The 72,089-nt window shown below is 38.1% G+C and overlaps 4 protein-coding genes and 1 pseudogene across 4 annotated transcripts; 3 read left to right on the plus strand and 2 right to left on the minus strand.

The window, feature by feature from the left end:
• Nucleotides 1-9,936: 9,936 nt before the first annotated feature.
• On the minus strand, nucleotides 9,937-10,872 carry LOC110699837. Its single transcript, XM_021877349.1, has one exon. It carries the CDS (start codon nucleotides 10,870-10,872, stop codon nucleotides 9,937-9,939), a length of 936 nt encoding a protein of 311 aa, XP_021733041.1.
• A 16,959-nt stretch (nucleotides 10,873-27,831) lies between these two features.
• On the minus strand, nucleotides 27,832-30,272 carry LOC110699881 (annotated as a pseudogene).
• Nucleotides 30,273-35,735: 5,463 nt separating this feature from the next.
• On the plus strand, nucleotides 35,736-51,010 carry LOC110699838. The gene is made up of 9 exons (XM_021877350.1): nucleotides 35,736-36,038; nucleotides 47,637-47,721; nucleotides 47,771-48,286; nucleotides 48,384-48,729; nucleotides 48,999-49,248; nucleotides 49,342-49,472; nucleotides 49,563-49,900; nucleotides 49,961-50,461; nucleotides 50,529-51,010. The coding sequence occupies exons 1-9, from the start codon at nucleotides 35,736-35,738 to the stop codon at nucleotides 51,008-51,010; spliced, it is 2,952 nt and encodes a 983-aa protein (XP_021733042.1).
• A 7,256-nt stretch (nucleotides 51,011-58,266) lies between these two features.
• Nucleotides 58,267-63,777, plus strand: LOC110699839. The gene is made up of 8 exons (XM_021877351.1): nucleotides 58,267-58,449; nucleotides 60,957-61,053; nucleotides 61,151-61,496; nucleotides 61,766-62,015; nucleotides 62,109-62,239; nucleotides 62,330-62,667; nucleotides 62,728-63,228; nucleotides 63,296-63,777. The coding sequence occupies exons 1-8, from the start codon at nucleotides 58,267-58,269 to the stop codon at nucleotides 63,775-63,777; spliced, it is 2,328 nt and encodes a 775-aa protein (XP_021733043.1).
• Nucleotides 63,778-70,223: 6,446 nt separating this feature from the next.
• On the plus strand, nucleotides 70,224-70,942 carry LOC110699840 (calponin homology domain-containing protein DDB_G0272472-like). Its single transcript, XM_021877353.1, has 3 exons — nucleotides 70,224-70,229; nucleotides 70,356-70,499; nucleotides 70,550-70,942. The coding sequence occupies exons 1-3, from the start codon at nucleotides 70,224-70,226 to the stop codon at nucleotides 70,940-70,942; spliced, it is 543 nt and encodes a 180-aa protein (XP_021733045.1).
• Nucleotides 70,943-72,089: the final 1,147 nt, after the last annotated feature.

The following is a 72,089-nucleotide window of genomic DNA, read 5'->3' on the forward strand; positions in this document are numbered from 1 at the left end:
AATGAGTTAGGTAATGATAATCAACAATAGGAATTGAAGCTAAACTTACTTTTGCAATATGGACTTGACGAGGCGTTTTCTTGGAAGAGGTAACCAAGCAGAGTCAAAAAGGAAGATTGTGTTACTAGAAACACAAATCACCAGTAGGGTCCAATGCATACTACGTACATAAATTCACAAGAGACAAACAAATCAATAATTAGCCATGTACAACATATAAACTGCGGAAACAAATGAATTTGACATAATCAGACGTACTCCTCATAATATAGGGCGAATATAAACTTGTCTCCAGCACGCATTGATTCCTTGATACTCCGTTCAACATAGTACAACACGTCAGCATGGTTGCCTAAGATTCTAGTAGTGGAGATCTGCTCAGGGCATATCCACCCAATTTGACACGGAGAATCAATCTCAGATAAGTGCTCCTAGAGTGCTCTGCATGCATGAGAATATAGAATATTAATGGAAAACTAAACGACAATCACCACTAATCTGAATAACATAATTTGAGTACTAGTTGAATTACCTGATGCATGTTTGAATGAGGGAAATGTTAAGCATTTCACCATTTAGAAATTCCGTCACATCTTCTTTGTTGAGCCATGCAATTGCATCCTCATCATAGTGGAACATGTGTTTGGGTAGCAGAATTTGAATGGGTTCGTCACTAGGCAACATACAAACACGGTTGTGCAGATAAGTTAACTCCTTAGAGAGCGATTGAAGCACTGTGTCCGCAACTAGTGGAGTAGCTTGCATCGCTGAACCTCGCGAAGAACTCTTCCTCGACGCTTTTCCACTCTCCAACTGCTGTTCAATCCTCTTCTTTGGCCCCTCCACCCTCTTCTTTGGAGTTTGGCTTTTCCCTGACATCTAATAAAAAAAATTCACACAAATGCTTAGAAAACAATTGCATCCTACAATTGGGAAGATAATGAGTATTGAATAAAGCGTGAACCCAAAAACCGAGATTACCTACTTTGAAAACCGTATCCAAGCACATGGCCATTGCACAAAACTACCTTTTGTTGCCCAAAGGGTAGTGAACTCATCCTTCTCTACGGGCACAGGTATTAGAATGTCCTCGAACCCAGCAACTACAGAATTGATCCCGACCGAATAATGATCGGGCTTAAGTGGTCGCAAATGGACCGTACCATGTTCGGCCGGCTGTGCACTACCATATGCAACCACATTCAAAGCTCCGCTGTCTGATTCGCCTGGGTGTAGAAGTGCACAACGGGTCTCTTCCTACACCAATTTGGAAGATAACATGTAAGAACAAAAAAGATCACAAGTTGTTAAAATCTAAAACTAGTTTCATCACGCTTGAGGCTCATTTGTCCTACATTTTTTGTTTTCGTTTTTTTGTTTTTAAAGAAGTTAAACAAAAACCAAAGTACAACAAAAAATAAAAGTTTAAAAAAAATAGTAAATTAAGCTAAAAAAATTAGTGGATAACAACAATACAAGGGAGGCAACACAACAGCCAAAAAACAGCAACACCGAGAAAAAACCTGCATCAAATAAAATCATCGCAACATCAAGAAAATTCGTCGCAACAGCAACACAGCGCCTGCTAGTGAGCTGATTGATGTTCTGATCTACTTTGTTGCTGACTGCCTGATCTGCTAACTGCCTGCTGTGATATGCTGACTGCCTGCTGTGCTGACTGACCTGCTGCTATGCCTGCTGACTGATCTACTGAGCTGCTGCTGTGTTGCTGACTGCCTGCTGTTCTGGTCTGCTGAGCTGCTGCTGTGTTGTTGACTGCCTGCTGCTGTGTTGCTGACTGCCTGGAGCTGCTGTGTTGCTGACTGCCTGCTGATGAGCATGCTGACTGCCTGGTGCATGCATGCTCAGCCATGTGCCTACTGACTGCCTGGTGCATGCATGCTCAGGCTGCTGTTGCTGTACGTAGCTGAGTGCTCTGCCTCTCCGAACAGCAACATGAACAGGTTCAGCCCCTCCTAATAGCAATAGGAACAACAACAACATTGAAAATTGCAATTGCAACAGGAAAAGCAGCAGGAGCAGCTACACAACAACCCAGCAACACAAATAGCAACACGGCAATAGAACAGCAACACGGCACCATAAACAGCAACATAAACAACTACACAGCAACACAACAACATAGCACCTCAACACAACAGCAACACAGAAAAAACAGCAGCACAACAACACTATATATCGACACAGCAACAACAATAACAATAGCACAACAACAACTATACATCATAACAACAAAGCACTAATAGTACCATCCAGACGAAGAAGTAATAAAATCACCTGTAGAACTGGAAACTCATGAGGTGTTGGATTATCAAGCTTCCTCGAGTCCGCCTCGTGTAACTCATCTTCTCCTTGCCTTTGTGGGTGACTACATGAGTCGACTCGAGGAGAAAGGCAAGCCCGACAAGTTCATTTGCTTCGCCCAAGAATTGAACACTTCTCGCATCTCATTGCGCACTTGTTCTTTAATTGATGCCACCTTGGCATCCAAGTTAACCGGTGAATTCATACTTGCTCGGGATCTTCCTAATTTGGTATATTCCGGACCCATCACCTTCTCCCATCCTAGTAAACTCCCCCTCGCACCCAATACGCGTCCTGGATAGTAGGGCTTTCCCAAAGCCAAGGTGAAAGGGTCCTTCTCCACTGTTGGGACGATCTTACCTTCAACAAGCTCTTCAGTGTACTCAAGCTGTAGCAAAAACAAAAAGGCAACATGAAGTTAGTGTTTATGTAAAGTGATATATATGCAAAAGATTCATGTAGTTATCTAGTTCATAGTTGCTTACAAGTTTATCTGCCATTTCTTTGGTTTTCGGAGCCTTATTGGACCATTTTCCGGTTTTCTTGTCACGCGAATGCAGAGAACAAAAGAAATCACCAGCACGACTCATCAAAGTACTGGTCGTGGAGTCAGAGGGCACTTTGGAGGACCCTAGAAGCGTTGTGGGGTATACTCCCTCACTCACCCACGTCTCCCTCCATTGATCAAACGTCATACACCCCATACGATGGTAGTATTGCTTCTACAATGCATTCTTGGAATACTGCTCCCTCATTTCCTACATAAATAGACATGTTAGTTTCATTAATACCAAAAGAGTAAATATATTCTACAATTGTCATCAGAGTTACTTAAACTTACAATTGCTTCGTTTTGTCTATTTTGAAGAACGAAAGCTTCCCAATCATCCTTCGATACGCTAGGCCATATTTGCCATGGGATTTTCTCTTCATCGATGACTACATCATCATTGCCACCTCCTTTCTTGTTCTTTGGTTTTCTCACAAGTTTCTTTGTGATAAACCGACGAACTAAGGTGGTCTTGAAGCCTCTGAATCTTGCCGCAAGTAAGGATTCAAACACCCTTCGCTTGGCGTACTCGTTTGGAATGTTAAATAGACTCCGCAAGCACAAATAACAATCATTATTAGTTTGCCCATTTAATAACAATAAATTGAAGGAATTTGTAAATGTGCAAACAAAACACTTGCCCTAGTATCATTCCAAAACGTGTCAATCAAGCCTGTAGGTACTTCGCTCAAATGAAGAGTAATGGGAATTTTGCGCGCACAAATCCCAACTTGAACAACATACTGACGACGCCATTTGCCTGTAGGTTGGCCTACCCTGTCATACTCTAGGACCATTGGACCGACAGGTTTCTTGAAACTTGTCGTCGGACCCCTCAGCTTTTTGTTCGCTGGTTCCTTTACCCCCCCTCACTAGGATTATCATCAAACGACTTAGACATTGCATTTTCGATAGGAGGCGCTTGTTCAACTGCAATTTCAAACTCATCAAGCATACAATCCAAATCAGGCTCCTTGTTCACATCATACAACTCGTCCCCATCCCCAGATGAATCATCATCATCATCCTCTACATCCTCCACTCCAATACGGTAGTGATCATCCGCCATGAGATGTAAAACCTGTCATTACAAACATAACACATTATTAGTTGTAATATAAATAAATTTGTAAGGTAAACTTATAATCAGATATAAATTGCTGAATTATAATACAAATTAACATAGAAAATGGGGAACTAAGTTACTTCATTCATTTAAAAGAAAATAAGAAAAATGGGCAAGTAAGTTAACAATTTCATTCATTTTCACCTAAAAATGTGATTTAATAATACTTTCGACGCCTACAATTTCAAACTAACAAAAAATAGTACCTCAGTCTAATATTCCTTCGTCGTGGTCTGATCGCATGTAATTGGCTTGGTCGTCTATCTCATTTGGTACAACAGGTCTAGGAATAGTGAAAGGTGTCGAGTCATCAAACGCATCATATTCTTCCTCATCCTCGACATCTCCAACGCCAAAGATTCTTCTTTTGCCGGCTAGCACAATAGACCATTTTGAGTCGGCTGGGTCACTTACGTAAAACACTTGCTTGGCTTGAGATGCAAGGATGAATGGTTCAGCACTATCATTCAGGTGGCCAAGATCTACAAGAGTAAAGTCATCATGTTTGACGTTACGCCTGATATTATCAACCCACTTACACCGGAAAAGAGCAATCGTGAAGCCACAATAATCAAGCTCCCATATTTCTTGAATTCGACCGTAGTATGACAACTCTGCATCAACGGGTGATTTATCCTTAGCACTTGCAAACTCCCTTGATGATTCCACAAGCGTTACACCACTGTTTTGGGTCGAGGATGATTTCAAATCCTGACGCTCAGTCCAAAATGTGTACCCATTTATGTCATATCCCTCAAATGAGCGAACATCATCTCTAGGACCACAAGCAAGCCACCTTACTGTATCTGTGACACTCTCATACTTTCCACCCATCACTCGATCACGAAACCAACTCACAAACTTCTTATTATGCAACTACATCAGTGCCCGTTCACCTTTTGATGGAAATTCATCACGCAAACTAGCCATGTGCTCGTCTAAATATAGGTGAACATCTGCAACATGGTGCAACACATATAGGTGTACTTGTAAGAACTTATCTCGATCAGGTGACATTCGTTTCAAACCGATTGTGCCATAACCATCAAGTCTCCCTTCGTGTCGAGAAGTAGGAATACCAATAGGTTTAGCAACGACTATATAGTCGGCCACAAAATTACCGACCTCCTCAGCCACGGTCCCTTGAATCATACTTCCTTCCGGGTGAGCCCGATTCCTGACTTTATCTTGCAATGTACCCATATGTCTTTCAAAAGGATAGTACCACCGCATGAACACTGGACCGCACAACTTAATCTCACGCACCAAATGAAGAATCAAATGCACCATTATGTCGAAAAATGAGGGTGGGAAGTACATCTCAAATTTGCATAAAGTCACAACCACATCTGCCTGTAAAGAATCAAGTGTACAAGGATCAAGCACTTTGCTGCATATTGTATTGAAAAACGAACAGAGGCTTGTAATAGCTTCCCTCACGTGCTTTGGTAAAATACCACGTATTGCAATTGGTAGGAAAACTTGCATTAGAACATGATAATCATGGGATTTCATACTTGTCAGCTTCAATTCTCCATTTAAGGATACAAATCTTTTCATGTTAGATGCGTACCCTGATGGAACCTTAATGCCATACAGACATGCACAAAACATTCGTTTTTCTACCCTTGGCAATGTGTAGCAAGCCGGAGGTAAATAGGCCTTGCCCTCCTTGGCTTTTCCCTCATTTTTCTTTTTCGACGCATCCGTGGTCTTTCCCTTTCCCTTGCTCTTCCCCTTTCCTTTTTTCGAACTCAGTTCATTTTCCTCTTCCTGTTCCTTTCCCTTGCTAACCCTTTGCTGAACCCACAATTCTGGACGCAACCCCATCTTTTTCAAATTGTCCCGTTCACCCTTTCCGTCCTTTGTCTTGCTTTGAATATTCATTAGCGTTCCCACTAGAGCATCACACACATTCTTCTCTATATGCATTACATCAAGACATTGCCTAACGTTATATTCTTTCCAGTGCGAGAGCAACTAAAAGATTGATTCTTTTTTAAAGAGAGCAGTTGATTCCGCCGCTTTTTCTGATTTCCCAAAGACTGTTCGTACACCCTTTACTCGAGCGTAAACCTCCTCACCAGTCAACGGCCTAGGAGCAGTCCCCTCTTCCGCTGTCCCATGGAAAGCCTTTTTCTGCCTACGGTACGGGTGATCGCGCCTGAGCAACCTTCGGGTCCGCAAGACACCTCTTTGTGAGAATGATCAAGGCGCCTGCTTGGCGTATCATCAATACAAATGGGGCATGTTTTTTTCCCTTTATTCTTATACCTAGACAAGTTGCCATACGCAGGAAAATCATTAACGGTCCACATAAGAGCTGCACGCAATGTGAACATCTCATTCTTATGAGCATCGAAAACAGAAACCCCTTCGTCCCACATCTTTCTCAAATCATCAACAAGGGGCGCAAGATAAACATCTATGTCGTTTCCAGGTTGCCTTGGCCCCGATATCAAAAGTGAAAGCATTACGTATTTTCGTTTCATGCACAACCAAGGAGGCAAATTGTAGATCACTAATAGTACCGGCCATGTGCTGTGCTGAGTACTAAGAGTGCTAAATGGATTCATCCCGTCCGTGCACAAACCAAGCCTTAAATTTCTGACTTCATCACCAAATTCTCCAAACTTCATATCAAGGTTCTTCCATTGCGGGGAGTCGGCTGGATGCTTCAGCATTATGTTTGTCTTTCTTCCCTCTACATGCCACCTCAAGTTTTTAGCGTCTGTTGGTGTTGAGAATAGACGCTTAAACCTTGGAATAATGGGAAGATACCACAACACCTTAGCAGAAGGTCCCTTTGTACCAACATTGCAACTCATGCGCTTGTAGCGCGACTTCTTACATCTTGGACACTCCTCCAATTGTTCATATTCATTTCGTTAAAGAATATAATCATTAGGACATGCATGTATCTTCTTATACTCCAAACCAAATGGACACATTAGCTTCTTTGCATAATAGTAAGACTTAGGAATTTCATTCCCGTCAGGCAACATCTCACTTAACGCGGTCAACAAAGAAGTAAAACTACTGTCCGTCCACCCATGCTTTGACTTAATGTTAAACAGTGTTAGCACGGCTGATAGTTTGGAGTATTTTTTGCACCCAGGATACAAAGGCTTTTTAGAAGCCTCCAATAATGACTCAAACACGTCACCTTCAAAACCATGCATCATCTCATCCACCCCTTCATCCTCGAACTCATCCACATGATCATCCTCAAATCCATCCTCAGCACCATTATCAACAATATGTTCATCATTCTTGTATTCCTCGTCCACATGAATGTCATTGCTTCTATCATCATGGACATCATTCCCAATAACATCCCCACTGTACTCTCCTTCTTCACCGTGCCAAATCCACACATGGTATTTAAGCCTAAACCCACGACAAACTACATGATCTCTAATGATATCAACACTATTGACCACCTTCACATTATTACAATCAACACAAGGACAATAGAGGCACTCGAAACCCATTCTGCGCTGATAAGATGAAGCCCTCTCGCAAAACTCTTGAACCCCATCAAAGAATTCCAATGTATCACGTCTACCATACATCCAGCCACGATCCTTCTCCATTAAGTAAATTGTCTCTAAACATGGCAACATATTACGAATAATATATAATTGCTACATCTATTATATATATAAATCAAATTCAAACACACACCATGCATAAAACATTCATATAGATACAAAAATGCATATATGCTTCTGAAGGGTCCTTATCACTCCAACCTAACCCATCCTTAAACGTTTACTCTCACTAGTGAATGTATGTCGACTTTCCAAATTTAAGGAAAATCCGGCAGCATTTCCCCCCACTTCTCCAAGTACACGACGTAGGTAATTACTTACCCACATATGTACCCAGAGAACATGGTGATCAAGGAAATGGTAAGCCAAGATGTTCCTTAAAATCGAAAAAAGGACATACATTCACCACCTAAGTGAGAGTAAACGTTCAAGAACAGTCCCAACCGGGGACTATTCAAGACTTTCTCCTAATGAGAAAGCCTTGAACGGGTATCTAGGCATATGATGATACATGCAATCAATTAAAAAATAATGGATTAATCACACATCATGATAGAAGTTGCACTAAAGTTATATCATACACCATCTCCACAAAAGTGTGCAAACAAGAACTTATATATAGCACATAAAGTTATATCTATACCTGAGTACCTATAAAGTCTCAACACTCTCCACTAGAAGGTCAATGCCAAGGTCAATGCTTCGCCCAAAAATTCCTCTGATTCTTTTTCATTATAGCCTATATAGAACACAAACAGAAAACCAGATTAAGGAAAAAGATAAGAATGATACTAGTGAACAAGAACAAAGACAGTCAAAGTAAGATACTAGGATGCTTTCCGCCCACTCTCCAAACTGATGATCTTACCCTAGAAGCCCTTGACACCCATTTCTTACCCTGAAATCCATATATAGTGAGAAGCAACTCATAATTAAAAAGCACCAAACAGCAAATTAAATAGATTGAAAGTTGAAAGGAGCATTGCTAGTAATTTTAAATAGATAAAATGTTTTTAAACGAACATGTTGCAGCCTAGTGAAGTCTCAAGGGCAAGGAGGGGGGTAGCAAAGACCTAGGATTGAATCCTCTTTTAATCAGTGTCATTTGTGACTCCCTATATATACTCTTATAGAATTGTAGAGCAAATATACAACATTGAACTCAGTGAGCACCACTTTAGGATTCTTTCTCTTTATTCATATTCTTATAAGTAGGACTGTACAAAGTGCAAACTTATCAACCATTGCAATATATGCGCTTTCTTTTAGTATACAAATTGATTCAAAATACTTACCGCTTACATAATACCAAAGTTCGGAAATGATAACTAGTTAACTACACATAGAAAGCATTCCAAGAACCACAACACCCCTAGGTACGCTACTAAGCTAAATTAAAAAACCAACCAAACAGCAACAACAACTAATAAGGACTTACATTTGTGGAGGGGCAGCCTTGTGCGTTTAATAGAGGGGGAGCCTTGCGTGTTTAATGGAGTAATTAAGTAGCAATTGACAAACCCTAGCAATTACAAGAAACTTACAATTATCAAACTAAAGACCAATTCCTCAAAAAACCCAACAATGGTTTTAATGCAATACATGGAGAAGCTAAGTGAATGGAGGAGAGGCGTTATTACTTACCTTAGGTCGAAGCTGCTTTAATGGAGGGAGGTGGATATGGCGAACTGAAGAGAAGAACGAAGCCTAGAAAGGAATGTTGCGTGCGTGCGGAGGCAAAAGCTTCAATGGAAGCTTCAATGGAGTAAGCGTATGGGAAGAGGGAATGCGCGCGTCGTGGGAATTTCAGAATATGAAAGCAGAATTGAATTGAATGAAATGAAAGTATTGAAGAAGAATAACATTGAAAACCAGTTTTTTTTTTTTATTTGGCACCGGTTCAAACCGGTGCTAAGAACAAAGGTTGGCACCGGTTCAAGTGGAACCGGTGCTAACTCCTCTGATTTCATAATTTTTTTTTTTGAGTTGGCACCGGTTTGAACCGGTGCTAATTAAAGAAGTTGGCACCGGTTTTTTTTTTCTTCATAAATTCATAGTTGGCACCGGTTTTCAAGAACCGGTGCTAAAGGGGGGTGCCTATTTCGTATTTTCTACTAGTGCTTACTAGTCTTATTAAGAAAAGCATCTAACAATAACTTATGTTTAGGAACCATTTTCAAAGCACTTAGTAAAGGAATTCTATTTCCTTGCACCACTTTAAGACTCAAACTACTTCTATTCTCACTTTCTAAGGACTCATCAATAGTGATTCTACTCTAATTAAACACAGCGTTTGCTTTTGGGTTTGGAAAAGGTTGGGCTGGGAGTTTTCTTGTCAAATTATTCTCTAAGTTACTTAAGGAAGTGCATACGTGGCCTAATTACGTGTCAAGTTGTTGAAGATCAGAATCTTTTGTACTTTGATACTTAGTGTTTTGATTATGCACTTGTCCTATTTGAGTCGCCAACTGTTCTACCATACTCTCTAATGACGGACCTTGAGATTGGGGAGAGGGGTTTTGCTGACCAAACTGTCTAGATTGATTATTTTGCAATAATTGCGGTCTATTTCCATACCTAAGATTAGGGTGATCACGCCAACCTTCATTATAAGTATTAGGAAAAGGGTCACATTTCGTCTGAGATTGACTAGGAAAATTATTTAAAGCATTGATATCTTCACTCTGTAAAGTAGGACATTCATCAGTAGCATGAGAAAAACCAGAACAAACACCACATACTCTAGCTGTAGACTCATTACCAGGGACAATTTTAGACACTAAGGTGGTTAGAGTAGCAATTTGTTGAGCATTTTCTTGTAATTGATTTTGGACACCACTTAAATCCACATCATTAACTCTGTTAACATCATTTCTAGTGCCAAATTGTTGAGTATTTTGAGCCATATTAGAAATTAACTTCCTAGCTTCAGCTGGTGTTTTATCTACTAACGCTCCCCCGCTAGATGCATCTATCATACCTCTCTCATTAGGTAACAAACCCTCATAAAGATATTGAATTAGCATTTGCTCACTTATTTGGTGTTGTGGACAAGATGAACAAAGTCTGTTAAAACGTTGCCAGTACTCATATAAAGACTCGTTATTATTTTGTCTAATTCCACAAATTTCCTTTCTAATAGAACCAATACGACTCGCAGGAAAGAATCTTTCAAGAAAACGTTTTTCAATTTCTGCCCAAGAATTAATAGAACTAGGTGAAAGTTGCTCATATAGCCACTCTTTAGCAGGATCTTGCAAAGAAAAAGGAAAAGCATGCAATCTAATATGTTCTTGTTCTACGCCTTCAGGATGCATGGAAGAGCATACAACCTTAAATTCTTTTAAGTGTCTATATAGAATTTAGGGAGAAGATTAAGGAAACCTGAATTCAGCTTTAGAGGATTCTCTAGCTCTGGAAAGACAATGCAAAGAGGATCTTCTCCTGTTCTCGGGGCTCCTAGTTCCTTCAATGTTCGTTCTGCCATGCTCTTGTATTCAATCGGTAATAAATCTTCTATTTCAAGTGTTGGTTCAACACTAAAAATGTGAAGCAGCTTCTCTGGTTCAGCCTCGTTTAGGAAGCCCACGTACGCTTTTATGCGCTGCTTGCTTCTGGATCATACACGTTCATACACCTATAAAGAAAAACATAACTTATGAGAAAGACTTGAAATATTACAGCAGAAGTTTTTTTAAAAAAAAAAACATTACTGGAAGAAATATTAGTTGCTAAGACAAATACAAAATCAGCCAGGTAGTTATCTGTATTATGCTGTCAGAATGTTCACTTAATGCTAGCTAATGCAATTCATGTCTTCAGATTATCATTACACACAGTGGCACAATAGATTAAATTGCTTATGCCAAAAACTTTTAATTTAAAACGGGTTATAGCTAACATACATATCAGACTTAAAAGTTCTGTTATCAGTTTCCTAAAACAAGAGTAATACTTGCAAAAACATAAGCCTAAAAGCAAGCAAAGATTAACTATGACTCACTGGAAGAACATTTTTATTCCAATGATTTAAGCTAGAATTGAGAATAACATATCAGCTAGATTATTCATAAACAAACCGGTTATATATATTCCAATCTTCCTAAATCTCAGTTTTTACCAGTAAAATAAAACTTATTAGTCGATCAAAAATAGATATTCCTTGATAAATTTAATTCATTCAAAATTATAATCTATTTGTGCAAATTACTAGCAACTCTTGAGTGAATTAAATTAGATAAGCAAACCTGAAGCGTAATATACTCTTACTAAAATATAGGCATCACAGCTTATACAAACAAAAATATAGATTGGGTTAAATAAATAAATAAAGCTGTAAAGAAAGGAAGAATCAATCAGAAATATTGAGATTCTTGAAATATTGTTAGAGCCACAAAGTCTAGTTTTAATAGCGTAGACTAGTTTATTGCCTGCAAAAATCTGGTTGTGTAACAAGCAATAAAATTCAACTAAAGCACAAGCTAAACATATGTGGTAATTATTTAATATATTCTAGAAAAGTGTCAAAGTATTAGTTTTACCAATTTACCACATCATATTAAATAGAGTTTAACAGTAGCAAGTCCTACCGAAGACTCAGTGCTCTTGTCACTTGTGATTTCATCATTAGACTCAAACTACCACAATTAAACAAAACCAAACAATAAAACTTAAAATTTCAGACCACAAGCAGGTAATACCATTAAAACCAAACGAATTAAGCAGCAGCTCAGATCAGAAACTTCAGAAAGAACAGATAAAATAGTAAACCATGCTAATTACTGCTTGAAATCAGCAAAAGGGTAAACCATCATAAAATAAAAGAACAGAATTAGGTAATCAAGCAAAACATAATCATCACAAATTAACTAGAAACTTATTCACACAGAACTAAACTTTATAGGCATATATAAATTCCTGACATTTTTTGTGAGAAATGGTATTATACAAGTAACCGTACTAAATAAGATAGCACTCTAAGTCAGCTGATTCTAGCCTATTCACCTATGTTCTAGTATTAAGATAACTCTACGGGTAGTATTAGTTAATAATAGACAATTAACAAAACTTGCATCATCTATATATGAGACTTCAAAATAATTATACAACTATATTCACAGATTAACTAGTATACTTAATCAAGTCCAACCATGAATTTTAAAGATAAAAAACTCCCCGGTAACGGCGCCAAAATTTGATACGTGTTGTTTATCGTATAAAATTAAATATTTATTTTCCTAACTTAACCTTCAAAAATATTAATAACTAGTAAAAGGGTAAGCAAGGGTCGATCCCACGAGGAGATTAATCAACTCTTAAAACTTAAAGTCTAACTAAAAAAAGATAAACGATATACATAATAGAGTATTATTCACACTATGTACATGAGATTGGGGGGTTAAATCGAACGAGTAACTAAGATAGAAAAAAAATACTAATATATTATTTACAATAGACGACAAGTAAACCACCAATCTGATACCAATTCGATCATAGATTAAAACGACATAACTTATTTCCCAACTTCCTTTCATATAGTTTCCTTCAATATTCAACTTAATACTTAGGTAGTCAAATTACCGCCGTGGTCAATTTGACATATATAGCTCACTAGAAATTAGAATCTTGCTAATACACTTTCTACCCCAATAAACTTGATTTATTAGACCAACCCACAAACTCAATAAAACTACGATTAAGCCGCTCAAACTAGTAATATGGAGTCATTCACTCTAGATTATCAATTAACGCCGCATCAAGTAATAATTTAGCATAGTCTAATTACTTTATACTAGCAATCATGTACTATTACAAGTATAAATGAATTAAACGTTCATATAAAAACAAGGAAAGAATCATGTGGATCAATTAAATATCAAACTTGAACACTACCAGAAAACAGCCAATCAACGACGGAAAAAAATCCGTCGGAAAACCCTGAAATTCCGTCGGAAATGCCCCTTTCCGATGGAATTCCGTCGGAAAGCAGCGTCGCATTCCACTTTGTAGGAATTTCGCGATAATTCGTTGGAAATTCCGTCGGAATGGACCTTTCCGACAGATTATGTTCTGTAGGAGTCAAGTTTGACTTGATTGGGAAGTCCGTCGCAAGGTTCCGACAGAAAATTCCGTCGCAACAACCCAAGCTTCCGATTGAATTTTCCGTCGGAATATACCTTTTCCGACGGAAAATTCGGTCGGAATCTACTACCTTCCGACGGAAATTTCCGTCGGAAGCTTTAATAGAAAAAAAAAATAAAACCCCACCCACCACCCCCACCAACACCACCACACCACCACTGACACCACCACAAATGAACCCAAAAAACCGAAATTAACACAAAAAAACCCCAAAAAAAGGAATCAACCCCAGAAAAACGAAAAGCCCTAAAAAAAACCCGAAAATTAACCCCAAAAATAGGAAAATTAACACAACATAACCAAAACATACCACACAAGAAATCAAAACCAGTAGATCTACTAATTAATCAGAATTTCATTAAAAAAATTAGAAAAAACGATAATTAACCCACGAAATTAAATTATATACAATTGTCTAATAAATTATATAAACTAACATTACAATTACATACAATATTAACTAGATCTACACTTGAGAAAGGAGGCTCGCGACGGTGGTTGAAGGCTTGGCTCACGACGGTGGATGTTGGTTGTGGTTGTTGTTGTCGTTGATGGTATGTAGCCGTTGTTGGTGTTAATTGCCTTGAAAAATAGAGGACGGAGAGATAGAAGAGGTGACAAAGAGAAGAAAACAAAAGAGGATAAGAGGAAAAAATAGAAGAAAACAGAGAGGAAGAGAGGAGAAAGAAAGAGAAGAGGAAAGAAGAGAGGAGAGAGAAAGAGAAGAAGAGAGTACAGAGAAATGAGGAAAGAGAGGGGAAAGAGAGGCGGAGTGTAAAGGGGGTAGTTAGGGTTAGGATATTTTTTTATTTTTTTTTAAATCGAAATGCTGTAGGAAATGGTAAAAATTCGTCGGAAATTTCCGACGGAATTAATTCTCTCGGAAATGTATATGTTCCGACGGATTTTTTCCCCTCGGAATTTGCACCTTTCGACGGAATATTCCGTCGAAAAATAATCTCCGAGGGAATATTCCGTCGGAAGCAGTAAATTCCGAGGGAAAAAAATTCCGTCAGAATATTTCCGAGGGATTTTCCGTCGTAACTTACCTTTTCCGACGGAATTTTCTGACAGACCCAAATTCCATCGGAAAACAAATTTTTTTAACGGAATTTATGTCCGCCGAAAAGCGGCCTATTTCTATTAGTGGAATATTGAAATACGAGTATTTTCAGCGCTTAAACGACAAAACATAAATCAGGAAATTAAAGATCAAATTAAATCCAATTCACCAAGTAGAAGAAAACAAATTAATCACAAAATTAAAAGATTAAAAGTAAATTAAGGAGAACTTATGAACTGAGCAAAGAATCAAACATCCGCTGCTCGAACTCGTCGTCAAATTCGTTCCTTCTCCTTCCAATTCTACCCAATCGATCAACCCTGGACCGATTCGTGCTCTACTAAGCCTCGTGAACTTCCTGTATAATTTTTGTGGTAAAACTTGTGTGTTTTTGGGAAGGGTAATTGGGATTTTTATAATTGAAAACAATATAGGTTTTCCGGATTTGAAGGGATAAAATTGTAGAATAGGATAGAACTTCATCTTCTTGTATCTTGCTTGAAATTCGGAGAGGTTGTTGAAGATAAAATGTTGGATTATGGCTGTTTTCGGGGCTTTGGTTTTCACGACATACATGATGTTGAAAATGAAATAGGGTAACAATTCTTTTACTGATGTTTCTTATCTTCAGCCCCCTTTTTTTTTTCTTTCTTTTATTTCTCCTTACTTCATCATCTCATGTGTAGCAACTAGCAAGATTATGCAAGCCAAAATTAGGTCTCCAATTCCTAATTAACAAAATAAACGTATTAAGTCATATTTATAAATAAAATTAATTAAATATAAATATACGACTAAAATAATAAAAGTTAGTTAAATTTCTAAAATAATAAATAAAAGACAATTATTAAACTAATATTAGGAACTAAAAACATGCTATATTATACACTTATCAATTGTGTTTTCTTTATTCTCCTAATCTTTTAGAGCTATTATTCTCCAAGTATTGATTTCTTCTCTCAATTCTCTTATTTTATTATTTTTAATCATGTTTTCTTTATTGAATATCATTCTTGATTTCATGACAATGTGTCCAAGATCTAGCGGAACCTGGATATGGTTAATGCATGATTTAATTCTTTAAATTCTCTAATGATAATTGCAATTGATATGATTAATTTATTTTGCTTTACTAGATTATAAATAATTAGTATTGTTATTATCCATTGTTTTAATTACAACGGGAGTTGGGTTTTAATGAGTTTGAATAAATCAATTAAGGGTTTGAAGTTCATCACGGGAGTAGTTGAATGGATGATTAGGAAGTTAGAGTAATGTACTCAAAGTCTTTAATTTACATGATTCCACGGAAGTAGGCTTGATTGTGATTAAAGAAGTCATTGATAACTCGGGAGAGACCTTTGGTATTTTCTAGGGATTACTTTTCCTCTTGTTGATTGTACTATATGTTACGGGTAGAACAACTATTGCATTAATCGTATTCGTGGTGATGCTTGATCTTGGATGTTTTTAGCATTTGATTTGTCATATTACTTAGCATTAATCATTTTAATTAGTTATTTAGTTATTAATTCTCACTATTACTTTGGTTACTTGCTTATTATTTATTTGAGTCTGTTAATTAGTCAAACCATAGTCTCTTGGGATTCGATCCTTACTTGCTTATCTACATAATAGTGGTCTTGTTAGGTTATTTTTGTAAGATACGCGACACGCCTATCAATTCATGAAGCCTAACATAATAAGCCAATTCCAATGAACTTTAGATTATGTTAGCCGCCCTAGCTAATATTTAAAAAATTACCAATTGATGATTATATATATTTAAAGTATTTAATTAAAAAAAGGAGTAAAAAATTATTATTCCAACTTCCAACTTAACATCTTACACTACTTTTAAACCGATAACATTTCAGGGAAATGCTCTATATATACAACTTTAATTCCAAGAAAACAATTTCCCTCTTCATTTGCATAACCAAAAATTAAAACCTGGATCATTTCCTTAGAAAACGAAGAAACCGAAAAAAAAAACAAAAAAACCGTCAATAAATTAAGAAGGATGCAAAAAAACAAATTAAGAACCGAAAAAAAAAAAAAAGAAAGAAACCGTCAAAAAATTAAGAACAGGGGAATTTATCTTACACATTTTAGAAATGCTCTCTATATAAACAGCTTTAATTCCAAGAAAACAATTAGCCTCTTCATTTGCATAACCAAAAATTAAAATCTCCATCATTTCCTTAGAAAACCAAGAAACCAAAAAAACTCAAAAAAGTGAAGTAAAAAACCAGAAAACAGAAGAAGTTATTATGAATAAACTTGTTGCCTTCATCAACGCAGAATTCAACCTTAATGCGGGAAAGGCATACGTCGAAGATAAAGCTTATTTCTGCTTTATGTGTGGCGGTGATTCATTGATGAAAGATGATGTAAAAAATTATCACAAAGTGATTCGAGCATATAACTATAGTAATCGCGGGGGTTTGTGTTACAAAAAGAAAGAAATGCAGAATATAGTGAAGGAGGTTTTTGACGATTATGGGATATAGGTATTTCGCTATGTAGGTGATGAGGATGTGTGTTTCATTAAACCAAAAGCATGTAAAAGACCAAGAAAAAGTAAGGGTTGTCTAAATTGTGGAATTGACTGCATTGTACTGTTCGATTTCCTGCAAAGTACTGCGGATGGTGAAGGAGGAGGAGGAACGTCTCAGGCCCGAAGCGAAGAACAAGAGGAATGAGATACAACTCAGTGGAGGTTCTGAACATTACGAAGAAGGCCAAGAAAAATGCTGCAGTAGGCCAAGGAAGTGACGGTGGATCGGAGGAGAAGGAGAAGGCCAAGAATGTGGTGGCGGAGGAGAAGGGAGAAGGCGGTCAAGAAGACGACAAGCTTGAACTAGCTCTGTGGAATTACAATTGAGTTAGTATATTACGGTAAAGAAGGTGGTCGAGGAGACGACTTTTAACTCATCAGATTAGCGTTGAGTGATCAGTTCGTATCACATGCAGTTGAATATTACAATTGAGTTAGTTAATTAGAGTGACGGTTGAATCTTGATACAGTTGAATTAGTATATTTGATCATCTTTGTTACAAGTTTACAAGTGTTGTGTTAGTACCATCTTCAATTAGGTTTATGAATAAATGTGGGGTGGTTTATTCTAGTAATAGGACTGATTTAGTAGTGAAGTAAATACATGTATGTTTTTTCTAGATTCAAATGTTTGTAAATCAGAGACTATTATGTACTCTCTCCGTCCCTTAATTTTTGCCCCATTGCAAAAATATGGGTCAAACTTTTAAAACTAACCATGAATTCTCGTTGATCTATAAGTGATAATATATTCATGCGGGATCTTGTTAGAATTGTCTCATTGTATAGTTTATTAATATCAAATTTTAATAATTTTTACGTGTATAGAAATGGAGATATATGCGTTTGGAGACGTGTCTTGGACACTGTGAAAAGTCAAATGGGGCAAAAAATAAGGGATAGAGGGAGTAGTAAAATGCAATAATAACATTCTTTAGTGTTTTCATAAAGTTCAATTTGTTCAACTTGATCAACTATCTTGAGAACTCTGTTTATTTTCATCCATATTGCTTCATTTAGCATTTCATCGAAAGAGTCGCGTTAAAAAATTATCATACAGTTTAAGTTTCTTGATTAATTTTAATAATTTTACCCAAAAGATTAAATAGTTTTGCTGGTAATTCAATTGGAGAAAGTGATTTATCATTTGATTTCAATACCCAGTTTTAGTTTACGTGCTAAGGAACAAAAGTATTTTCAAGTAACTACTACTAAAAAAAAAAAACTAAGAATTTAGTTCGATTAAAACTAAAACTCGCTTGAGGCAGGGAACATATTCCTACAATATAGACTCATAACAACTTACTACATTTTCAAAACAAAACTAGATATATGTGATTAGATATGGACAAATGGAGCATGCTAGGTGCTCAGCAATTGCAATCTAGTTTGGTAGTAATTTTTTTAATGATGAACAATGAACTAGTTAGAAGAATATGAAAAAAAACAGAGAAAAGAACAATAAAAGAACTAGTTCTTAGGCCTTGGTCAATAATAATAATGCGATATGTTATCAATTCTACTACATTTTTTTATGCAAATTAGTAAAATGAAATTTAATTGATGATTAGATGTATTAATTATTATTTTAATGTATTAAATTATAAATAATTTAATATTTTTACTAATTCGTGAACAAAGAAATTAACACCATTTAAAAAGGCGAAAACATAACTTTCTCAGAGAGTTTGTCTTACACATTTTAAGCGATCAAATGTTAGTAATTCTCTATAAATACAGCCTTAATTCCAAGAAAACAATTTTGCTTTTCATTTGCGTAACCAAAAATTAAAACCTTCATCATTTCCTTAGAAAGCCAAAAAACCATAAAAGCTCAAAAAAGTGAAGGAAAAAAAAGGGCAGAAAACAGAACAAGGGAGTATGAATAAACTTGTTGCCTTCATCAATGCAGAATTACCCCTTAAGGCGGGAAAGGCATACATCGAAGATAAAGCTTATTTCTGCTTTACGTGTGGCGGTGATTCATTCATGAAAGATGATGTAAAAACATATCACAAAGGTCACAAAGTAATTCGAGCAATTAAATATAGGGGCGATTTGTGTTACAAAAAGAAAGAAATGCAGAATAGTGAAGGAGGTTTTTTGACGATTCTGGGATACAAGTTTGTCGCTATTTTGGTAAGGAGGATGTGTGTTTCATTAAACCAAAATCATGTAAAAAACCAAGAAAAAGTAAGGGTTGTTTAAATTGTGGAATTAACATCAAGAAAGCTGCATTGTATTGTTCGATTTCCTGCAAAGTACACTGGTTTGTGAAGGAAAAGGAGGAAAGTCTCGGGCCCGAGGCCAATAAAAAGAGGAAGGAGATAGAACACGGTGAAGGTGATGAACAAAGTGGCAGCCGAGGAGAAGGAGAAGGTCAAGAAAGTGGCGGCGGAGGAGAAAGAAGAAGGCGGTCGAAATGACTGACGTTTTAGAAAAGTTAGAGAAGTCTGAACAAGATCTTGCCTCTTGGGGGTTTCTGTTTTATCTGGCTAAAAATCATCTGATTAGCATCAAGATTGAATATTAGTCTGTTAATAATTCAGTTGAGTTAGTTAGTCTGTTAGGAAGTCAGTTGAGTTAGTTAATCTGTTAGTAAGTCAGTTGAGTTAGTATGAAGATTGAATGTTACAGTTGAATTAGTATGTTTGATGATTTTTGTTACAAGTTTAGGAGGGTTGTTTTAGTACAATCTTTAATTAGGTTTATGAATTAATGTGGGTGGTTTATGCCAGTAATAAGACTGATTTAGTTGTTAAATAATTTGTATGTTTTGTTTTCTAGATTCAAATGTATGTGAACCAGAGACTCATATGTAGTAATAAAAACAATGCAATTATAATATATTTCGTCGTTTTCATCAACTTGTACTCATTTCATAAATTAAGTAAGTCTTCGTTGTGTTGGGAGTAATATAAATCGAACGAATCGATCGTTTTGATGAACTATGTTTGGCGTGGATTTCTTACCCTTGTCGCCTTATAGGGCGGTGTCGCCCTGGGAGGTAGGGTGGTGAAGAGTAAGATCATTGTCAATGTAATATACTCGATGTTATTTCTTACCCCACATGTCTGGTCGGGCGGGCTTGAGTCGGGCCAAAGTATGGGTAGTGTTTTTCAGCAGTTTTAATCCCGCGTTCATAACCTATAAATACCCATAGTGCCTATTCATTATATTAGATAAAAAAATTCACAAAGTATTGTGAAACCCTAAACACAATAAACACAAAGCCATTCCCATTGAGATCTGAGCAGTTCTTGAAATAATTCCAACCTTCCAATTTAGGTACGGAGTTGGAAGGTAGATGTGTTACCCTTGGGGAGCATTCGTCACTGAGAGCCTCGTACTGGTGGTGGCGAAATACGCTTCTAGGACAGCCGTAAAACACGTCACAGCTTATATGAGATCTACAATTGAGTATTGTATTTTTGCCCAAATTTCTTTTTTTCATGGTTAAAACATCATATTCCCAACACGTTGCACCTGAGTAAGTTAGTATGGCAGTTTAGATAGTATGTATAATGTCAATAACGATTGAATAGTACAGTAGAAATTAGTATATTTGATCATCTTTGTTACAAGTTTAAATTTTAAGTGTTATTCTTTCAAAAAAATAAATTACAATGTTATTAGTAACATCTTTAATTAGGTTTATGAATAAATGTGGAGTGGTTTGTATCATTATTTGGACAGATTTACAGTAGTAGCTATATATATGTATTTTTTTCTTTTTGGATTCACAGTTCATAATTCGTGGATTCAAGTGTTGATTAGAGATTCCTATGTAATCCAATGCAATAAAAATATAGTATTTCGTAGAATCTATCTTATAGTGATTTCAACTTTTTTAAGTAATCTGAGTAATTTAATCCACTAGAACGGAGTATGTTATTTGCACCAAAAAAAAAAAAAAAAAAAAAAAGTGAAATGGTGGTACAGTAGTAGTTATTTGAGTCGCCCCTAGAATTTGTTTTTGGAAAATTAGGAAATTAGTGGACAATTAGTTATTGGTACTTTGGTAGGTTTATTTTGTTAAAAAAAAATAAAAATAAATGCATATATATAGGATTTGAGTATTGTATTTTTGGAGGATTGTGGTGAAATGTTATAAAAATGATTATGCAATTATAATTTCTTTGAAAGGCAATTAGTGTTGAATTATACACGTTGTTTAAATTTATCGAGTAATCTCAGTATTATTTTTGCCCAAATATCAAGCTTTCTCAGTTTCCTGAGATATTTAGGTAATTCAATTAATTAAATAAAGTGGTGTAATTAATTAATGAAAATTGTGTAAATAACCATCCCCCAGAACACACTATATAAATTAGAAATTTAGAACTAACCTACTCTTTTTTCATTATAAAATACCAATCACCCCTAAAATTAAGAATATAAAAAGTTAGATATCACCACCCTTTATCGACTTCTGGTGATTTTTCCGGCCTGGAGGCCCACATAAAGGTTAGTTTCCTTGTTTTTTTTAACCCTTGGTCTCGATTTTTTTCCCTCCCTTTCATTTTAAACGGTTATTCTTCTCAATTAAACTCCAAAATCACCCATAATTCTCCAAATTTTCCACATCGGTCTTTCAATCTTAAATGTATAATTCGAATAATGATGAAGCGAAAAAGAAAGTAATTGAAGAACATACAGTTTATTTACTTCGTTTGATGCTATATAATGAAAGACAATTTTGATTAATAGTTTAATTGATGTTGATTATGTGTTGAATTGCTAAGTAATTGTTGTATGAAACAATCAATTTGACATATTGTTGGAAATTAGAGATCTTGAAAATTAACTTGGGGATTTCTTAGACTTGACCCACGAAGCCTAATTAAATCCCAAAATAAGCAAAGTAAAACTGCCTTGGCTAGGCCGGGTACCAATATATTTACGGTGTTGGAGGCAGCGTTATCAATGGTGCTCGAACAAATTGAGCTTGGGCTTGTTCGAAAATGTATGATTTACGCTAATTTTTTTGTTGTCTCTTTTTATTATTTTTCTTTCTAGTCAATCTCAGTTATGCTAATTTTTTTTTATTATCTCTTTTTTCTAAGTACAATTTGTTTATATTATTAAAAATTGCCATATCATCCTTACCGTCTTATCCTATAATTTTTTGTAAAATTTGAACATGCAATACCTAATGTTGCGATTATTTTAATGCCTAGTGCAACATAATGTTATTAAATAAAATATTGTGGAATACTTTTTAAAACACTTATTTTTGTTATGCAAATTATTGCAAAAATTTTTAATTGATAAAATATTTTACGGAGAATATTTTTATTAATTGGTGAACAAAGAAATTAACACCATTTAAAAAGGTGAAAACAAAAAGGAAGGAGAGAATACAATATTTCAGCAACTATAAAAACAGAACTTTATCAGGGGAATTAAGCTTACACATTTTAAGCGATCAAATCTTAGAAATGCTCTCTATAAAAACAGCTTAATTCCTAGAAAACAATTAGCTTCTTCATTTGCATAACCAAAAATTAAAACCTTGATCATTTCCTTAGAAAACCAAGAAACCAAAAAAAAAAAAAAAAAAAAAAAAAAAAAAAAAAAAAAAAAAAAAAAAAAGTGAAGAAAAAAGCAGAAAACAGAACAAAGCTAGTATGAATAACCTTCTTGCCTTCATCAATGCAAAATTCTCCCTTACGGGTTCGAATTACATGGAAGATAAAGCTTATTTCTGCTTCACGTGTGGTGGCGTATCATCGAGGAGAGGTATTGTAAATAAATGTCATAAGAAGCATAAATGGATTCGAGTAGTGATGCATACGGATAAGGGCGGTTTGTGTTACAAAAAGCCAGATATGGAGGTTTTAGGGAAGGAGGTTTTTGATGATTCTGAGATACAAGTTCATCGCTATAAATCTTTTGATGTGTGTTTAATTGAACCAACAGAATATCATTGTAATATAGCAGATTATACGTATTGCAAAGTTTGTAGACTTAACATCAAGAAACCTGCATTGTACTGTTCGGTTACCTGCAAAGTACTCTGGATGGCGCAGGAGAAGGAGAAGGAGGAAAGTCTCAGGCTCGAGGCCAAGAACAAGAGAAAGGAGATAGAACTCGGTGGAGGTTCTGATCAATCAGTGATGAAGAAGAAGGCCAAGAAGAATGCTGCAGAAGGCCAAGAAAGTGGCGCCGGAGGAGAAGGAGAAGGCCGAGAAAGTGGCGACGTGGGAGGAGGAGAAGGCCAAGCAAGTGGCGGCGGGTCGGAGGAGAAGGAGAAGGCCAAGAATGTGGCGGTGGAGGAGAAAGGAGAAGGCGGTCGAGAAGACGACGTTCAGGAAGAGCTCCAGGAACCAGCACAATGAACTGATCAGCATGAAGATGTTAGTCTGTTAATAACTCAGTTGAGTTAGTTAGTCTGGTAGGAAGTCAGTTGAGTTGGTTATTCTGTTAGTAAGTCAGTTGAGTTAGTATGAAGATTGAATGTTACAGTTGAATTAGTAAATTTGATGATCTTTGCTATAAGTTTAGGCGTATTGTTAGTTTTAGTATCATCTTTGATTAGGTTTATGAATAAATGTGGGTGGTTTCTGTCAGTAATTGGACTGATTTAGTAGGAAAATAGATGTATGTTCTTTTCTAGATTCAAATGTATGTGAATCAGAGACAATGCAATAATAATGGTATATTTTGTAGTAATCATCATCTTTTAGTGATTTCATAAATTTCAATTTGTTCAACTTTCTTGTAAATTCATCCATCTTGCTTGATTAATTGTTGAGTCGCGTTAGAAGCCTGCATTATACTGTTCGATGTCCTGCAAACTACATTGGATGAAGAAGAAGGGAAGTCGTGGACACGAGGCGAAGAACAAGAGGAAGACGATACAAATTGGTGGAGGTTCTGAACATTCAGTGATAAAGAAGGCCAAGAAGACGAAGGACAAGGCGGTCAAGAAGACGACAGGCTTGAACTAGCTGTCTTGTTGAGGAGTTCTGTTTTCTGGGTTTTGAGTCATCAGATCAGCATGTGCAGCTGAGTTATTAGTTAGTATGACAGTTGAATTTTGCTGTTGAGTTAGTTAGTATGACAGTTGAATCTTACAATTGAGTGAGTTAGTTAATTAGTGTGATGGTTGAATCTTGATACAGTAGAATTAGTATATTTGATCATATCTTTGTTACAAGTTTAGGAGTGTTATTTTAGTATCATCTTTAATTAGGTTTATAATGAATAAATGTGGGGTGGTTTATGTCTGTATTAAGACTGATTTAGTAGTTAAATGTTGGTCTACAATTGATAAAATCAATGAAATAATATAATTTTTATCATCTTTAGTAGATTTCGTGATGCTCAATTTAGTCAATTATTAATCATGTACGATATGGTGTTATTGTTATTGCAATACTGCATCAATCAAAGTCAGGTTTATTTCTTTCAATTTTCTTGAGTCTGTGTAATTGTTCAAATCGATTCATTTCATTGTAAAAGTCGTGTTAGTGTTGAATTATAATTTACTTTTATGAGTAATCTTGATAATTTTGGCAAAAAGATTATTAAACTTTCTTGAGTAATTATTTGGGTAATTCATCAATTGGAAAATCTGGGTTTGGTCATTTGATTTCAATACACTGTTTTATGTTTCGGCAACAAGTAGCATATATGTTGAGGTGACTATTAAAATCTCCATATGTTAATTTAACTATTAAAATGAAACGGAGATGACACTTAATTGTCAAAAACGTACGTACTTTTTTGTGGAACTCTCTAAGACTCAAACAAGTCACTGCATTTTCAAAACAATTAAACAAAACTAGATATGGCCAATTGGTGCATGCTGCTAGGTGCATATAGCATTTTAACAATCACTAATCTATGAAACCATAATATACATGGAGAGCAGGTGTATTAGTAGAAAAAGCTTAAAACTATAATATACAATATCAATTTGTCATAGCATGCACTATTATCACGAGGCCATTCATATGATTGATCAACCTATCTCCATATCTCCTACCAACTAATCAACTCGTACATAAATTTTTATTAAGGTTCAATAATCTAGCTACTTTGATATGATATTCGAGTTTAGCTTAATCAAGACTCAGTCCTATAATGAGTACACCTTGGAGTTGCACCTAGGGAAAGCCTACTAATCATGAGCACAAATTAATGTATGAGTAGAACTATGATTTATAACTCACTCGACTTACAATGATCTCAAAATTAAGTATGTTACGAGTAAGTAAAAGTTTAGGTCGGATAGTGGTGTTATGTCGGGATTTGACAGCTCTAGAGAACTAAGAGCAATAGTGCAACACAGCCACGGTGTAACCTATAAGGGCAGCATAAGCTGCATCCTAATAAGGGGTATACACTAGGGTCTTATTCAATTGGCATATCTCTTGATATACTCAACTAATAATTGGGATTCAATTTAAAGTGATTGCTAAAATGATTAGCCACCACCCTCAAAATTCCACGCACCCTTCATGACTCCAGTTTTTTTGTACTCCGTATTAGGAAAGATTTATACGTGGTCAATATATAATACATACAAGTATTAGAAAAGATATATATAAGTATACCTCAAACATTTGCACGATTGCATATTAGTGGTATTGAATTAAATTTTTTTTATTAGGCTCAATGTTTATTAGTCGTACTATAAATTATGAAATATTTTTAAAAAGTTATTAATTAAATATAATACTCATATCATTTAAATAAATAAAAAAATATAAATTGATATTGATATCATTATACAAGTTTCGAACATCTACAGAGTTATTTCAGGGTAATTAGCTTACACATTTGTTAGAAATGTCCTATATATTACTTTAACTCCAAGAACACAATTCACCGCTTCATATACATCACCACAAATTAAACCCTCCATCATTTTTCCTTAGAAAATCAAGACAAAAATACTCCAAAAAGTGAAAAACTAAACATGGAAGTTAGAATGAATAATCTAGCGTCGTTACATCCCTTCATTAATGCGAAATTCGACACATCAAAGTCATTAGGCAAAGAAGCTAAAGCTTATTTCTGCACTGATTGTGGCGGCTATTCGCTGACGGAAGATGACGCGGATCTTCATAAAAGCATAGGCGATAAAGTAATTCGAGCAGTGCAGGAAACAACAGACGGTTGTTATTGTTACAAACATAAAGATATTGAGGAATTAGGGGAACAAGTTTTTGACGTTCATGGGATACAACCTATTCGAATTCGCGTCAATAAAAATGGTACCATTGAATATTGGTATATCATTAAACCATTAATAATTCCAAGGCCAGAATCTGTGGAATTTGATAATGAAAAGAGTATTAAAGATGAGGTATGTTTATATTGTAAGTTTAAAATCAAGGAACCTAAATTGTACTGTTCGATGTTCTGCAAAGTAATGTGGATGGAGGAGCAGAGACGTTGTCGACTCAACTCGATCAACAACAACAACAACAATGGTGAAGAAGGTCAAGAAATCGGCGACGATGGAGAAGGTGAAGGCGGTTGAGAAGACGACGTTGAGGAAGAGTTGGAAGAGCATGAAAAAGATCTTTTTTCTTCAGGGGTTCTGTTTTTCTGGGTAGAAGTCTGATCAACATTTACAGTTAAGTATTGCTGTTGAGTGCTTGAGTTAGTTAGTATGGCAGCTGAGTCAGTTAGTGTTGTAGTTGAGTTAGTTAGTGTGACATGTTGATTTAGTATGATGATTGAATAATACAACAGTTGAATTAGTATATTTGGACATTTAGGAGTGTTTTTAATACCATCATTTATTAGATTTATGGATAAATGTAGGTTGTTTCATTAAATAGATTGATTTAGCTGGTAAATAGATGTATGTTTTTCTGGATTCACAATTATTAATTTGTGGATTCAAATGTGAATCGGAGATTCTTATATAGTAATGGAAACAAACAATGCAATCCTATATTTCATCATCTCTTCTTGATTTCGTAGAGTTCAATTTCTTACAAACTTCGTTGAGTAATCTATGTAATTTTGTCTAAATTGTTCGATTAACTACCATTTCTGTAAATAGTCGGGTTAATGTCAAAGTGTAAATGTATAATTAAAGTTTATTGAGTAATCTTGATAATTTTCTTGAGTTATCCAATACCCTGTTTTGATTTTCTTGAACCAAAAAAAAAATAAAAATAAAAATAAAAATAAATAAATAAATTAATAAAAAAAAAATTGTATGAATGCTTTGCGTGCTATCATCTTAGCTTTATCATTCAAGTAACTATTAAAATCTACATTTGTTCAAGTACTCGTGTAATTATTAATTGTCAAAAACATACTTTTTCAAGTACTTCTCAAAGACTCAACAATATACTTGAAGCAAATTTTGATATTGCTAAATTGCCAAATGATTCAATTGATTCATAGTCGGTGCATATCATTGTACAAAGTGAACAAATTAAACGAAATCGATCAATCGTTCTTCTCTGTTCTTGATTGGAAAATGATTACTTTGTTTCAATGGAAAATAATCGAGATCCTCGTATGATTTGTAGTATTTGAGAAAATATCATGTTTGATAAATAATTTGACAAATTTTGACGAAAGAATTAGAGGAGTACATAAATTTGATGAAAACATGTATACAAGTTCAAGACAATCAAATCGTAGTACATAAACAATGTAAAAGTCAAAACATGTAAACTAAGCTCGGAAAAAATATTAGAGGTATACTACATGTGTGCGCCTATAATCGTGGACCCTTAGTGAAAATGTTACACTAATTATATTGGTAAAGCTTAGACTGCCAACATGAATGTTGTTCCCACCATTGACAAAGGCCATGAGCTAATGTTAGACCTTTTTTCATATTCTTCATATTCATAGTAACAAAAGCAGATGGAATTAGATGTAAAGCGTCACCATCTTTCCCTAATGCATTCTTCAACAAATTCACAACTGAATTTTTTGTTGTAATCCTTTCAATTCCACCCGCGCCCCATCGTTCCATCTTCTCTCGATGCTCAAAGTAGCCAATATATTCGCAACAAATCGGGTCGTGTGGGTTCACAAACAAGTACGGGATCCAAGACCGAAGTGTAGTAGTAAACGGCTCACATTCTTCATGTGTATTATTAGTATTTTTTGTTTTCTTTAGTGCATAAGAAAGACCGGCTGTTACTACACTATGTGTAATACGTGCACCATTCTTCAATTTTCGACTATGAAGCATCTCAATTGGAGCGGAGGCGTATGGAGGATTAAATAGATAAGTTTCGACGTAACATCCTCTTTTAGCCATGTCTTTTCCCGCTTGTAATGTCACAGCCGCGCCTAAGGAATGCCCGGTTAACCAAACATCTTTAGGGTCTCTTAGCTTAGTAAGTCCTCTACTACGTGTAACGCAATTTCGGACCGAGAGCTACATTTCAACTCGTGTAGGATGATCTTCGCATCCAAATAACAATCTTGTAACCTGGATTTCGGCTTGATGATTGTTCCCCGTGAAGCAATCACATATCTTGGGGGTATATCTTGGGTTGAGTCATTTAAGCGATTTGGGATTGCATGCTTGTACTCAAAAATGGCCCCAAAAATGGAGGAATCAGTTTTATCTACAAGGGTCTGGATGGATTTGAAATGAAAAATTTCCCACCATATTGGTGCTAAAACATTGTAACCTTCTCTCTTTTGTTGGCGATCAAATTCCGCAACGTACACTCCTTGAACCAAACTAGCTGCAACCGATCCTCTATGTTCTGGTATTCCCCTACAATAAATTTTCTTTATGGAAGATATACAAGTGTTTATATTTCATTTGATTTATCTTAGAATTTTAGTACTGTGTATGAATTAGTGTTGTTTTTTTATATTTAATGATGGAGATACTGTATAGATTGAACAGCCACATAAATAATTATTACCTCTCTATATATACTACTATCGTTTATTTGAATCAATAAAATTTGTTACTCCTTACTAAGTATTTCATAATCCATTTGTCTCATTTTACTTATCCTAATTTTTTGTATGCCGCAATTATTTGGTCAGATTAAACCAGTAAAATGAGACCGATATCCAAAGGAATATCATTTTAACAATAATTAAAACGGAGTATTGTATATAGATTAAAAGATATATAACATATCGCAGTTTTAAATTTCACTAAGATCGATTATTCTTCAAGTTTGCAGATAAAATTATTGATTTCTTTTATAACAGATCGTAGTTTTAAATTATTGATTTCTTTTAAAACAGATCGTAGTTTTAAATTAATGATCAAATATTCTATTATTGAATATTTTTCAGTAATATAATCAATGTTCACATCTCCTCTCCCTTAATTTTTTAACTATTTTTTGTTGAATAAGAATACTCACTCCGTCCCTTATTTATATGCCTATTTCTATTATTTATTACTCACATAATAAAGAGAAATAGGCATATAAATAAGGGACGAAAAGAGTAGCATATAACAAAAAAGGAAAAACACATTATTTTATTATTTACAACCCATACATTGCACATGCCAAAGAGTGTTAAATAAATGAAGTAATTACCAATTTACGTTGTCGAGGTAGAGAGGGCCAAAGAACTCAAAATCATCGTTTTGGGAGGGCTTTAACATCTTTTCAATCTATCGCATTAATTTGCAACCTTCATCTACACCACCAATTCCTGCTCAACCAAGCCCAGGATAACTTAGATAAAATTCTACCCAAATAAGAGAACAAACAATACATATGATGACAAGTATATATAATTCCCACAGAAAAGTTGAAAGCTAAAATATATGAAGTAATAAAGTTGCTTTATATGTAGTTATAAGTTACACTTGTTTATGGAGAGTTCAACTTTTTATGCTCAACCAATTCAACCATATCCCTATGAAGCAATTTAACTCCCTACCCGGCCCTGCTACGAATATCAATTGAAGTGCAACCCAACCACCACTTAAAATAGAAGAAGAATATATATAGCTAGAGTAAATATATAATAAAGAAATGTTTTCTCTATATACTTCGTAATTTATAAAAATAACAACAATAATACGGATCAGAGTAATAATTTATTATTCATCAACAAAAATTATTCATGATAATAAGATTATTATAGACTAATAAAAATTAAAATGTACTTCGTATCATAGAAGAGAAGAATGAGAGGATTGAGCAAAGTACAAAGGATTGTCAAAGCTTATATATACATTAAGGAGTATTAATCTTGCTCCTCAAATTGCCATTGAAAATGTACAAGTGATTAGTTGACCTTATTTCTTTATTCAAAAAAAAAAAAAAAAAAAAGTTGACCTTATTTCTTAATTATAGTCAATGATCATTGCCACTTGTCCTACCATCTTAATTCTTAATTAAACTAATATGAGAGAAGTGGTCTATAACAACTTAACAAGTAACAACTTACCCAACTACAATAGTTGGGTAGCCATTATATTTCAAAAACATGTAACAACTTAAAAATTATTTCTAGTTTTATTAATTAATTACTACTTGTATATGCTTTGGAGTAAAATTAATTTATCTCCACTAATAAATTATTTTGCGGGTGCGAAACCGGTGAAACATTCTCTCAAGTCCGACCATGCAAGTATATGTATGTAATATGATTTTTTTTTAATCATAAAATTTGAGTTTAGATTATACTACTAATTAAATGTGTGTATAATACGTAATAATAATTACTACGTACTATAGTATATATGTCAATAAGAGATTCTTCAAAATGTAAGGGTCCTTCATCTTGCCATAAAAAAAATATATTATTTAAATTTTATAATGAGTTGAAGTTGGTTGAACTGTAATTGTATTTTTTTTTTTTTTTTTTTTGACAATAACTGTAATTGTTTTGGAGAGTTTATTGTATAAGTCCAGCTCTTCCTATGACTAATTCCGCAACAACTAACAAAAACTAGCCATGAGAGTAGGGAACCATTATACTTACAGGAAATTAAATAAGTACATAGTAGTTTTGTAAATCTACAACTCTTTAAAAGAGAGAAGTTCACCGCTCCTCTCAATATGAATAGTAGAACAGTGTAGTGACGGCTATACCCTCGGTGTTTTGAGTTATTTCCGGTTCTACCTTTTCCTTTGTTCTTCGGCGCTTTGCCGAACTTAAACCCTTTTTTTTCTTTCTTAGTCACTTAATTTAAGTAGATTTCCATTCCATTTTTGATCTACATTTTCTTAGGTTCTTTCCATTCTCTCTCTCTCTCTCTATTACATTTTTGTGTTTCCGTTTTTCCCCTCTGTTTGCCATTACAGTTAGATTTGTTTAGTATGGTGGGTTTTGCAGAATTTCAGGTTTTGAGTTTCCTCTTTGTTCGGTTTCTTTTAGAATTTCATTTTAGTTTCAATTTAATCTGTTTTTTTGGAATTGGAGGTTTCAATGATTCCGTTCTGTTGTAAATCGGTTCCAATTATGATGTTCTTTGTTGCATGCTGTTGAACGAATTTTCCCTCTTCTTTCTATTTCTGATCCTTGCGTTTCCATTATGTTTGTTTGTTCGCCATTTGAGTTAGATTTGTTTATTTTGTTGGGATTTGTTGAATTTCGGGTTGAGTGTTGTGATTTTCTTTGTTATCTTTTGTTGACTTTCGGGTTTCAATTTAATCTGATTTTGTGAAATTGGAGGATTTAATGATTTTGGTCTGCTGTAAGTTGGTTCTGATAATGATGTTCTTTGTTGCATGTAGTTGGTTCTGATAATTATGATCTTTGCGTTTCCATTATGTTTGTTTGTTCGCCATTGGAGTTAGATTTGTTTATTTTGTTGGGTTTTGTTGAATTTTGGGTTGAATGTTGTGATTTTTTTTATGAGTTTTCTCTTTGTTTGGTTTGTTTTTTAATTTCATTTATGTATTCCACTTTGTCTTTGTTTCTGTGTGGAATTTGGTTTTAAATTAATTTGATTTTGTGGAATTGGAGGTTTCAATCATTTTGTTCTGGTGTAAATCGGTTCTGATAATGATGTTCTCTGTTGCTTGCAGTTGTACAAAGTCCATTTGGTGGAGGCGTTACTGATTGGGTATTTGTGAACTTCGTGAAGAGGGTTTTGAAAAAAAAAAACCTTGTTTTGTTTATGTTGTACTGTTTAAAATTGGTTATGATAATCATGTTCTTTGTTGCATGCAGTTGGACGTTGATGTTTTGTTGGAGGTGGTAGTGATTTTCTATTTTTGGGTTGTCAAATCAGGTAATTGCCTGTTGAAGGTTTTGTCTTTGTCAGATCAGATAATAAGTTGGTCAAATGTTCTTTGAGTGATTAATATAAAGTAAGATTGTGGTACAACTCTATATAATATGGGTGACATAATGCTTTGGGTTTTAGATGTTCATATTCCTTTGTTTATTGATGAACCTATTAATTTGATTGAGATTCTGTTATTATTGTATGGATATTTTGGTATATATATAATATTGTTGTTGGTGTTCTGAGTACGTGTGTACTACTGACTTGAATATAGGTATTAATTGTATCAAGGTATTGGGTAGATTGATGTTCTGGTAGCAGATGAAAGGATAAATAAGATTGAGGTACCATTACTATGTATTGGGTTTTAGATATTCAGATTTCTTTGGTTTTTGATTAGGTAATAACATTACAGATTGTGCTTGTATTGTAGGCTGGCCAGTTCTGTTAAAATTAGAGGTGCACGAATTATTGGTCTTTTTAGGTGAATGTTTCTAAAAATTACATATTCATAAAGAGGGAAAGGTGATAGTAAATTTTGGGGAAGGTATTAGAATATAATAGATTAATTTATAATTAAAGTTGTGTTACTGATTGGTTTATTGATTTTTAAAATTGAGTGTGTACTTCAAAAGGTTTAAAACGAGGTTGTTGTTGTTTTAATATGATTTGGTTTTAATTATGTTTAAAAGAAGATTTGGTGGGTTATGCTAAATGTTTTAAAGGGAAAAGTTGTGCTTTAATGTGAAATGTACATTTGTATAAATCTGTACATATATTTAAACAGGTTTTTTTTGGGTATTTCCGAATTTCCAACAAAAACCTTTTACTATTTTAGTATGTGGATGAGTTTCCGTTTTAATAATGATTTAACTTTTATTTTGTTGTACATTGTAGGAACCTTTGTGTATTTAGTTGTTTATAATATATAGAGATGGAGAAAGCAGATGAACTTGAGATAGCAATTGCGGAATATAAAAGCTTTTGTCGAGTGCATAAACGTATCTTGGAGGTGCTTAAATTAGGTGTTTTGGCAATGGAGAAAGATATTTTACAGAAAAAGGCTGAGGTTGATTTGGTGTTGAAGAATGCAGAAAATGGTGTCAAGGATGCAATTGATGAAGCACCTATTATGGTGGAGAACTTTGTTAGATTATTAAATTGGTTGGACCGGGTCACAATCGAAGGTTGTTCACAATTTAGAAGATTAAGAGAAAATAAGAAGAAAGAGAGGGAGAAACTTGAATTGGTGTTGATGAAATATAACAAGAAGCCAGTTTATAGGTGATAGTGAATTGTTTCGGAAACGTAGAATGTAGCTGTAGATAATTGTTTTGGATAAGTAGTATGTAGTTATAATGAATGTTATTTTTGACATCGATGTTCTGCAATTGTGTTTGTGTAATGGTCTTTGTAGATTTTAAAAATGTTAGTTAGATTTAAGGATGAAGTTACTTACGGTACAAGTTTTGTAAAAAAACTATGGAATTGAATATCTAATTAGGTGTTTTATCCCAAAATTTTAAATGATTGTTGAATGATAAGTATGATATTAATTAAATACTTTTGTTTTGACAGTTTTGTAGTTTGTTATGAATAGATATTTTGCTTTTCTTTGTTATAGTGTTTTGGTTTAGTCTCCTCTTTTCCAGAATTATTTTAAGATAATATTACAACACTTTGTTGTAGGGTGTTTCTAATTAAATTTAATATATTGTAATTTCGTAGGTAAATTACGTGTTCATTTAAAAATAATTAGACTCATTTCAAATTATTTCCAGTAAAATACTTTTGTCTGCTCAACCTGTGAGAACTTAAACAACTGTATCTCTTTTGAAGCCTTTCTCTTATGATTTGCTTGCTATGCGTAATTTAAGTAGCTTTTCTTTAGGTCTATAATTGTTTTTGATTTTTGCTTGGATCATGCTGATACATACTTCTCCACTCTATTTTTTTTGGGCGCAATGGTGATGAAGCATTATTACGGATAAATCACAAAAATTCTTAATCTGGTCAATCTTCTTTGGACGAAACGACGTACAAATGGTCAGGAAAAGAAATTCCAGAGCTGTTGTCAACCCGGGTCAATTTCCCTTAGGGGAGACACCTTCGTCGCCGAAAAGGCAATGCCGAGACGAAGAACCAGGTCAAGTGGCGACGGAGATAAATACAGTTCCTTCTACTGTTCGTATCCAGAATCAACAAAAGACTTTTTCTTCTTCTCTTCTTCCTCTTCGACATTCGACTACAGTTGTCGTAGAACAAATCCAGAGACATAGGAAAAGGAAGAGCAGGGTTGTTGTCAACCCGGGTTAATTCCCCTTAGTTGAGTCCTCGTCGTCGCCAAAAAGGTCTCGTCCAACCGAAAGTGCGTATGAGCCGAAAGAATTATGGCATGTTCATTCGGAAGGTCCAATCGATGAACAAATCCAACCACAAAAAAAGGCCAGGAAAAAGGAGGACTAGGGCTGTTGTCAACCTAGGTCAACTACCGTTAGGAGAATCTTCTTCATTGCCAAAAGGACCTCGTCGAATCGAACAAATACATGCATTAAATAGGGAGAAAGTTCCAGTTCCTTCTGCTATTCGGGACCAAGGGGAAGAGTTTCAGCAAAAGACTTCTCATTATTCGGCAGAGGCTGTTGCCGAAGGAATTCAAACGCTTATTGATGCTTCTACCATGCACGCTGAGGATAACGTTGTGTTGGTTATGGAAGAGTGGCCGAAATCTTCTAAAGACGCTGAGGAGTGTGATAAAGAGTTTTGTCATGGTCATTCGGCAAGTCAACCAGCTGAACAAATCAAAAGACAGAAACAGGCCAGGCATAAAAAGACTAGGGTTGTTGTCGACTTGGGTCAACCTTCCTTAAGGGAGAATTCCTTATTGACGATAGGACTTCGACGAGACGAAATTACAAGCGAAGTGGGCTGGGAGAAAATTCCAGTTCCTTCAGCCATTCGGAACCTACGGGGGGAGATTCAGCAGAGTAATTTTTGGCATTTGGTAAATCTTGCTGCCGAAAAAGTTCAACTGCATGTTGATGTTCCAATCACACACGTTGAGGATACCGTTGCGTTAGATATGGAAGAGCGGCCGATATCTTTCAAGGACGCTGAACAGCGAGACGAAGAGTGTTGGCAGATCCATTAGGCAAGACCAACCGCTGTTCAAATCGACAGACAGAAAAGGTCCAAGAAAAGAAAGACTAGGGCTGTTGTCAACCTGGGTCAACTTCCGTTATAGGGGCCTTCTTCAATGCCGAAAGAGCCTTGGTTAGCCGAGAGTATAAGCGAATTAGGTAGTGAGAACATTCAAAATCCTTCTGATGTTCGTAACCAAGTGGAAGAGGTACAGCATAATACTATTCGACTTTCGGCAGAACATGTGGCCGGAAAAAGCCAAACGCAAGCTGGTGTGTTAATCACGCATGTTGAGGAAAACGTTCTATTTATTATGGAAGAGCATCCGAAAGGTGTCAATTACGCCGAAGAACATGACGAAGAGTCTCGGCAGGTAGATGGGTCGTCATCTGTTAATCTTTTGGAGGTGTCTGAGAATGTAAAGCACCGTAATTCTCTATGTTTATCTGCTTTATGTGATAGATTATATGTTATGTATATGTAATTTTTTTTTTATTATAGATACAATTCCAAAAAGCGTAGGAAGCGTGGTACTACAGGTAATGATGTCTAATATATTGCAATACAATTATTTACATGTTTCGTGACTTATTGACGCCCAATTTGTACAAATTTCAAAGTCTACTTTCATCTGTATAATGGTTTCAAAATCTTAATAAAATGAGTGGCGTAATATAAATGGTTTTTTAAAAAAAAAATTACAAATATTAAATGGCTAAATCTTTTGTAAGATGTGGTTTTGAATGGGAACAATTATGTTAAGAGTATAAACAGATTAGAAGAAGGAAATTTGTGAAGAAGAAGATAGTGATATTTCCAATGGCGGTAATTTAATACTTTTCCAAAAAATTGTTTTTTTACAATATTTTATCATTCAGTATCTTTGTGCATTTTTATGTACCTCTTGATTAGGGGATTTTTCTCCCACCAATCGGAATGCGCCACGTGGGCCAATCAGGTCCTGCCAAGTGTCCCCCAATTGGAACTGTCAGGGCTTGCCACGTGGCACACGCTTATTCGTCCACCCTGGACCTATTATGTCATGACACGTGGCATACTCCATGCCTAATGGAGAAACCGGCCACCCAGGCCCAACTTCCGAGGGAAGCCCAATCAGCCCAAGGTTAACCTAAACCTAGGGTTGGCACGTTTCCCAAGGTTATAAATACCTCCCTTAATCCTCATTAAGGGGGATTACGCACATTAAACACTCTCACCTAGAGAGACCCAACCACTTTAATTTCCGCATTAATTACTCCTTAATCAAGTACTAACTTGACCGTCGGAGGCGGATCTCCAATCATCCGGAGCATCCGTTTGTTTTGCAGGTACAGGCGTCCGGTTCCAGTCTCGGAATTGTAACTCTCCCGCAGGACATCAGAAAACCCCGAAACATTTTGGCGCCGTCTGTGGTGAGAGTACTTCTGAGATGGCATCCACGTCTGTACCGACTCCTGAAGAGAGGCGTCCCCTAGACGATCCTCAAGTTAAGTCGGACCACGATACTGAGAATGAATTTGAAGTTGAAGCTCACACAGCTTCAGACGGGACCCAGTGATCCAGCCGGCGCACCGCCTATTCAGCAGCAGTCGGTTGATGGGTCTGCTCCCATTACAAGAAACGAACTCATGACCTTCATGAGGGGCTTCAAGGGAGAGATTCAAGAGTTGCTTAACAAGAAGCCTGCTCTGGCCAAGGAGCAGTCGGCTAAGAAACCTTCCACTTCAGGGAAGAGGAAGCCACTTCAAGGGCGAGAGGCGACCCCTCATCCTAACTCTAGGAAGTGGGAGCCGCCTGCCCTTGATTTCACAAAGTACCGCTTTCCTACTCTAGGAAAGAGGAAACCTGTTCGTCATATTCAGGCGGACGGGTCGAAGAAAACATACACAGATGCTCGGTTATTGCTAGAACAGAAGAAGAATGACCGATTGTCAGAGTCGGCCTCTACTTCAAACTTCCAAGACAGTCTGCGCAATACCTCGATGAGGCATACACAGTCGCATCATGAGAGTCAGTCAGGCGGTACCTCCCGTCAGTCCGGCTTTCATAGTGACCAGGCGGTACCAAACTTACCATTTGTACCGCAACAACAATATTTTTTGCAGCCACCTCTGTTTGGTGGGCATGCAGCAAAGAATGTCCAACCTATGGACTGGCAGCTACGGTTGCTTAGACTTGGGGAACAGCCGTCGGCCTTCTCCAAGGAAATTGCTGAAGCCGCTCAGCCGGCCAAAGTGAAAAATGTATTAGTAGGCGCCTATGACGGCACTACTAACCCAGAAGACTATTTGATGGCATTCACCAACCTGATGTACCTTCAAAGGTTGGATGATCCCACTTGGTGCAAGTGTTTCCCAGCGACTCTCAAAGGAATCGCACAACAATGGTTCGGCAACCTGCCGACTGGTTGTGTGAATAACTTCAGGACGCTTGCTTACTTATTCACCTCCAACTTTGCCATGAACATACCTGCGAAGAAGACGACCCTTGATTTAGGAACGATTCAGCAGGGCGAGAAGGAGGGGCTTCGTTCTTAAATCAGGCGGTTTAACCTGATGAGAATACAGATTCAAGGGTTACCGGATGAGGTAGCCTATACTGACTTTTTCAGAGGCCTCAAAGACGGATCGACATTCAAATTTGATTTGGTCCGAAAGAGGGTGGCGACTCTTCAAGAGGCCTTGATTGAAGCAGAAGCCTATATACAGGCGACTGATCTTTGTAGTACAAAACAGTCGGACGGGAAAAGGTTCGACAAAAAAGAAGGGCGACAGAAACAGTTGTCGAACAAAGATGAGAAGAAAAGAAAAGAGGTCTGGGCGGCTGATTCCTCTAAACAGCCGGCCCAGAAGAAGAAAAAAGAATTCAAACCATACTCCCCAAAGTATGCGTTTAACAAGGATAGCCAAGCTATCCTAAAGGAAATCAAGGGACGGATTTCAATTGAGAAGCCGCTCCCCATGAAGGGTTCTGCAAGCAACCGGAACCAAGAAAAATTTTGTGATTATCATGAAGATGTTGGTCATCACACCAACGAATGCATCAGTCTCATGCGGTATCTGGACCGCCTGGCTGAGCAAGGCGATCTTGACTCTTATGTCAAGAAATCCACGGGGAACACTTCCTCGAAAAAGCAGTCGGCCAAAAAGAGTCAACAGGCCGACAACTCTGATACAGATGATGCAGTCGTCTACACCATTGCAGGCGGCTTCACAGGAGGCGGTCCCACTATTAGGGGCAACAAAGACAATATCAGGCGGCTAGATGTAAATTCCGTTCACCAAGAACGGCCCTGCAAATATTCATTTCCTGAGATTGTCATCACTGAAGAAGATCTAGGAGGGGTAAGGGGGCCGCATGACGACCCTATCGTTATTGAGTGTAAAGTGGCCAACCAAAGAGTTGGCCGAATCCTTATAGATACTGGAAGCTCCTCAGATCTTATCAGTAGCAAATGTCTGTCAAAATTAAAATATTAGACTGATTGCATACATCCGGCATCCCACCCTTTAGTAGGGTTTGGAGGAGGAGTCGTCCACCCAGTGGGACGAGTGGATTTACCCATCCGCCTGGGTGAAAAAGGGGAAGGACGACATATGGTAGTCCGGTTCCTGGTAGTAGAAGAACTCTCGGCCTACAACATGATTCTGGGACGACCAACCCTGAATAATTCCAAGGCTGTTATAATCCCATCTCTTATGTTGCTCAAGTTTGAGAGGGATAATGGAACAGTCGGGTCCCTAAGGGGAGATCAGAGGATGGCCCGAGAGTGCTATCTCTCGGATATCAAGCCCACTGTTATGACCGCTGGGTCAAGTGGTGGAAAAACAGACCTTGACAATGTCAAGGAGAGTACGCCTGTTCAAGAAGCAGGCGGCAAGAAGAGAAAGGCAGCCCAGACAGGGGCCGCAAGAAAAGACAGAAAATAGCAATCATTGGCAGAGGAGCGCTCAGACGAATTCCGCCCTCAGCCGGCTGGTGAGCATACAGACCTGATCTTAGACGATTCACGTCCTGACCGAACAGCCAAAGTTGGGACGACTGCTCTGAAAGTCCTGGGTGACGATTTGCACAAACTATTGAAAGAATACAAGGACATCTTTGCATTCGAAGTCAACGAAATGCCAGGCATTAGTCCTGACCTGGCGGTACATAAACTGGCTGTGGATCCGAAAAAGAAGCCGGTAAGGCAGAAAAAGCGGAACCATGGCGAAGAAAGAAGTCAGGCGGCAGCCGCCGAAGTAAAAAAACTACTTGATGCAGGGTTCATTCGGCAATGTTACTTCCCAGACTGGGTTGCAAATGTGGTGCTTGTTAAAAAGCCGAATGGCACCTGGCGAATGTGTGTAGATTACACAGACTTAAACAAGGCGTGCCCCCAAAGACAGTTACCCTCTGCCTAAAATTGATAACCTCGTCGACTCAACAGTCGGCCATGCTTTAATGAGCTTTATGGACGCCTACTCTGGTTTCCATCAAATTCCTTTATGGAAGAAAGATCAGGAGAAGACGGCCTTCATCACTGATCAAGGGTTATACTGTTACACGGTTATGTCGTTCGGTCTTAAGAATGCCCCGGCCACCTTCCAGCAAATGATAAACACTGTGTTCTTTGATCAAATCGGGAGAAATGTCGAGGCATACATTGATGATATGATTGTCAAGTCTAAGCTTCAGACAGATCATCTGTCGAAACTCCGAGAAACTTTCGCCACACTCAGGCGGCACCATGTCATGCTCAATCCCAAGAAATGTGTATTTGGAGTTGAGTCTGGGAAATTTCTCGGATTCCTTATCAATCAGAGAGGAATAGAGGCGAACCCTGAGAAGGTGCAGGCGGTTATCGACATGCAGTCGCCTCGTACCGTCCGAGAGGTTCAGAAGTTAACAGGTTGTCTGGCGGCCTTGGGAAGATTTCTAAGTCGATCAGGCGACAAATGCTTATACTTCTTCCAGGCCATTAAGAAGAAGGCAAGGTTTGAATGGGGGCCGGATGCTGAGGCGGCCTTCCAGAAATTGAAAGATCACTTGCATTCCTTGCCAAGGCTGGTCAGCCCTTTGCCCAAAGAAGTACTCTACATGTACCTGGCCGTCTCTGATCATGCGTTAAGCGCTGTTCTTCTTGCTGAAAGAGACGGCTGTCAGCTCCCGGTCTACTTTGTCAGTCATGTATTGAAAAATGCCGAGTTGAGGTATCCCTTAGTGGAGAAATTTGGTCATGCACTCTTCATGGCTGTTAAAAAATTGAAGCCCTACTTTTTGGCACATGCAGTCGTCGTGTATACAGATCAACCTATCAAGCGGCCACTAACCACCATGGAGTCGTCAGGTCAGATGATCAAATGGGCCATAGAAATACAGAGCCTCGAAGTTACTTTCGAGCCTAGAAAGGCAGTGAAGGGGCAAGCCTTTGCTGACTTTATTGTTGAGATGACTCGTCCCCCTGATTCTCGAGATCCAGACCAATTCTGAAAGGTATATGTGGATGGAAGCTCTACGTCAAATGGTTGTGGAGCAGGCGTCATATGTCAGTCGCCAGAAGGCGACAGGTACGAATATGCTCTACGCTTCCGTTTTCAGGCCTCAAACAATGAGGCAGAATATGAAGCTTTACTAGCCGGAATCCGCATGTGCAAGGCGGCAGGGGCACGAAAGATAAACGCCTTTTCCGATTCACAATTGATAGTGAGTCAGTATAATGGCGAATACGAAGCAACCCATCCGGCCATGATCAAGTATTTACAGGCGGTACGACAGGCAGTCGGTTCCCTTGAAGATTTTCATCTGACTCAAGTGCCGAGATCAGAGAACAACCAGGCGGATGCACTTTCAAAATTAGCATCGTCCGCCTCTTGTGATACTCCTCGAACTGTTTTTTGGGAAGTAATGGAGAAGAGAAGCATCGAGGAAGACCCTATTGGAATCCTAGACAGAAGCTCAACCTGGATGGATCCAATCAGGGCATATCTGACAGACGGTACCCTGCCGGATGATCATCACCAGGCGGCAGCGCTGAAAAAACTGGCAGCCAGTTTTGAAATGATAAAGGGAGAACTTCACAAAAGAGGGTACCTTCAACCCTACTTAAACTGTGTTACTCCAGAAAAGGGGCGAGAGATACTAGACGATCTTCACTCTGGTTACTGTGCTTCCCATATAGGCGGTAGGACGCTTGCTCAATGGGCAAGGCGGCAGGGCTACTTTTGGCCTACTTTAGAAGCAGATGCAATGGAGATGGTGAAAAAATGTGACAAGTGCCAAAGGTTTGGAAAACTAATTCACCGTCCGGCTACTGACCTCACTACCATTCATAGCCCACTACCGTTTGCTAAGTGAGGCATGGATATTCTGGGTCCCTATACGCCTGCTACAGGCGGAAGGAGGTACATACTTGTTGCAGTCGACTACTTCACTAAATGGGTGGAGGCGGAGGCTGTAAAGGGAATCAAGACGAAGGATGTAATTTCATTCATCTGGAAAAATGTCATCACTCGGTTCGGGTTTCCCATGTCTATGGTCTTTGATAATGGTCCCCAATTTGAGACGCCTGTTCTCAAGGTGACCAAGGAATTGCACACCACTTTGCATCAGTCGGCCGTCCACAAGCAAACGGCCAGGTAGAAGCTTTTAATAAAATCATCTCAGACGGTCTCAAGAAAAAAATTGAACGAGCAGGCGGCCTATGGGCGGATGAATTGCCACATGTCCTCTGGGCCGTTAGGACGACTGAAAAAGGGGCGACTGGAGAAACTCCATTCCTCCTAACTTATGGTGCGAAAGCTGTTCTTCCAATAGAACACTACGAGCCGACTCTTCGAGTAATGCTATATGACGAAGAGGCAAACTAGGAAGCCATGCGCCTGGCATTAGACTCACTCCCAGAAAGGAGCGGCAATGCTGTCTTGCGCCATGAAATTTACCGCCTGAGAATGACTAGATCATACAACAAAAAAGTACACAGGCGTCCACTCAAAGTGGGGGACTTTGTACTTAGAAAAATGGAAGCAGTTGGTAGGGCTAATAAGTCTGGCAAACTAACTCCCAACTGGGAGGGACCCTACCGAATCTATGAAGAGGTCAGGGACGGTACCTACCGTCTGGAAACACCAGACGGCCAACCGTTGCCTCGAACCTGGAATGTAGATAATCTTAAGAAATATTTCTTTTGAATGATGTAAATAGTCGAGGGCTACTTAATAAAAGTTTGATGTTTCATTCAATTCTGTACTAAGAGGGGCATGCCAACTGACAAACAGTCGGCTACTCTCCATGTTTAATTTTCATTTTTACCTAAGAGGGGCATGCCTACTGACAAACAGTCGGCTACTCTCCATGTTTAATTTTTACCTAAGAGGGGCATGCCTACTAACAAACAGTCGGCTACTCTCCATTTTTAATTTTTACTTAAGAGGGGCATGCCGCTTGTTCCACACAACCGGTTACTCTCCCAGAACACAGTTCACCAAGAACTATCAAAGGCTCATGGCTAAAATGATCAGACCAGGCGCCAAGACAACCGATCCAAATATAAATTCAATTCGACCTGTCCCAACATTATAGCAGGCGTCCGACGGCATCCATCCGGATGAAATTCGTCGCAGAGAGCAGCTCCCTTTTGGGTGGAACATTGTTCTATAAAATCATTACACGGCACCTATACGACTGTCTAACCAAGACAACCACGTAGCCGTTTCCCAGGCAAGGATACCTCTCACTTAACTGACTAATCAGGTCAAACAAGTGTTCGCAGTAACCACCCGTGTCAACCAACCGACTGAACTACTTGGGATAAGAATAGTTGGTATCTTATGAGTTAATAGCCAACAAACATTGGCGAATAAAGGGGAACAACCGGTACCCACCGCTTGATACCTCTACTACTCAGTCACTTGGCGACTAGGTAACAATTATGTTAACTTAGTCACTCAAAAAAAAAATTTAGTATGAAGCTAAAAAAGTGTTCATACAGCGCCTGTTCACACTAGATTAAAAGTGGCGGGGAACAGTCGGCCTGGACCGACTAGAGTCTCTAGCTTAAAAAACAAAGAAACAAATAAGGCAGGTAGGAAACCACCTTCCTACTTGGTTGAAGGAAATCCATTCTTTAAAGTGGCCAACTGATCGCTTAGCCTGGAAACAGACAACCAGTCGTCCAGGGGCATAGATGGCGTGACTAAATATCTCGTACCTGTCCGCAACTATCGGCCATGCAAAACAGTCGGTATAGTGTGCAATTGGATATCAGAATATTCGATACTTAAACAAATTTGAAGCAAAACAAAAATGAAATATTTTGGCATAAAAAGAAGCCGATCATTAAGGACCAGCCAAATATTCAGAACCCCGGCCCCCTGGCCGGGTAAATAGAAACAAACGGCACGCAGGCCGTGAAAAGAAGACATAACGCTTAAGAAGGGGGCATATCTTCAATATTAGCAGCTGCCGCCTCGTCAGCACTTTTTTTGCTGGACTCGGCTTCAGCTGCATCCTTCTTCGATGCATTACCCCCAAGCGGCACAAGCGCCACTACCGGCTCCTCCTCCTCCAACGCCTCGTCCTCAGCAGCCGCCAGGATCTCTTGATTATATCTATCAGAACACTGGCGGTACGTTTTTTCCCAGGAGGAATAGTCGGCATTGGGGAAGAGGCGGCCCCAGGTCATGCGCTGGATTTGAGCAGAGTCTTCCATCATCTCCCGGACCAGCTCTTTCTTTTCTTGCTCGGCCTTTTCCGAGAGCTCCTGAGTAAGACTCTTCTCCTGGGTCACCAAGCGTTCCTTTACGTGCGCCAAGGATTTCTCCAAGGTGTCGTATGAGGACATTTTTTGGCGAAGAGGTCTCAGCTCGGCCTTGAGATTGTTGATGGTCGCCTCCAGCTCGCTATTTTTCTTCTGGGCCGCCTCTAACTGAGCCCGGATGGGAGAAGTAGCCTGCGCCTGATAATAAAGAATGTCAATTGTCAGAACTTCATTTTGGGCAATTTGAAACATTGCCTTATCACAGTCAGAGGCGGCCATAGCTTTTGCAGCCTTTACCTCTTTGTTCTTCCTGTCAAACGGCTTGCGGAGGCCGTTCACTCGGAGCAGGGCCTAAGTAAAAAGGGAACAGGCGTCAATTTCCAAACAAAAACAGGCGTCCTGGAATTCAAATAACCAAAAATATGCTAAGTATACCTCAGCAAGGACCCCTGCAATCCCGTCTAGGTCAAGGGTGCCGACACCCCTGACCGCCTCCCTTTCAGCTGGAGGAACGACCTTGATCATAGACTTGGCCACCTCGACCAAGTCAGGCTCCTGAGGGCCGGCTGCATCAACCATAAACAAACGAGTTAGACCTAGTAAAGAAAGGAACAAGTCTAAATTCACAAAGACAGCTTCATACTTCTAGACGGCCCAATTGGAGTTTTAGAAGGAGTGGCTGGCTGTTTCTCAGCTGCCGCATGTTTCCTGGCAGAACCAGGAGAGCTCGCAACAGTCGTCCTCCGGGTCTTGGAGTCCGGATGTTGGGAAGAAGAAGCTCTTGGAGCGCCCGTCTAAAAAAAAAAAAAACAACACAAAAACAAACACTCGGTCAGTATATGCATAAACCCAACTCCAAAAAGAGAGTGAAAGTTTCGAAGCTCACCAAGGGTGCCCCCTTGTTGGGGGAGTCGGTTGAAGACTGTTGCATGATGGAGGCCCGCAACATGGCCGCCGCAATCTTGGAGGCGGTAATTTTGCTCATGGCGTCCGCTGCAAAAACAAATAGTAAAGTTAAATAAAAGTCATAACAATGACGCATGAAAAACAGAGTATTCGACAGGCCGGCTACCTCTTGAGCACCGACTGCTGAGGCCACAGGCGGCCAAAAAGTACTCGTCGTAGAGCCATTTGAAGCTCGGGACGCAGTGCAGGGGTACTTGCTCTCGTACCCCTGAAGTAGAGTTCACCCTCGACTCTACTTTGAAGAGTCCTTTATCTAGGATCTCTTTCTTAGCCTTGGGGGGAACAGGCGGCATGATGCGGCCGCCTGCAAGAAAGGGCGGATTCCTGTTCCACCTGTTGAAGCGTTTGTTCAGCTCTGTGTCTGAACTCTCAATGATAAGGAAGGTGCTCCGCCAGTCCTTCCATTTGTTTGCTTTACCTCTTGTCATGAGGTAGCCCCTGTGGCTCGTCAATTGATACCAGCCGGTACCGCCTGCCTTAGGGGTCCGGCTGAGGTAGTTAATGTGGGCGAAAGCCTCGAAGTTTGGCTCCACCCCGTGCAGTTCGCACCCGACCACATAGCCGAGTACGTTGACCTAGGAGTTCGGGGCTAACTGCCATAACCCCAACTCATACCCATCCAAGATCCGCTGAACAGCCGGATGTAGCGGGAAGCGCAGCCCAGCCTTGATGGCCGCCTCGTAGCAGCCAAAGCAGGCGCCATCATAACTAGTACCAGCCGGCCAGACGACTGTGTCTTCTGGATCCGGCACGAACACTAAAAAGCCGGGGCCCATTGTGTGGTTCGCAATAAAGCTCCCCACTTTCTCTTGCATGGCCGTTATCCGGCCCCGTGGGACAGTGCAGTAGTAGGGGGTATTTTGCTCTCGGTAAGAGGCGGATGGCTCCGCCCAATTGTCCCCCTTCTCAACTGCGTGAGAAAGCCTCGCCTCTTGTAGGCGACTGTTTTTCTCTTCTGTGTCCAGAGAAGCATGACCAGAAGAGCTAGATTCGGATTCGTCCTCTGACGAGTCCGAAGAAGACGACTCCTCCCCTCTCCCAGAGGGGCCCGCCTCCTCTCCTTTAAAAGGAGCAGGAGAGAATGTAGACTTGTCAACTGTAAAATTGGAAGGGGTCACTTTGACTCCTCCCTCAGAACTGCCGGCTTTCAAGCCGCTTTGGTTCACTACCACATCTGGCGCCTCGTCAGATGTTTCACTAATCGGCACCCTGTGGGAGGAGCCGTCTGAGTTCGAAATCTTAGCAGTTCTTTTTGTTCTGGCCATCATGTTCTGCATAGACACAAAGACAGTCGGACTTTGTATAAAGGGCAAAGATGGGTCCGGAAAAGGGCAGGCGGCACTCCTAGTCCTAGATTTAGCCGTCCCCGGTGACCGGCTGATCACTAATCTAGGTCGTGTCGTGTGCTTCCGTGGTGTCATTTCAAAAAAGAATAAAATAAAGAGAAAATTAAAAGTAAGAGAACCGACGGTTACCTGAACGAGTGACGTTGATGGAGTTCTGAAAATCCTTTGCAGTCGGCTTGTCAGAGCAGGCGGTAGGCAGAAAGGGTCCAAAATGTCAGAGCAAGTTCAGGGGTCCGAATGTTCTCTCACAAAGTTCTCAAGTGTGAAAATGACCGAAGTCAACACTCCCTTATATAGGCGAAGTGAGAAGGCGAAGGGTCACCTCCAGAATTCAAAATTTTCGCGGGAGAATCTCTCGGCCTTTCGCCGAGTGACACCTGTAGCAGGCCGTCGCCTGTTACAGGGCGACACCTGTCACAGGTAACACGTGACCAGTCACGTGCCACCTGTGAGGGGCAAATGATTAGGGGATTTTGCTCCCACCAATCGGAATGCGCCACGTGGGCTAATCAGGTCCTGCCAAGTGTCCCCCAGTTGGAACTGTCAGGGCTTGCCACGTGGCACACGCTTATTCGTCCACCCTGGACCTATTATGTCATGACACATGGCATAATCCATGCCTAATGGAGAAACCGGCCACCCAGGCCCAACTTTCGAGGGAAGCCCAATCAGCCCAAGGTTAACCTAAACCTAGGGTTGGCACGTTTCCCAAGGTTATAAATACCTCCCTTAATCCTCCTTTAATTTCCGCATTAATTACTCCTTAATCAAGTACTAACTTGACCGTCTGAGGCGGATCTCCAATCATCCGGAGCATCCGTTTGTTTTGCAGGTACTGGCGTCCGGTTCCAGTCTCGGAATTGTAACTCTCCCGCAGGACATCAGAAAACCCCGAAACACCTCTTATTATTAATTATCTTTGTGCATTTCATGTCTGATATTATGTATAACACATTCATTGTTTCAGTATGTTGTTGTTAATATAAATTGTTATGAATTATTAGATAATGTGGGGAGTTCTTCACAAATATATGAGCAGCGTAAAAGTAAACGTAAGTAGTTTTTTGCACAAACTTCAGCTGCTAAAAAAAACCTGTACAGAATATGTGCAGCTTTATTTCTATGATGGCCAGCACAAAGTCCAGAATCGAGTAAATTGTTTTCCTGAAGTACGGGAAGATATTATTCGTATATTAATGAAGATTACTGAGATCAATCCTTATGTAAGATTATTCAGATCGTTGAGGGAAATAGAGATTGATGAAAACACGCAGATAGTCTTATCTCAAAGTACTGTTTTGGATCAACGGGTTTACAATGCACCTGTCTCAGATGAAGTTGTTGTAGTGTGGTCAGATGGTGCGTCTTCAAGTCAAATAAGCACTCCACATATTCTTGTGTATGGAAATTCTGCTCAAACTCATTGTATTTGTCACTATTATGGGTGCTATGATCTACTACAATATCCACTGTTATTCCCCCATGGTGAATGTGGATGGACTCAAAATCTTAAGAAACAGGTTTGTGCTGGGAAAAAGCATACAAATCAAGTTCCAGATCCTATAACTTCTTGCGTAGTTCATACCGTGCAAAATTTTTTGGATGAAGAAGAATCACGTAAGTGTTTGTTATATACGTATATTATATTTTATTTTAAAACATTTATTTGTGATATACATTTTTAGTAGTTTCTTTTTTCTTCTGCAAAATGTAGGTGTTGTTAAACACATAACAAGAGCTGATAAATATATTTCTCCAAGAGAATACTATGCCTACAAATTACAAATTAGGCCCAAAAATATGCTCCTAAGAGGTGGAAGATGTTTTCAGCAGTTTGTTGTTGACATGTATGTCAAGATAGAGAATTTAAGGCTCGATTATCTACGAAACAATCAAGATATAATTAGAGCTGATCTTTATCAAGGTATTCTTGATAGTGTGTTAGGTGGAGAGACAGATGCTTCGAAGATTGGACATCTTGTTGTTTTGCCTCCATCGTTCCTTGGGTGTCCTAGAGATCTTAAACGTCGATATCTAAATGCAATGGAATTAGTTCAGAGGTATGGCAAGCCGGATTTGTTTATTACCATGACATGCAATGCAAATTGGCCGAAAATACAGTGTTAACTACAACCTGGAGAGAAAGCACAAGATAGGCCAGATATAGTGGCTCGGATATTCCGTGCTAAATTATTGGCGTTATAAAAAAGATTAAGAAAGAAAAACTCTTTGGTGAAGTGGCAGTAATGATCTATGTTGTTGAGTTCCAAAAGAGGGCATTACCACATGCACATTTTTTAATAATACTGAAACGTGACTTCAAAATAAGAGGCCCAAAAGAGTATGATAAATTTGTTTGTGCTGAAATCTCGTTGTTTGATAATCCTCATCTTCGTAAAGTTGTCTTAACTCATATGATGCACGGGCCTTGCGGCAAGCTGAATCCAAAATGTCCTTGCATGAAAATGGATGGGAGAAAGTTAGTCTGTAAAAATGGATATCCAAAAGACTACAATTTTGAAACAGCAAACAACAAAGATGGATATCCTATATATAGGAGAAGACAAATAGGTGAAAAGGTGAAAATCAGATGAGCCGAGCTAGATAACCAATGGGTAGTACCTTACAATCCATATTTACTACTCATGTTTGACTGTCATATTAATGTTGAGGTATGCTCAACTATCAAAGCAGTAAAATATTTGTACAAATACGTTTACAAAGGGCACGATCGAATATCATTCAAGATATCTGCCACAAATGATAATAAAGTTGATGAAATTGAACAATTTGAATCTGGCAGGTTGGTATTGATTATTTAGTTTGCATTATTAGATTTTGTTTCGTATCATTTCTAATATTTCATTGGAACTGAGTGATTTTAAATTGTTAGGTGGGTATCCCCATGTGAAGGAGTATGGCGAATATTTGGGTTTGATTTGTATGAAATCTATCCTCCTGTTATGCCGTTGCCTATACATCTTCCGTATATGCAATCCATTGCTGTAAGACCACATGAAAATCTCAAACGGGTAGTGAGAGATCCTAAGCGTTCACGTACACCATTGACAGAATACTTTGCAATGAATTTTACAATTAATGGTGGCATTAACCTTTTATATGGTGAATTTCCAGAGCACTACAGATGGGATGCAAGTACAAAGGAATGGAAAGGCAGGAAAAATACACTAACTGTTGTTGGGAGGATATCGTTTGTCTTACCTGCTGAAGGTGAACGTTATTTTCTATGACTTTTACTGCTTAATATACGAAATTCAACATCTTTTTCAGACTTATGTACGGTTGATAATTATGTCTGTGCTACATTTCAAGAAACTGCTAAACGACTTGGTCTTTTAGAAGACGATGATGCTGCATCTATTTGCCTGGCTGAAGCTGCAGAGGTACAGTTACCAGGTGCTTTTAGACGACTATTTGCAACAGTTCTGATATTTTTTCAACCGAGCGATCCATCTGCTTTATGGGAAAAATATTACACATCGTTGTCAGAAGATTTTAGGTATCAATTCAAGGATTGTACCGAAAAAATAAAACAGCTGACTGTCAGTTTGTTAGAACAACATCTTGAATCAATTGGTAAATCACTAAAAACTTTTGGGCTAGATCATCTAAGTTATAATGTCAGTGATGAGTTTAGAAAAACGAGAGATATAGCAGATGCTTTAAATACAGCTATTCTTGAAGAATTCATAAATTCAAAAGAACGTTTGAATCCAGCTCAATTGAAAGAATTTGATTACATAATGAAACACGTCAATGAGGGAAAAGGAGGTGATTTTTTTTATTGATGGACCAGGTGGCACGGGCAAGATATTTTTATACAATTGTTTATATGTAGAAATTCGAATAATGAATAAAATTGTGTTGCCAACTGCATTATCTGGAATAGCAGCATCAAATCTCCCTTCAGGCAGAACAGCTTATTCAAGATTTAAAATACCAGTTGATCATAAGAGTTGTTTTACATGTGATGTGCCAAAACAAAGTAGTTTAGCACATTTAATAAAAGAGACAACTTTGATTATCTGGGATGAGGCTTCTATGACCAACAAGGCGAATTTACAGGCCCTTGATTTGCTGTTACAAGATATCTGTGAAAATACAACACTTTTTGGTGGTAAGCTTATCATTTTTGGCGGAGATTTTAGACAGGTTCTACCAATTGTACCTCAAAAGACCTTAAGACAAGCTGTTGAATCAAGCATTATCGCTTCATATATCTGGCCATCTCTGAAAAGATTTAAATTAACAGAAAATCAGCGAGCTCGTGAAGATCTTGCATTCTGTTCGTTTTTGTTATCTCTTGGCAACGGTGAATAACAAACAAATGAGTGTGGTTATGTACAACTGCCTGATGGAATGATTCGACATTGGGATATGGAAAAGGATCCCATTTTGGAGATTATAAAAGCAACATTTCCAGAAGTTGAGAAAGCAACAAGTACATCAGATATCTTTATAGATATGGCAATTTTAACTCCGATGAATGACGATGTGGATATGGTGAATTCAGTTTTGATTAACCAGTTTCCAGGAGAAAAAGTGGTTTATAAAAGTTTTGATGTAATGCTCAATGATACATGCAGTATCTATCCGATGGAGTTTAATAAACTTTGCCCAGGGGGGATGAGTTCCCATGAGCTTGTCCTTAAAAAGGATTGTCCAGTGCTTTTGTTATGCAATATAATGCCTTCTGAAGGGCTCTGTAATGGAACGAGATTAATTGTAAGACTTTTATGCCCAACATTATTGTCTGTGAAATTTCTGTTGGACAATACAAAGGTAAAACTGTTTTTGTGCATCGAGCAACTTTACGCCCTCCAGCAAATAGCAGGTATCCATTTAATTTTGAAAGGAAATAATTTCCAATTAAATTATGTTTTTCCCTGACGATTAATAAATCACAAGGGCAGACGTTGAATCAAGTTTTGATATATCTTCCTCGGCCGTGTTTTTCACATGGTCAACTGTATGTGGCTTTATCTCGGGCTAAAAGCTGAAAATGTTGTTGTGTATACTATGAAACCACCTTAAGGGTATCACATAAACTCAGTTAGAAATGTAGTATCTTTTGATATTTTGAAGTATTCGCAAATAATTTAGCATTAAACATTTAAGTTGTTGTTTAGTGTTATTGATACAATGTTTTTTGTTCTAATACCTTATATAAATAATGTACAATTATAACAAGAGATTACACTATACATTGTATTATTGCATATGCTTTTGATCATCACAACAAAGTTGTATTATATTTAAAACATTATTGCTTTGAAGTTTGAGAGCATACCTTTTAATAATTTCAAATTTATTTAGCAATAATATATTATAATTGATATACATTATGATTTAAAAATTTTTTAGGTTCAACATAATTGGGCATGGTAAAAGTTATTTGAAACCAAAAATTTGAAATCCCAATGCCATGTCAATGACATTTGATCCCAATGCCGTGTTTAGGCATAAGGCCAAATATTTATTTTGGCGAAATAGGTTTAGCCTATATTTGGTTTAGTCTATGTTTTTTGCACTTTGTTAAGCACTTCTCTAAATATGAGAAGTCACCTACACTAACAACCGAATACCAATATGTGCGTAATGTTTGCCAACCAACTCTGTATCATATGTTTCTTGCACTCTGTCAAGCACTTTTTTTCCAACACCTTTCCCTTAAAAACGTTTTGGGTTTAACCTAATTTGGCATGGCACCTACACTAACAAAAGAATACCAAAGTGTGCACAATGTTTGCCAACCAACTCTGTATCATATGTTTCTTGCACTCTATCGAACACTTTTCTTCCGACACTTTTCCCTTCAAAACGTTTTAGGTTTAACGTAATTTGGCATGGTAAAAGAAATTTGAAATCAAAGACCTTTAATTCCAATGTCGTATCAACGACATTTGATCCCAATGTCTATACATGCACAATGTTTGCCATTGAACTCAGTATCATATTTACTTTGGCGATTTTAATTTAGCCTATATTTGATTTAGTATATGTTTCTTGCACTTGTCAAGCGCTTTTCTAAATATGTGAAGTCACGTACACTTACGAAATTTTTTTAAAATGTGTATAATGTTTGCTAACCAACTTCGTATAACTTTTTTCTTACGCTTTGTGAAGCAATTTCCTTCCGACAACTTTCCCTTTGAAGCGCTTTGGGTTTAACATAATTTGTCATGGTAAAAGACATTTGAAATTAAAGATCTTTAATCCCAATGTCGTATCAATGGCATTTGATCCTAATGACTATATATGCACAATGTTTACCAACCAACTCAGTATCATATGTTTCTTGCACTTTGTTAAGCACTTTTATTGTGTCACTTTTCCCTTCAAAGCATTTTAGTTCAATATAATTAGGCGTGGTAAAGGACATTTGAAACCAATGACCTTTAATTCCAATGTTGGGCAAACCAGTGCCGTGTCTAGGCATAAGGCCACATATTTACTTTGGCAAATTTGGTTTAGTCTATATTTGATTAAGCCTGTGTTTTTTGCATTTTGTCAAGAACTTTTCTTCCGACACCTTTCCCTTCAAAACGTTTTAGGTTTAACCTAAATAGGCATGGTAAAAGACATTTTACACCAAAGACCTTTAATCACAGTGCCTTGTCAATGACATCTGATTCCAATGTCTAAATATGCACAATGTTTCCCAATGTCGTGTCAATGACATTTGATCCCAATGTCGTTTCTATGCATGAGGCCACATATTTAATTTGGCAAATTTGGTTTACCCTATATTTGATTTAGCCTATGTTGCTTGCACTTTGTCAATCACTTTTCTTCTGATACCTTTTCTTTTAAAACGTATTTTGTTCAATATAATTAAGCCTGGTTAAAGACATTTGAAACCAAAGACTTTTGATCCTAATGCCGTGTTAAAAGCATCTGAACAAAACAACTACAAACAAACTCTGTGTCGTATGTTTTTTGTACTCTGTTAGACATTTTTCTTCCGATTCATTGTTCTTTAATATTAACAACCAAAATATAATTTGCCTGATTACCAAATACCACAAATGATTGCACTTTGAAATTGATGGAATTTGGGTAATTTCAACGGTTACTACCGTCATTAATGAGAGTAATAAAGGAGTTGAGAGGTTTAGTGGGTAGTTATTTTTAGGAAAATGTGTTTAATAATAGTTTAGTGGGAATCATGGCAGTTTGTTAAGTATTAAAGTTCCGAAATTTAGAAGCCCATAGTTAAACACTTCCTCCGCCATTCACTAATCACTTTTTCGCAAACACAACCCTAGAAATCGCAAATTTCCTTCCCAAAATTGAATTTCCATCCCAAATTCCTGTTAATCCAAGGTTTACTTCAGAATCCGAGACTCCAACGTACAAGACCGGCGAATTTCGAGCTAGGTATAGGTAATTACCGATGAAATTCTTCCGGATTTGTTTAAATTTTTGTAATTTCCATTTTGGTTCGATTTTCCTTCGAAAATATGGTTAGAGACCGGGATTTGGGCAAAAGGCCCATTACTGCTGAAGGAGAAGAAGCTGAGAGGCCACAAGTTCTTTCTCCAGGTCATCGGCGTAAACAGCCGCTTGGTCGGATGCCACCTCTTAGCCACACTGCTACAGTTCCCAGTACGGAGGAAAGGGAACCTACAAGCGATTCTCCGATATCGGTTGTACCATTGGCATCAGCTAGACCATTTGCCTCTGTGACGTTCAGGGAGTGGGAAGAGCCTACTTCATTTGCAAGTGGTGCTGTGCATGGGCCTCGCTGTCTGCTAGAAGGTGCTAAAGAATGGTACAACCCTACTGAAAATTCGGGACTTGCGACTACTGCTCCGTACAAATGGTGGATTGTACAGAATGCCCGCCATCGCTTTGTCGAGCAAATCGAAATTTTTACGGGATTTATGAACAGGATGGGTACTGGTGCCGAATGCCAGTTTTAGAAGATAGAATCCACAGACCGCCGCCTAGGTATGTTGGAGTTTACATCAGGCAAATACAGTTAGGGCTGAGATTTCCTCTTCATCACTTCGTGACGAAAGTGTTGAATGGATACAACATTGCGTTGTGCCAGCTAATAACCCCGTTCAGCATCCGGCGGGTAATGACATTTTATGGGTTGCCCTTTTTTATGGGTTTGACCCTAGCATACACGTATTTCGGCAATTACATAATTTGGTGTCGAACAGACAGTCTTCCGAACCTCATGGCCCTGGATGGTGGCGCATTGAAGCAAAACGAACTACTTTGACCACTTGGCCGAATGATACCTCGGATAAAGATTAGAGGGGTCAATGGATTTGGGTGAGGGCTCCGTCTGAAGAAGAGCATGTTAACTATTTTAGAGGGCCGAGACATTTGAGGATGCCTGATCCAAAAATGTCTGCTATCGGTCCTGATGAATTTTCGATCGAAGATAATGAGCTGCTAAAACTCTTTGCAAAAGTGGCTACGGGAAGACGGGGGCGAGAAAAATACATTCCGGCCACTTGGCTCCCTTTCTATCACTATATCTTCCAAGAGAAGATATTAGCTGCCGTCGGCCTCAGCCGAAAATACCAAGATGGTAAGAATCTCGGTTGGGGCCGAAGGCTCGTTCTTGTTTTTTTATGTATTTGTTGAAATTGTTGTTGTTTGTTTTGTTATTTTTTTTTTTTTGACTTCTTTCATTTTGGATTTTCAGTGCTGTATTAGACGAACTGCGGCTTGAACTACAGACATCTGGGCATCAACACCGAAAGAAAAGTGACCAAGAGAAATCCTCAAATCACTCCTCCTTCCGATAGAGCCCTTACGCTGCGCGTGTCTCAGCTAGACATAGTCAGTTCAATTGAATACTCCAAGTAGAAGCCTTGGTACTTGAAACGTGACCCATTTTTTCTTTTGGGTCCTGAAAAGCAAATTCTAGCCACTGCTGCTACTGTTGAAGCCGGTATTTCTGAGTCTAACTCTGAGGCCGAGGACGATGCCAGTTTTGAAGAGGACGACTTGGTGAAAACTTCGGTGAGCACAAGCTTATCCTTTGCTCTGTTTTGCTTCAAATTTCTTCTAAGTATGAAACTTCAGTACATATGTTTCCCAATTTGTAAGCATGATGTTTCGGCTATGCCATGCATGTTGCATTTTTTTTTCCTAATTTGAGAGAACTTTGCTAAGTATAGTATTTCGGATGCATGTTGTTTGCTGACTGCTCAGTCTGTGAGAACTTAAACAGCTATAAAACTTTGGTAGCCTTTCTCTTATGACTTGCTTGATTTGCGTAATTATAGTAGTCTTCCTATCTAAGTATAAAACTTCAGCACGTACGTTTCCAAAGTTATAAGCATGTTGTTTCGGCTTTGCTATGCATGTTGCATGTATCTTTCCTAAGTTGAAAGAACTTTGCTAAGTATAGTATTTTGGGTGCATGTTGTTTGCTGACTGCTCAACCTGTGAGAACTTAAACAACTATAGAATTTTGGTAGCCTTTCTCTTATGACTTGCTTGATATGCGTTTCTCTTGTGAGAACTTAAACAACTATAGAACTTTGGTAGTCTTCCTATCTATACATTGTTTTTTTTTTTTTTTGGATAATGCTAATACGTAATTCTCCACTCTCTTATGACTTGCTTGATTTGCGTAATTTTAGTAATCTTCCTAACTAGGTATGAAACTTCAGCACGTACGTTTCCCAATTTATAAGCATGTTGTTTCGGCTTCGCTATGCATGTCGCATATATCTTTCCTAATTTGAAAGAACTTTGCTAAGTATAGTCTTTCGGGTGCATATTGTTTGCTTACTGCTCAGCCTGTGAGAACTTAAACAACTATAGAATTTTGGTAGCCTTTCTCTTATGACTTGCTTGGTATGCCTTTCTCTTGTGAGAAGTTAAAAAACTATAAAACTATAGAACTTTGGTAGTCTTCCTATCTATACATTATTTTTGTTTTTTTTTTGGATTATGTTGATACGTACTTCTACACCCTCTGAATCTTTTGTCGCAGAGTGACGAAGCAAAAGTAGAGGCACGACAAAAAGAGTCTTCATGGGATATCTCTTCTTCAGACAACAAAGTCGAAGGGATGGCTAGGAAGAGAAAGCCTAGGGTCGTTGTCAACCTAGGCCAATTTCCCTTAGAAGATACTTCTCCATCGCCGAAAAGGTCTCGGCGAAACGATGGTCCAGGGGAAGTGTCCATGGAGAAAACTCCATATCTTTCTTCTGCTCGGAACCCAGATGAAGAGGTCCAGCAGAAACCTCCTTCTCCGATGCCTCGAGACGATGGTCCAGGGAAAGTGTCCAAGGAGAAAATTCCAAATCCTTCTTCAGCTCGGAACCCAGATGAAGAGGTCCAGTAGAAACCTCCTTCTCCGATGCCTCATCTGTCTCAACATTCGACAACCCCTTTTGACGAAGAAATTCAAAGGCAGGCTGATGCCTTCATCACAAACATTGGGGACGACGATGTGTTGCTTCTAGAAGTGAGGCCAGAAAATTTTAAAGACGCGATTAGTGTGTCAACGAGCCTCGACAGGTAGATGTGCCAACTGCTTCTGCTGCAGACTCATTTAAGACTTTTCGGTCTAATGAGATGGGGTTTGAGTCTGTCCCACTTGTGATTGTCCCCGATGCTGTGAGGGACAATTTGATGGAAAGCCGGAATTCGGCTGTTGAGTTTTTTGGGGATTTGTCTGGACTCTCGAAGTTGGAAAAAGCCAGAATCTGGTCAAATCGGGCTACTGCTGGAGCGTCCGGACCCTGAAAGTACCAGACCCCGTTGCTGAGAATTTTAAACTGTTGATGCAGGTAATTTGCTCCGACTGCTTTTTTAATAAGGTTTCCCAAGTCCATAAGTTCGGCTGTCTTTATTCAGAGAACAAAATTTCCCTTTTTGTTTTTGTTTCAGCTGACTCTTGTACTCCCAATGTGTAGGCCATTCAGAACCATGTGATTACTGCTGGTTTGATCGAAGAGCTGAAAAAAAAAAAGCTGAAACAGCAGAGCATCGAGTCCATTTGGCTGAGCTTGAGAAAAAACGTGCTGAAGATGCGACAACGAATCTGAGATTGAGCAAGGTGAGGAGTTGATTCGCACTTATGGAGCTGAGGACATTCCTACCTTAAAGGTTCGGATTCAGGAGAAGTTGCAGCAAGAAGCAGCTGCCCGAGAGCAACTGGCCAAGGATCTGAATGAAAAAAATTCCCTCATGAGGAAAGAAGCTGAGCAGAAACAGTCTGAACTTGAGGCTGAGATCAATCGTCTGAAGGACTTAGTCTCAGCTAAAGAACTAAGTTTGATAGAAGCTCAAAGCCAACTTTCCCTCATCACGGAAAAAAATGAGCTGAAGTAGTCTGAACTTGAGGCTGAGATCAAACGTCTGAAGAACTCAATCTCAGCTAAAGACCTGAATTTATCAGAGATTCAAAGCCAACTTCAAATTGAGAGGGATGCTACTGCTGAGACCAGGGCTGACTTGGAAAGTGCGAGGAAGCTGCTGAAGACCCAGATTTACACCTAGGAACAACACAACGAGGGTTATGAAAACGGGTTCAAAGTTGCTCGCCGCCTTGCGATTCATGCTGAACCAAATATCAACTGGGATTTGGCTGAGGAATGGTCTATGGACCTCCCCACCCAAACATGCAGCGTCCTCATCCTAATGAGCTTGCTTTACTTACTCGGCTAGCCGCAAAGGAAGCTTTGGCCTCAGATGATGATGATGAGGAAGAGAAAGCTGAGACTCAGGTTCTGGATGCTGCCAGGACTTCTATGTCTTCTGTTGCTGACACTGAAAAGGTTCCTGATGCTCATGTGGCAGACGCTAATGCATAGGAAATCGGGCAATCGTCCGCAGAATCTTGCGGCTCTACATGTGCTTGAATGCTGACACATCGTTTCTGCTCTTTTGCCTTTTTTTCAGCTTGCCATCTGTACAAAATACTCTTTATTAGTTTTTGTCTAAGTTTGTACTAAGTTTGGCAGCTGTGTGTCCGCGTGTGGGCGGCTGCCGGTTTAGAGTTCTCTTTATTGTTTTATTCTCCAAACTATGATTTCTTTTGATTGGAATTATCTCAAGTATACAAATCCGGTTTGGGAGTTTTTTAAAATGAATGTCGATTGGTTTTTCATAGCTTCCCTCTGTTTTCGCCTAATTGCTTTAGTTTTACTTTTTGTTTGTTTTCTTGGACTTTCTCAACATGTTGCCAAGTACATAGCTTCAGCCTAGAATTTTGGTTTTTCATACCTTAACTTTGGTCGTACTATACTATTGAAAACATCTACTCTGAATCTTAATTCTAGAAGTTCCATATTTTCCTTCGCCCAATCAAGCTGGTTTGGTTTTTGTAGATTATGAATTTAGTATTAGTAATTAATTTAATTCATTTCAAAAGTATGAAGTTATAAAATTAATAAATGTTAGGATTGATCGAGCTACTGAAAGATGTTTACGTTTTATTATTTAGCAACAAGCACATAAAGTTATATTGCTAATCCAGCTCTGATTGCACTTTTTTGCATAATGAGTATGAAGGAGATCATGTAGTAAATTTTAGTTAATGGGAGATCATGTCGTAAATTTTAAAAGTAATTACTGTAAATTAATTTCATTATATTATAATATTTCTGTACATAGTTAAAGCTTCGGACATGGCAGAGTTCTTGAAGCTTTGCTACGACATTTCAACCTTGTATCGTTGCGGCTTGGACCTCGGCTAAGAGACTCGGTCTCGGCAACACATAGGATTTGGCGTCCCGGATTAGCTTTGGCTGGGACTCGGTAATTAGACGTTGTGAGCTGAAACACCTTCGGCAAGTCTCGGCAAAGATGTTTGAGCCATCCAGAATTACTTTTTAGACGGTACTGACTACTTAAACGCTTTCGACAAACCTCAGCAAATGACAAGGTTTCATCATCTAATTTTAGTTAATGGAAAAGGTAAAATGGTATCTCCAAAGTATGGGGTAGATCATATAGTAAATTTTAAAAGTAATTATTATGAATTAATATTATTATATTATAATATTTTTGTATACAGTTGAAGCTTCGGCCATAATATCCGAACTACTATGGGGGGTCGAGTTTCTGTTATGCACGTACTATTCAGTGACTGTGCCTTGAACCGTTGAGGCTTGGACCTCGGTCTCGGCAACACCTTGGATCCGACAGCTCTTAAAAGCTGTGGCTGAGCCTCGGCAATCAGAGGTAGTGTGCTAAAACACCTTCGGCAAATCTCGGCAATGGTGTTTGCGTCAACCAAAGCTACTTTTTAGCCAGTACTGACTACTAAGACACCTTCGGCAAACCTATGCAATTGACAAGGTGTAATCATCTTTCTTCTTTTTTGTTTTCTGGGTTTAATTTAATTTGAGTAATCAAATTTCCCCTCTTTTTTAATAATAATTCTAAATTTTAAAAGGGTGGTTCAGTTGATTGCGAAAACAGGTTTGTGTTTATCAATTTACGGTATCAAATCATTTGATGGCGGCTTTGTATTACCTTTTGAAGGTGCTCCCACTTATACAGTATATGATTTTTTTGGGTTCAGTAATTTACAACCAAAAAAAAAAAAAGAAAAATAAACAAAAAAAACTGGGTATTGGGATTAAATGACTTGAACTCCAATTAAGTTGAAATATTTCACCTTGGATTCGGCAGCTCGAACTAGCTTTGGCTGGGCCTCGGCAATCAGAGGTTGTGAGCTAAAACAATTTCAGCAAACCTCAGCAATGGTGTTTGAGTCGTACAAAACTACTTTTTAGATAGTGCTGACTACTAAAACGCTTTCGGCAAATCTCGGTAATTGACAAGGTTTTATCATCTAATTTTAGTTAATGCAAAAGGTAAAATGGTATCTCTAAAGTATGAGGGAGATCATGTAGTAAATTTTAAAAGTAATTATTGTGAATTAATTTTATTATATTATAATATTTCTGTATATAGTTGAAGCTTCGGCCATGGCATTAGCTTGAAGCTTTGTTCCGGCCTTTCAACCTTGAATCGTTGCAGCTTGGACCTCGGCTAAGAGTCTATGTCTCGGCAACACCATTGTTTCGGCGGCTCGAACTAGCTTCGGCTGGGCCTTGGCAAACAGAGGTTATGAGCTGAAACAATTTCAGCAAACCTCGGCAATGGTGTTTGAGCCGTACAAAACTACTTTTTAGACGGTACTGACTACTTAAACGCTTTCGGCAAACCTCAAACTCATTGTATTTGTCACTATTATGGGTGCTATGATCTACTACAATATCCACTGTTATTCCCCCATGGTGAATGTGGATGGACTCAAAATCTTAAGAAACAGGTTTGTGCTGGGAAAAAGCATACAAATCAAGTTCCAGATCCTATAACTTCTTGCGTAGTTCATACCGTGCAAAATTTTTTGGATGAAGAAGAATCACGTAAGTGTTTGTTATATACGTATATTATATTTTATTTTAAAACATTTATTTGTGATATACATTTTTAGTAGTTTCTTTTTTCTTCTGCAAAATGTAGGTGCTGTTAAACACATAACAAGAGCTGATAAATATATTTCTCCAAGAGAATACTATGCCTACAAATTACAAATTAGGCCCAAAAATATGCTCCTAAGAGGTGGAAGATGTTTTCAGCAGTTTGTTGTTGACATGTATGTCAAGATAGAGAATTTAAGGCTCGATTATCTACGAAACAATCAAGATATAATTAGAGCTGATCTTTATCAAGGTATTCTTGATAGTGTGTTAGGTGGAGAGACAGATGCTTCGAAGATTGGACATCTTGTTGTTTTGCCTCCATCGTTCCTTGGGTGTCCTAGAGATCTTAAACGTCGATATCTAAATGCAATGGCATTAGTTCAGAGGTATGGCAAGCCGGATTTGTTTATTACCATGACATGCAATGCAAATTGGCCGAAAATACAGTGTTAACTACAACCTGGAGAGAAAGCACAAGATAGGCCAGATATAGTGGCTCGGATATTCCGTGCTAAATTATTGGCGTTATAAAAAAGATTAAGAAAGAAAAACTCTTTGGTGAAGTGGCAGTAATGATCTATGTTGTTGAGTTCCAAAAGAGGGCATTACCACATGCACATTTTTTAATAATACTGAAACGTGACTTCAAAATAAGAGGCCCAAAAGAGTATGATAAATTTGTTTGTGCTGAAATCTCGTTGTTTGATAATCCTCATCTTCGTAAAGTTGTCTTAACTCATATGATGCACGGGCCTTGCGGCAAGCTGAATCCAAAATGTCCTTGCATGAAAATGGATGGGAGAAAGTTAGTCTGTAAAAATGGATATCCAAAAGACTACAATTTTGAAACAGCAAACAACAAAGATGGATATCCTATATATAGGAGAAGACAAATAGGTGAAAAGGTGAAAATCAGATGAGCCGAGCTAGATAACCAATGGGTAGTACCTTACAATCCATATTTACTACTCATGTTTGACTGTCATATTAATGTTGAGGTATGCTCAACTATCAAAGCAGTAAAATATTTGTACAAATACGTTTACAAAGGGCACGATCGAATATCATTCAAGATATCTGCCACAAATGATAATAAAGTTGATGAAATTGAACAATTTGAATCTGGCAGGTTGGTATTGATTATTTAGTTTGCATTATTAGATTTTGTTTTGTATCATTTCTAATATTTCATTGGAACTGAGTGATTTTAAATTGTTAGGTGGGTATCCCCATGTGAAGGAGTATGGCGAATATTTGGGTTTGATTTGTATGAAATCTATCCTCCTGTTATGCCGTTGCCTATACATCTTCCGTATATGCAATCCATTGCTGTAAGACCACATGAAAATCTCAAACGGGTAGTGAGAGATCCTAAGCGTTCACGTACACCATTGACAGAATACTTTGCAATGAATTTTACAATTAATGGTGGCATTAACCTTTTATATGGTGAATTTCCAGAGCACTACAGATGGGATGCAAGTACAAAGGAATGGAAAGGCAGGAAAAATACACTAACTGTTGTTGGGAGGATATCGTTTGTCTTACCTGCTGAAGGTGAACGTTATTTTCTATGACTTTTACTGCTTAATATACGAAATTCAACATCTTTTTCAGACTTATGTACGGTTGATAATTATGTCTGTGCTACATTTCAAGAAACTGCTAAACGACTTGGTCTTTTAGAAGACGATGATGCTGCATCTATTTGCCTGGCTGAAGCTGCAGAGGTACAGTTACCAGGTGCTTTTAGACGACTATTTGCAACAGTTCTGATATTTTTTCAACCGAGCGATCCATCTGCTTTATGGGAAAAATATTACACATCGTTGTCAGAAGATTTTAGGTATCAATTCAAGGATTGTACCGAAAAAATAAAACAGCTGACTGTCAGTTTGTTAGAACAACATCTTGAATCAATTGGTAAATCACTAAAAACTTTTGGGCTAGATCATCTAAGTTATAATGTCAGTGATGAGTTTAGAAAAACGAGAGATATAGCAGATGCTTTAAATACAGCTATTCTTGAAGAATTCATAAATTCAAAAGAACGTTTGAATCCAGCTCAATTGAAAGAATTTGATTACATAATGAAACACGTCAATGAGGGAAAAGGAGGTGATTTTTTTTATTGATGGACCAGGTGGCACGGGCAAGATATTTTTATACAATTGTTTATATGTAGAAATTCGAATAATGAATAAAATTGTGTTGCCAACTGCATTATCTGGAATAGCAGCATCAAATCTCCCTTCAGGCAGAACAGCTTATTCAAGATTTAAAATACCAGTTGATCATAAGAGTTGTTTTACATGTGATGTGCCAAAACAAAGTAGTTTAGCACATTTAATAAAAGAGACAACTTTGATTATCTGGGATGAGGCTTCTATGACCAACAAGGCGAATTTACAGGCCCTTGATTTGCTGTTACAAGATATCTGTGAAAATACAACACTTTTTGGTGGTAAGCTTATCATTTTTGGCGGAGATTTTAGACAGGTTCTACCAATTGTACCTCAAAAGACCTTAAGACAAGCTGTTGAATCAAGCATTATCGCTTCATATATCTGGCCATCTCTGAAAAGATTTAAATTAACAGAAAATCAGCGAGCTCGTGAAGATCTTGCATTCTGTTCGTTTTTGTTATCTCTTGGCAACGGTGAATAACAAACAAATGAGTGTGGTTATGTACAACTGCCTGATGGAATGATTCGACATTGGGATATGGAAAAGGATCCCATTTTGGAGATTATAAAAGCAACATTTCCAGAAGTTGAGAAAGCAACAAGTACATCAGATATCTTTATAGATATGGCAATTTTAACTCCGATGAATGACGATGTGGATATGGTGAATTCAGTTTTGATTAACCAGTTTCCAGGAGAAAAAGTGGTTTATAAAAGTTTTGATGTAATGCTCAATGATACATGCAGTATCTATCCGATGGAGTTTAATAAACTTTGCCCAGGGGGGATGAGTTCCCATGAGCTTGTCCTTAAAAAGGATTGTCCAGTGCTTTTGTTATGCAATATAATGCCTTCTGAAGGGCTCTGTAATGGAACGAGATTAATTGTAAGACTTTTATGCCCAACATTATTGTCTGTGAAATTTCTGTTGGACAATACAAAGGTAAAACTGTTTTTGTGCATCGAGCAACTTTACGCCCTCCAGCAAATAGCAGGTATCCATTTAATTTTGAAAGGAAATAATTTCCAATTAAATTATGTTTTTCCCTGACGATTAATAAATCACAAGGGCAGACGTTGAATCAAGTTTTGATATATCTTCCTCGGCCGTGTTTTTCACATGGTCAACTGTATGTGGCTTTATCTCGGGCTAAAAGCTGAAAATGTTGTTGTGTATACTATGAAACCACCTTAAGGGTATCACATAAACTCAGTTAGAAATGTAGTATCTTTTGATATTTTGAAGTATTCGCAAATAATTTAGCATTAAACATTTAAGTTGTTGTTTAGTGTTATTGATACAATGTTTTTTGTTCTAATACCTTATATAAATAATGTACAATTATAACAAGAGATTACACTATACATTGTATTATTGCATATGCTTTTGATCATCACAACAAAGTTGTATTATATTTAAAACATTATTGCTTTGAAGTTTGAGAGCATACCTTTTAATAATTTCAAATTTATTTAGCAATAATATATTATAATTGATATACATTATGATTTAAAAATTTTTTAGGTTCAACATAATTGGGCATGGTAAAAGTTATTTGAAACCAAAAATTTGAAATCCCAATGCCATGTCAATGACATTTGATCCCAATGCCGTGTTTAGGCATAAGGCCAAATATTTATTTTGGCGAAATAGGTTTAGCCTATATTTGGTTTAGTCTATGTTTTTTGCACTTTGTTAAGCACTTCTCTAAATATGAGAAGTCACCTACACTAACAACCGAATACCAATATGTGCGTAATGTTTGCCAACCAACTCTGTATCATATGTTTCTTGCACTCTGTCAAGCACTTTTTTTCCAACACCTTTCCCTTAAAAACGTTTTGGGTTTAACCTAATTTGGCATGGCACCTACACTAACAAAAGAATACCAAAGTGTGCACAATGTTTGCCAACCAACTCTGTATCATATGTTTCTTGCACTCTATCGAACACTTTTCTTCCGACACTTTTCCCTTCAAAACGTTTTAGGTTTAACGTAATTTGGCATGGTAAAAGAAATTTGAAATCAAAGACCTTTAATTCCAATGTCGTATCAACGACATTTGATCCCAATGTCTATACATGCACAATGTTTGCCATTGAACTCAGTATCATATTTACTTTGGCGATTTTAATTTAGCCTATATTTGATTTAGTATATGTTTCTTGCACTTGTCAAGCGCTTTTCTAAATATGTGAAGTCACGTACACTTACGAAATTTTTTTAAAATGTGTATAATGTTTGCTAACCAACTTCGTATAACTTTTTTCTTACGCTTTGTGAAGCAATTTCCTTCCGACAACTTTCCCTTTGAAGCGCTTTGGGTTTAACATAATTTGTCATGGTAAAAGACATTTGAAATTAAAGATCTTTAATCCCAATGTCGTATCAATGGCATTTGATCCTAATGACTATATATGCACAATGTTTACCAACCAACTCAGTATCATATGTTTCTTGCACTTTGTTAAGCACTTTTATTGTGTCACTTTTCCCTTCAAAGCATTTTAGTTCAATATAATTAGGCGTGGTAAAGGACATTTGAAACCAATGACCTTTAATTCCAATGTTGGGCAAACCAGTGCCGTGTCTAGGCATAAGGCCACATATTTACTTTGGCAAATTTGGTTTAGTCTATATTTGATTAAGCCTGTGTTTTTTGCATTTTGTCAAGAACTTTTCTTCCGACACCTTTCCCTTCAAAACGTTTTAGGTTTAACCTAAATAGGCATGGTAAAAGACATTTTACACCAAAGACCTTTAATCACAGTGCCTTGTCAATGACATCTGATTCCAATGTCTAAATATGCACAATGTTTCCCAATGTCGTGTCAATGACATTTGATCCCAATGTCGTTTCTATGCATGAGGCCACATATTTAATTTGGCAAATTTGGTTTACCCTATATTTGATTTAGCCTATGTTGCTTGCACTTTGTCAATCACTTTTCTTCTGATACCTTTTCTTTTAAAACGTATTTTGTTCAATATAATTAAGCCTGGTTAAAGACATTTGAAACCAAAGACTTTTGATCCTAATGCCGTGTTAAAAGCATCTGAACAAAACAACTACAAACAAACTCTGTGTCGTATGTTTTTTGTACTCTGTTAGACATTTTTCTTCCGATTCATTGTTCTTTAATATTAACAACCAAAATATAATTTGCCTGATTACCAAATACCACAAATGATTGCACTTTGAAATTGATGGAATTTGGGTAATTTCAACGGTTACTACCGTCATTAATGAGAGTAATAAAGGAGTTGAGAGGTTTAGTGGGTAGTTATTTTTAGGAAAATGTGTTTAATAATAGTTTAGTGGGAATCATGGCAGTTTGTTAACTATTAAAGTTCCGAAATTTAGAAGCCCATAGTTAAACACTTCCTCCGCCATTCACTAATCACTTTTTCGCAAACACAACCCTAGAAATCGCAAATTTCCTTCCCAAAATTGAATTTCCATCCCAAATTCCTGTTAATCCAAGGTTTACTTTTGAATCCGAGACTCCAACGTACAAGACCGACGAATTTCGAGCTAGGTATAGGTAATTACCGATGAAATTCTTCCGGATTTGTTTAAATTTTTGTAATTTCCATTTTGGTTCGATTTTCCTTCGAAAATATGGTTAGAGACCAGGATTTGGGCAAAAGGCCCATTACTGCTGAAGGAGAAGAAGCTGAGAGGCCACAAGTTCTTTCTCCAGGTCATCGGCGTAAACAGCCGCTTGGTCGGATGCCACCTCTTAGCCACACTGCTATAGTTCCCAGTACGGAGGAAAGGGAACCTACAAGCGATTCTCCGATATCGGTTGTACCATTGGCATCAGCTAGACCATTTGCCTCTGTGACGTTCAGGGAGTGGGAAGAGCCTACTTCATTTGCAAGTGGTGCTGTGCATGGGCCTCGGTGTCTGCTAGAAGGTGCTAAAGAATGGTACAACCCTACTGAAAATTCGGGACTTGCGACTACTGCTCCGTACAAATGGTGGATTGTACAGAATGCCCGCCATCGCTTTGTCGAGCAAATCGAAATTTTTACGGGATTTATGAACAGGATGGGTACTGGTGCCGAATGCTAGTTTTAGAAGATAGAATCCACAGACCGCCGCCTAGGTATGTTGGAGTTTACATCAGGCAAATACAGTTAGGGCTGAGATTTCCTCTTCATCACTTCGTGACGAAAGTGTTGAATGGATACAACATTGCGTTGTGCCAGCTAATAACCCCGTTCAGCATCCGGCGGGTAATGACATTTTTATGGGTTGCCCTTTTTTATGGGTTTGACCCTAGCATACACGTATTTCGGCAATTACATAATTTGGTGTCGAACAGACAGTCTTCCGAACCTCATGGCCCTGGATGGTGGCGCATTGAAGCAAAACGAACTACTTTGACCACTTGGCCGAATGATACCTCGGATAAAGATTAGAGGGGTCAATGGATTTGGGTGAGGGCTCCGTCTGAAGAAGAGCATGTTAACTATTTTAGAGGGCCGAGACATTTGAGGATGCCTGATCCAAAAATGTCTGCTATCGGTCCTGATGAATTTTCGATCGAAGATAATGAGCTGCTAAAACTCTTTGCAAAAGTGGCTACGGGAAGACGGGGGCGAGAAAAATACATTCCGGCCACTTGGCTCCCTTGCTATCACTATATCTTCCAAGAGAAGATATTAGCTGCCGTCGGCCTCAGCCGAAAATACCAAGATGGTAAGAATCTCGGTTGGGGCCGAAGGCTCGTTCTTGTTTTTTTGTGTATTTGTTGAAATTTTTGTTGTTTGTTTTGTTATTTTTTTTTTTTTGACTTCTTTCATTTTGGATTTTCAGTGCTGTATTAGACGAACTGCGGCTTGAACTACAGACATCTGGGCATCAACACCGAAAGAAAAGTGACCAAGAGAAATCCTCAAATCACTCCTCCTTCCGATAGAGCCCTTACGCTGCGCGTGTCTCAGCTAGACATAGTCAGTTCAATTGAATACTCCAAGTAGAAGCCTTGGTACTTGAAACGTGACCCATTTTTTCTTTTGGGTCCTGAAAAGCAAATTCTAGCCACTGCTGCTACTGTTGAAGCCGGTATTTCTGAGTCTAACTCTGAGGCCGAGGACGATGCCAGTTTTGAAGAGGACGACTTGGTGAAAACTTCGGTGAGCACAAGCTTATCCTTTGCTCTGTTTTGCTTCAAATTTCTTCTAAGTATGAAACTTCAGTACATATGTTTCCCAATTTGTAAGCATGATGTTTCGGCTATGCCATGCATGTTGCATGTATTTTTCCTAATTTGAAAGAACTTTGCTAAGTATAGTATTTCGGATGCATGTTGTTTGCTGACTGCTCAGTCTGTGAGAACTTAAACAGCTATAAAACTTTGGTAGCCTTTCTCTTATGACTTGCTTGATTTGCGTAATTATAGTAGTCTTCCTATCTAAGTATAAAACTTCAGCACGTACGTTTCCAAAGTTATAAGCATGTTGTTTCGGCTTTGCTATGCATGTTGCATGTATCTTTCCTAAGTTGAAAGAACTTTGCTAAGTATAGTATTTTGGGTGCATGTTGTTTGCTGACTGCTTAACCTGTGAGAACTTAAACAACTATAGAATTTTGGTAGCCTTTCTCTTATGACTTGCTTGATATGCGTTTCTCTTGTGAGAACTTAAACAACTATAGAACTTTGGTAGTCTTCCTATCTATACATTGTTTTTTTTTTTTTTTTGGATAATGCTAATACGTAATTCTCCACTCTCTTATGACTTGCTTGATTTGCGTAATTTTAGTAATCTTCCTAACTAGGTATGAAACTTCAGCACGTACGTTTCCCAATTTATAAGCATGTTGTTTCGGCTTCGCTATGCATGTCGCATATATCTTTCCTAATTTGAAAGAACTTTGCTAAGTATAGTCTTTCGGGTGCATATTGTTTGCTTACTGCTCAGCCTGTGAGAACTTAAACAACTATAGAATTTTGGTAGCCTTTCTCTTATGACTTGCTTGGTATGCCTTTCTCTTGTGAGAAGTTAAAAAACTATAAAACTATAGAACTTTGGTAGTCTTCCTATCTATACATTATTTTTGTTTTTTTTTTTGGATTATGTTGATACGTACTTCTACACCCTCTGAATCTTTTGTCGCAGAGTGACGAAGCAAAAGTAGAGGCACGACAAAAAGAGTCTTCATGGGATATCTCTTCTTCAGACAACAAAGTCGAAGGGATGGCTAGGAAGAGAAAGCCTAGGGTCGTTGTCAACCTAGGCCAATTTCCCTTAGAAGATACTTCTCCATCGCCGAAAAGGTCTCGGCGAAACGATGGTCCAGGGGAAGTGTCCATGGAGAAAACTCCATATCTTTCTTCTGCTCGGAACCCAGATGAAGAGGTCCAGCAGAAACCTCCTTCTCCGATGCCTCGAGACGATGGTCCAGGGAAAGTGTCCAAGGAGAAAATTTCAAATCCTTCTTCAGCTCGGAACCCAGATGAAGAGGTCCAGTAGAAACCTCCTTCTCCGATGCCTCATCTGTCTCAACATTCGACAACCCCTTTTGACGAAGAAATTCAAAGGCAGGCTGATGCCTTCATCACAAACATTGGGGACGACGATGTGTTGCTTCTAGAAGTGAGGCCAGAAAATTTTAAAGACGCGATTAGTGTGTCAACGAGCCTCGACAGGTAGATGTGCCAACTGCATCTGCTGCAGACTCATTTAAGACTTTTCGGTCTAATGAGATGGGGTTTGAGTCTGTCCCACTTGTGATTGTCCCCGATGCTGTGAGGGACAATTTGATGGAAAGCCGGAATTCGGCTGTTGAGTTTTTTGGGGATTTGTCTGGACTCTCGAAGTTGGAAAAAGCCAGAATCTGGTCAACTCGGGCTACTGCTGGAGCGTCCGGACCCTGAAAGTACCAGACCCCGTTGCTGAGAATTTTAAACTGCTGATGCAGGTAATTTGCTCCGACTGCTTTTTTAATAAGTTTTCCCAAGTCCATAACTTCGGCTGTCTTTATTCAGAGAACAAAATTTCCCTTTTTGTTTTTGTTTCGGCTGACTCTTGTACTCCCAATGTGTAGGCCATTCAGAACCATGTGATTACTGCTGGTTTGATCGAAGAGCTGAAAAAAAAAAAAGCTGAAACAGCAGAGCATCGAGTCCATTTGGCTGAGCTTGAGAAAAAACGTGCTGAAGATGCGACAACGAATCTGAGATTGAGCAAGGTGAGGAGTTGATTCGCACTTATGGAGCTGAGGACATTCCTACCTTAAAGGTTCGGATTCAGGAGAAGTTGCAGCAAGAAGCAGCTGCCCGAGAGCAACTGGCCAAGGATCTGAATGAAAAAAATTCCCTCATCAGGAAAGAAGCTGAGCAGAAACAGTCTGAACTTGAGGCTGAGATCAATCGTCTGAAGGACTTAGTCTCAGCTAAAGAACTAAGTTTGATAGAAGCTCAAAGCCAACTTTCCCTCATCACGGAAAAAAATGAGCTGAAGCAGTCTGAACTTGAGGCTGAGATCAAACGTCTGAAGAACTCAATCTCAGCTAAAGACCTGAATTTATCAGAGATTCAAAGCCAACTTCAAATTGAGAGGGATGCTACTGCTGAGACCAGGGCTGACTTGGAAAGTGCGAGGAAGCTGCTGAAGACCCAGATTTACACCTAGGAACAACACAACGAGGGTTATGAAAACGGGTTCAAAGTTGCTCGCCGCCTTGCGATTCATGCTGAACCAAATATCAACTGGGATTTGGCTGAGGAATGGTCTATGGACCTCCCCACCCAAACATGCAGCGTCCTCATCCTAATGAGCTTGCTTTACTTACTCGGCTAGCCGCAAAGGAAGCTTTGGCATCAGATGATGATGATGAGGAAGAGAAAGCTGAGACTCAGGTTCTGGATGCTGCCAGGACTTCTATGTCTTCTGTTGCTGACACTGAAAAGGTTCCTGATGCTCATGTGGCAGACGCTAATGCATAGGAAATCGGGCAATCGTCCGCAGAATCTTGCGGCTCTACATGTGCTTGAATGCTGACACATCGTTTCTGCTCTTTTGCCTTTTTTTCAGCTTGCCATCTGTACAAAATACTCTTTATTAGTTTTTGTCTAAGTTTGTACTAAGTTTGGCAGCTGTGTGTCCGCGTGTGGGCGGCTGCCGGTTTAGAGTTCTCTTTATTGTTTTATTCTCCAAACTATGATTTCTTTTGATTGGAATTATCTCAAGTATACAAATCCGGTTTGGGAGTTTTTTAAAATGAATGTCGATTGGTTTTTCATAGCTTCCCTCTGTTTTCGCCTAATTGCTTTAGTTTTACTTTTTGTTTGTTTTCTTGGACTTTCTCAACATGTTGCCAAGTACATAGCTTCAGCCTAGAATTTTGGTTTTTCATACCTTAACTTTGGTCGTACTATATTATTGAAAACATCTACTCTGAATCTTAATTCTAGAAGTTCCATATTTTCCTTCGCCCAATCAAGCTGGTTTGGTTTTTGTAGATTATGAATTTAGTATTAGTAATTAATTTAATTCATTTCAAAAGTATGAAGTTATAAAATTAATAAATGTTAGGATTGATCGAGCTACTGAAAGATGTTTACGTTTTATTATTTAGCAACAAGCACATAAAGTTATATTGCTAATCCAGCTCTGATTGCACTTTTTTGCATAATGAGTATGAAGGAGATCATGTAGTAAATTTTAGTTAATGGGAGATCATGTCGTAAATTTTAAAAGTAATTACTGTAAATTAATTTCATTATATTATAATATTTCTGTACATAGTTAAAGCTTCGGACATGGCAGAGTTCTTGAA

This window comes from Chenopodium quinoa, unplaced genomic scaffold (assembly GCF_001683475.1).
Source record: "Chenopodium quinoa cultivar QQ74 unplaced genomic scaffold, ASM168347v1, whole genome shotgun sequence".
Lineage (NCBI taxonomy): Eukaryota > Viridiplantae > Streptophyta > Magnoliopsida > Caryophyllales > Amaranthaceae > Chenopodium > Chenopodium quinoa.

Excerpts from the sequence above, each read along its gene's own strand:
- LOC110699838 (XM_021877350.1), top strand. The coding sequence starts at position 35,736 with ATGCCGAAAGAGCCTTGGTTAGCCGAGAGTATAAGCGAATTAGGTAGT. Across the intron at positions 47,722-47,770 it reads TGAGCAGCGTAAAAGTAAAC|AATATGTGCAGCTTTATTTC; the intron begins GTAAGTAGTTTT and ends AAACCTGTACAG. Across the intron at positions 48,287-48,383 it reads TTTGGATGAAGAAGAATCAC|GTGTTGTTAAACACATAACA; the intron begins GTAAGTGTTTGT and ends TGCAAAATGTAG.
- LOC110699837 (XM_021877349.1), bottom strand. The coding sequence starts at position 10,872 with ATGCATCCTGAAGGCGTAGAACAAGAACATATTAGATTGCATGCTTTT.
- LOC110699840 (XM_021877353.1), top strand. Across the intron at positions 70,500-70,549 it reads CGAATCTGAGATTGAGCAAG|GTTCGGATTCAGGAGAAGTT; the intron begins GTGAGGAGTTGA and ends CCTACCTTAAAG.
- LOC110699839 (XM_021877351.1), top strand. The coding sequence starts at position 58,267 with ATGGTCTATGGACCTCCCCACCCAAACATGCAGCGTCCTCATCCTAAT. Across the intron at positions 61,497-61,765 it reads GCAATGGCATTAGTTCAGAG|AGGCCCAAAAGAGTATGATA; the intron begins GTATGGCAAGCC and ends CTTCAAAATAAG. Across the intron at positions 63,229-63,295 it reads CGTCAATGAGGGAAAAGGAG|AAATTCGAATAATGAATAAA; the intron begins GTGATTTTTTTT and ends GTTTATATGTAG.